This window comes from Rhinolophus ferrumequinum, chromosome 12 (assembly GCF_004115265.2).
Source record: "Rhinolophus ferrumequinum isolate MPI-CBG mRhiFer1 chromosome 12, mRhiFer1_v1.p, whole genome shotgun sequence".
Lineage (NCBI taxonomy): Eukaryota > Metazoa > Chordata > Mammalia > Chiroptera > Rhinolophidae > Rhinolophus > Rhinolophus ferrumequinum.
Window position 1 is genome coordinate 16,877,050 of NC_046295.1, and position 72,089 is coordinate 16,949,138.

The window sequence follows — 72,089 nt, forward strand, 5'->3', positions numbered from 1 at the left end:
TTGCCAGTTCCAATCCCCATGCCTTGCCACTTATTAATTTATTATATGTTTATTGTACATCTACTCCGTTCTTGACACTATGCTGGATCCTTGAGAGTAAGAAATAGTTTTGACCTGCCTGGAGCACAGAGCCCAGAGGCCAACATGCAACAATATTTTAGACTAGTGATCTTCCTGGCTTCACTTTTAACTGAGAAATCCAGTAGGTAGGAGGTTACCAATGTAAGCATGAGACAGATACTCCCTCATATGAAGAATTTATAAAGAGGCTGAAGAGGAACAAAAAGTGCCTCACAGATAAGAATATTTAAAAAGACAGACTTCCACTTCGGGGCCATCATAAAGTAAGCAGTTCCGGACAGTAGCTAGCCCAGGATTGTGACCCTTGAGAGCAGGGAAAGAGACAAAATGAGGCCCCTGTCAGGCTTTATGCCTGGAGGCACTTTCCAGACTGCTGTGCAGGGACGGGTATTCCAAACAGAGCACTGTGTCCTTACTGAATCAAGGAGATGGAGACCAAAGTTTGGAGAAGCTGAGGTGGCAAGGATTTGCAGGGCAACGTACCAGAGAGGAAAGAGCTCCAGATACCTGCATAGGGATCGTCTTGAGTCTTTGGCTGAATATTATGCTGTGCTTATATAAGGTAAAGTTCCAGGAGGCGGGAAAGGAACAATCGCTGGAGAGATATGAGCTGAACAATTTTAAGAACTCACATAGGGCTGAGAGATATTACAGCTCTGACTATCCAAAGTAATGAGAATTTGTTGAAAACTAAGATATTTGATAGAAACTCCAGAAGGTCCCGTCTTAATATTGAAGGAGATGAGGCCTAGATTACACGCCACTGTAAAAACACCAGAAGAAAGCTTTCAAAAAGCTTCAAAATGATCAAGCCGAGCCATTACTTAGCTTCCAGATAAACAAATTTCAACACTCTTTAAAAGAAGAAAACAAATTTGAGACAATCGACAATGTGAGATTCATAATGTATTTGTAAACAAATAACATTAGGACTTCAGTTTACACCCGTGAATGAGTAACTGCTACAGGAATGTCCTCCCAACAATAAATAACTATAAACTTTAAACAAATATATGAAACAACTGTTTTTCAGGATTGCCAGATAAAATATAGGATGCAGGTTAAATTTGAATTTCAGACAAACAATTTTTATATTGGTATGTCCCAGGCAACATTCAAGACATATACTGATACTAAGAAAGTATCTGTTGTTTATCTGAAATTCAAATTTAGCTACTTGCCATGTATTTTTATTTGCTAAATTTAGCAAACTATATATACATTGGAAAACACTCACAGGACTCTGGCTATTGAGAAGAGGGAAAATAATGATACCAGCCCAATGACAGTCCCAGCTTTCAGGTGAGTGGCAATTCTGGACTCTGGTTCAGGGTAAGGGAACCCAAACAGACCACAGAAAATCTGAACCAAAGAGAACCTGCAGACAAAAACTGGAATGCAGGGAGGCCCAGATGGCTAAACTTTATAGGACAGAGCATCACAAGGCAAGAGCTATGTGGAAACAGAACTCTACAAAGCCAGTATCCATTGAGTCCTTGGACGGCGACTGCTGTGGACAGAATTTCAAGAGGCAGGGAAAACAAGTGTTGAAAACAGAAAAATAATCAAGGGACTACAAGCCAAACAATTCCCACAGTTCACAAGTGACCAGAGTTTCTACTAGCCAGAGTGGAAAGATCCCAGTGAGTATGTGGGATTTTAGTAAAGACTCCAGAAGGATAAAGTGTCTGTAGTAAATTCTACTTTAGATGTACCACAAAAAGACAAACTACAAGCATAAAAAGAATCAAACTCATAAACAAGTAACTTAAATGCTGGCTAAACCAACACGGAATACTGCATAATTTACTACTCAGCAATTTAAAATCAATAATCTCAAGCATCCAATCAAATGTTCTTAGACATGAAAGAAACAGGAAAATTATCTGTTACCAAGAGAAAAAGCAGTCAATAGAAACAGACTAAAAAAATGAGAGATGATACAATTAGCAGGCAAGACTTGTAAAAAGCTATTGTATATATGCTCAATCTGCAGAAGGCTGTACCATTAATATGGTGAGGAGAGAAATGGAAGATATACAGAGGGCTCCAATAAAAATGTACATACATTTTAAGAAAGGAAAACTATTGAAATTGTAATACTCAATATAGACTGATAATAAAAGATGAATACAAGTCACGTTTGACTTCTGCAATTACAAGAGGTGCTCAGTAGTTACCATCAGCATCCAGACACTTCTGATTATGGAGAACTACTACTTGAGCAACGTTGACCAAAGTGTCCACTTGTATACATTTTTTTGGCACCCCAGATATTTTAAAAGAACCACATGGAACTTCCAGAGTTGAAAAATATAATGGCCTGAAAAAATTCCAGGATATGCTTAACAACAAATTAAATGCAAGAAAGAATTTAAAGATTGATGAATTTGAAGACTTAGCAATAGAAAATATCCAAACATAGTCATAGAGAAAAAAAAGAATGAAAAATAGAGATTCAATAACATATGTGACAATATCAAGCAATCTAACATATAATTGGATTCCCAGGAGGAAAGGTATGGGCTTACAGGAAAAAAACAAAAAATTGAAGAATATATGACTAAAATTGCCCAAACTTAATTTAAAAATGTAAACCCGTAGACCCAAGAAGATCAACAAACCCCAAAAAGGAGAACCACAGAGAAAACTACATTTAGGAATATTATAATCAAATTGCTGAATATTAGTAATAATAAAAAGTATTAAAATCAGCCAGAGGAAAAAGGAACACAGTAAATTGGGAAAAATAGATAAGAATGTCTCCTGATTTCTTGTCAGCAAAATAAAAACCTAAAACCACTGTTTTTATTGGTCTCAGCAACAACTTTAACATGCTGAGAGGGAAAACAAACCTGTCAGCTTAGAATTCCATATCCAGAAAAAAAAAAAAATCCTTCACAAATATCGGTAACCAAAGTTTTTCAGAAATACAAAAGGTCACAGAATTCACCAAGCAAAGTTGTAACATGAAATATATTCAAGTTCAAAGAATCTTATACCACATATAAACTCAATTCTACACTAAAGGATGAAAAGCACAAAAATGGTTAAATATATGGCTAAATATAAACAATGTCTTTTCATATTTTATCTTTTAAGAAAAGATTAATTGGGAGGTAGGACTCCCCAAATGGTAGAATATCAAATTCTCTCCCCAATAAGCAATGATAAAACTGAGTAAAATTGTCTAAAACAATAACTTCAGGCTCTGGAAATCAGTCACAGGCATACAATAAATTTAGAAGTGTTTATTCAAGAAAAGCTACTGAATTTTGGGTAAGAACAAAGGGATGTTGTCATATTTTAGCCCGGGGACGCTATCAGGGAAGTTCTAGTCCTTCCCTGGCTTCATCAGAATGGTAATTCTACTACAAGAGGGTAAGCTTGAAAAATAGAGGCATTGCTGCCAGAGGGGCTGACTTGATTTCTAACGTGGCTGTGGAAAAACAACATACCCCTGGACAGAGTTGGTAGTCAAATGAGAAGGTTATGTCACACCTAATCTGAAATTATAATCTTGATTGTGGCAAGCAACAGACCTGCTAAATAGACAGAAATACAACAGGGAGATCCATGGAATGAGAAAGACATACAGTGGTACCTCGGTTTTCGAACATAATCCACGAGTTTTGAAACAATCGAAAATAGCCCACAGCTAGGCCTCAGGATCTTGCACTCAGGGGAAGCCGTGTGACATATTCGACTTCTGAGTCGTATTCGAAAACCGAAGCATTTACTTCCAGTTTATGGCATTTATAAACCAAAATGTTCGTCAACAGAGATGTTCGAAAACCGAGGTACTACTGTAGTAGGCTCTGAGGAGCTCCCACATACTTTGATGGTCCAAAAAACTGTGTGCATTTACAAGGTTGTGTACAGGATTAAGAGAGAGTGGAGGGGGACCGAGCCAGCTACAAATCCCCTGGATGAGCACGAAACCATGTGCTTGCACAGAGAGACATCAGAAAGAAGATAGTAAAAGATGGGTCACATTTATAAACTGCCTGAATTTTGAATGCATGCCCCAGTCCAAACCCAGATCCATAGGCAAAGGACAGAATCCTTACTGACTCAATGTATTTGAGTACAACCTCTGGCTGATCACTAAGTTATGCTAATGAAGGGATTGCCCCCACTTCTCCAGGAAACTGGAATTAAAAATAAAAACAAGATTTGTTTTTCTAATCTGAGTACAGACATCAGTGGCCACACACCATCACACATCATGGAGGAGAGCATGTCCACAGAATTAGTGCACACAAGTCACTAAACAAACACACAAATATCAGTAAAAACAACCCTGGGAGGATTTAGATACACAGTTGCTAGAATATATTATCTAAAATGTGCAGCTTTCAGCAAAAAATTGTAAGACATACATAGAAGTAGGAAATGTGACTATACTTGGGAAAAGAGCAATCCATGGAAACTGACTCTGAGGGGACACAGATGTTGGAGTTAGCCGACTTCAGAGGAGCAATCAATATGTTCAAGGAACTAAAAAAAAAAGAAAGCCACATACAAAGAATTAAGGGAAAGTATGACAACAGTTATCTGATAAATAGAGAATATCAATAGAGATACGGTGTTTCCCCGAAAATAAGACCTAGCCAGACAATCAGCTCTAATGAGTCTTTTGGAGCAAAAATTAATAAAACTAAAATAAGACTGGGTATAATATCATATCATCATATCATATCATATCATATCATATCATATCATATCATATCATATCATATCATGTAATGTAATGTAATATATAATAAATATAATATAATATCGGGTCTTATTTTACCGTTAAGACCAGGTCTTATATTAATTTTTGCTCCAAAAGACGCATTAGAACTGATGGTCCTGCTAGGTCTTATTTTCGGGGAAACGGTATAAATTACTAAAACCGAAAATACACAGTATCGTCTACATGTATTTGATCCTCCTCAATGTCTTTACCGGTGTTTTGTATTTTTTTCCACACAGATTCCATATGGTAATGGTTTTTCGTTGTTGTTGTTTTTTGTAATAGTGAAAAAACTTCAGTTAGAAAATAACAGATTTCTTTCAGTTAGAAAATAACAAGTACTAATGTGGGCCTTTCATAAAAACAAAGTAGTGTAATTCAAACTTTTGGAAAGAAGGGGATAGATCTCACTTTACACCATTTCAGTTTACGAAAGATTTCATAGGAACACTCTACTTTTGGAGAACAGGGGAATGCTGTACTTTATTTTTTGGAATTATTATAACTGCCATTTTTCAAAAGTCTCAAATTCCATGTGTTAATTGTCAGTGTATGGGTCACAGTTGACTTCTGTACATTGATCTTGTATCCTCTGACCTTGCTAAACTTTATGAGTTTCAGAAGTTGTTGATAGATTCTTTGGGATTTTCCATACTCAACTAATATCTGAGCATTTCACTTTCATTTTTAATGTATAGTTTGGCTGGATGTAGAATTCTTGGTTTACCTTTTCTTTCAGCTTTTGAATGTTATCCCATTACCTTTTGAACTTAATAGTTTCTGGTGAGAAGTCAACTGTTGGTCATATTGTTTTTCTTTCTGTATGTGATGAGTTGTTTTTCTCTTGCTGTTTTCAAGATGTTTCTGTTGTCTTTGGCTTTGAATAATCTGACTACAGTGTTTCTAGATATGAACTTCCTTCTGTCTATCCTATTTCAAGTTCGCTGAGCTTCTTAGGAGTCTAAATTAATGTTTTTCTTCAAATTTAGGATGTTTTTAACTATTAGTTTTTCTTTCACTTTCTCTTTATTCTCTTCTGGGAGTCCTTTATGGTTTCCCATAGGTGTCTGAGGCTCTGTTGCTTTTTCATTTTTTTCTTTTGTTTAATTTTTGTTTTTCTTCCAGTTTGCTGATTTTTTATCTCCTACCATCTCAAATCTGATGTTGACTCCCCTAGTAAATTTTTCATTTCAGTTATATATTTATTTTATCTCCAAATTTTCCATTTGACTCTTTTTAATAATTTTTATATCTGTATTGATAATTGTAATTTACTACATTAATAGAAAAAATATCAAAAATAATCCTTTCAACAGACACACACACAAAAAATCCAATACAAGTTCAGGAAAAAAAAAACAACCTCTAAACAAACTATTATAAATAGAATATAAGGGATTTTCCTCAACCTGATAAAGAGCATCCATGAGGAATCTACAGCTAGTATATCTAATGCGAAAGATTAAATATTTTCCCCTAAGACTGGGTACAAGGATGTTCACTCTCATCATTCTATTCAGCTTTATACTGGAGGTCCTCATCAGTGTAATAACGCAATATAAATGAATTAGAGGAATACATATTAGAAAGAAAAACCATCTTTATCAGTAAGCAATATGACCCTGTATTTAGGAAACACAGAGGAATACACATTAAAACAAAAAACAAAAAAAACAAAAACAAAAAATACCCATGAAAACTAATATATTAGTTCAGCAAAGTCAAAAGAGCCAAGATAAAAATAGAAACATCAATTAAATTTCTATACATCAGCGATGAAACAACCACATATGAAATTAAGAAAACAATTTCATTCATACAACTCAAAAAGTGTAAAGAATACTTATGATTAAATTTAATAAAAGAAGTATAATTCCAGTACTCTGAAAACTACAAGATGTCGCTGAGAGAAATGAAAGAAGATATAAATAAATGGAGAAGCATTCTATGTTCATGTTCAATATTGCAAAGATAGCAATTCTCAAATTAATCTACAGAGTCAAAGTACTCTCTATCAAAACATCAGCAGGCTTTTTTGCAGTAATTGACAAGCTGTTCCTAAAATTTGTATTGAAATGCAAAGGACTGAACATAGCTAAAACAATTTTTGAATAAAAAATAAAGTTGGAGGAGTTATACTTCTAATTTGAAAACTTACTATAAATACACAGTAATCCAAATAGTGTGGTGCTGGCAAAAAAAAAAAAAAAAAAAGCTATATATAAATTAGAGGAAAATGATTGGAAGCCCAGAAGCAAATCCTTACATTTATAGCTAACTGATCTGTACCAAAGGTACCAGGGCAATTCAATGAGTGAAAAAAATAGTCTTTTCAATAAGTAGTGTTGAGAGAATTGGATAGCTACACATAAAAAGATGAATTTAGATCCTTACCTCATACTATACACAAAGATTAACCCAAAATGGGTAATATACCAAAATGTAAGAGCTGAAACTATTAAACTTGTAAAAGAATACATAGGAAAGATATCCTCATGACCTTTGTTTAGGCAAAGAGTTCTTAGGATACCCAGAGCAAGATCCATGAAAGAAAAAAAAATTGATAAATTGGACATCATCAAATTGAAGCTTTTATGCTTTAACAAATGCTATTAAGGAAATTGAAAAATAAGCCACAGACTGGGAGAAAAAAGTAGCAAACAATATGCTTGACAAACACCTTGTATCCATAATATACAAGAAACCCTTACAACTCAATAATAAAAAGAGAAGCAACCCAATAAAAAATGGAAAATAAAAGAGTTAAACAGACATTTTATCAAAAAAAATATAGAAATTACCGATGAGCTCCTCCCACTTTTATAAGCTTGAATGTAACACCCCTTAAGGCTCTCTTCCTCTTCGAATACTAATAGTATATTTATTTTCCGTATCATACATTTAGCACTGATTGTCCATCATGTGTTGCTACCTGTCCTTATATATGCATAGCTGGACTACTCAAATGGTCTGTAAATTTGGAAAGATTACTAAACAGAATGTTGTAAGTCTTTGAGGAAACAGAGTCTACTATAGTACATTGCACAGAGTAGCTATTAAATTATGATGATTAGGGAATCAGAAGACTGCAAGAGACCTAAAATACAGCTTCCTTAGTGAAAGATTGGATGTAAAAATCTCTTAAACTCATACTGTTTAAGGGAACTTAAACTGTTTCCCTTCATATCTACAAAGAGGAAGTTTTCAGAGCTTACTTTACCAGCTCTTAGTGTTAAGAACTCTCACTTTGGAATAGCATTACACACAGTTGGTCTAGTACTTTTAAGTTTTATTCCAGTTAATGTGTATATCCCTTTTGTAAAATAGTAGTTTAATTTGATCATTCAAACAAGGTTAACAATAAACTTCAAATTCTATTGTACCATGCTGAAGCAGATGAGACTACCTTCATTAAATGCACAGAGCCTTGAGAAATACTAGACAAGAGCTAGATATTCTTTAAGTCCAATATCTCGAAGATAATATGACATCTTAGGAATTCTACTATCAGTATGCTTAGCCGTGTAGTCTATCAAATTAATAATTGTTTATCAGTGTGATCATTTTCAAATCCATTGTTATTTTTTAATCAAACAGCAAAAGACACTGCCTCCCTGAACCAAGTACAAATACAAAGTAAATAACTAATCATTAATTATGTATGACATTATATACCAATTATTTGTGAAGAAGCGTTGGAGTGTTATGAATACAATCTCATTAGTTTTCTCAAATTTTCCACAAGCTGGAGAGGTAGTCATTTTTATCTCTATATTTAAATATTTAACACATTGCTATATTAATAAAAACCATAGACTCCTTTCCATTTTACAAACACATTTACATTTATCATTCTCCTTGCCCTTTTGTGAAACAGATACTGTTATCATCCTCTTTTTTCAAATGAGAAAACTTAGGTTTAATCACTTCCCAAGATCTTTGTAATCATTAACAAATGCTAATCTTGACCTCTGAGGAAAGGCCCGTGATATGAAGGATCACCTTAATGGAGAAAAGAATTGGAGTACCTAGTTTAGGATTAGGTAATAGGGGCAATTAGACAGTAGGGGCAGAAAGGGAACCTCGAGGGACCAAGACCAAGGGTTATTATCAATTGCAATGCAGTGAAGGTCCAAAATTTGTTTTGCTATCGTGGCCTTTAATCCGAGGTCTTCCCATCAAAAGTTGAACCTATATGTTTAGTCCTTAACATACCGTTCTAGAGTAGGACAAAAAGAGTATGAATAAAATAGCAATGTTTTCTCAAATAGTCATTGACTATAGGGCCATCGAGCAAGGTTTATAGCTTTCAAGCTTTCTAAAACTCTGTTCCTCTAGGTAGCTAACACTATTTTCATATTTACCAGTAAGAGGTCAAAAGGCTGCTTTTGACCTTGATACACTGTGCCTCCTGGTGGCAGATATGAACAGATGATACAGAATGCACCTGGAACATACAGCTAGAGTTGCATCAGTCACTAGTAACTTGCATATCTGTCAAAATGAGTCAGCTCCTTCTTCACTTTTACAGTAAGCTCCCTAGCATTGCTGTTATACTATAACACAGTGCTATATTAAATATTTATATTGGAATATTAGTAGTTTAGGCCACTGACAATTATTATAGCTTAAAAAACAGCAAGAAAGAATCAAAAAATCTGACAACATGATATATTTTGGCAACAAAACAGCCTCTAGTTGTGCAAGATCCACAAGAACCATTGTCCAAGGAAGATGAGGAAGGCAGTAGAGAAACTAAATAAACAACTCTAAGTAACTGTGAAGTCAGACTAATCACAATTTCCTAATCTGTAAAATAGGAACACTATTGCTATCTACTGAATTCATTTAAAACAGTTGGTACATGTACGCTCAGAAAAAAAAAAAAGATTGGAATGATTAAAAGGCCACGGTCTGGGTTTGAGCTTCAGCTGGGCCACTTACTGTCATATTATGATTTTTATGAATCTCAGATTTCTCATGTGAAAAGTGGAGCTAGCCATGTTACCTGCCTGAGTTATCTGATTTTTTTTTTTGAGAAGCAACTGAGATAATGTTGGCCAAAGAACTTTATAATAATAAAATATTTTAAACTGTAGAATTCTAAGAATTTGTTAAGTTTTAGGGATCTGATGGGATTTCTCACACTCAACCAAAACACTAAGCTTACTTACTCCTTTTTCCACCACCATCCTCACCCCACTCTCAGTGCCATCCCTGTTACCATCATTTTAGAGAAGGGTGTCCTATTTCCCTTAAATTAACTCTTTCACTGAGTTAATCGATTTCAAGTTTCTTTTTCAAAATGTGTCAAAAATCCACAAAACATAAAAAGTTGATATTTTGTCTATTTTATGCATTTAATAACATTTTGAGCTGCTTTGTACATAAATGACATTTTAAAAAAAATTTCAAACCTTTGTTATGTGGTAATAAATTTACCATGATACTGAGTTTTAGCAAAAAATACTCAAAACATACTAAGTCGCATCAATGAGATTTAAGTATAGATAAATTAGAATCTAATGGAATTGATGACAAAAAATGTATTACAGAATGTTACACAATATGGCATACAAAACGTGTTTGTTGTTGATAGTGCAAGCCACAGGAAAACATATCAAATGTCTCAGCGAAAGAGTTAAGGACAGAAGTACCTCCACAAGGTCAAAATGGAGGAACTGATGATCAGCGACAGCGTGTATATTAAAGGATATACTTTGAATTAATTATATCTCCCACACTGTACTGCATTCTTATCATTCAACCAGATGACAACTACGCCTTTATCTATATTCTTGTGCACTTTTGGCGTCTACCACATATATCAAATGTGGAAGCACAATAGATTTGTAAATGGGCGAGTATATTTTATGGGATTTTGTAGAGTACTCTCTAACTACATGGTAACATTACCATCTCTGAGAACTTCATCCAAATGTTTACAACACGGTTTGGAGTCACAGTTAGCAATCAAGGGTGAGGGAACACTCATTTGTTCTTTCACTCCAAATTACTTGTAAAGTGCCTGTTGTGTTATGTATTTAGTTACTTACTAAATACTCATTGATAACTCAAAGCATGGTTCCTGCCCTTGCAGATTTAATGGTCTAGTGGGAGAAAGATAATAAGAAATGAAGCAGGCGAGCTAGTGTATGCATTGGTCAGAATGGTTAGTTTATCCTATGATAATGAGCAATCCCAAAGTCTTTACCACTTCACAGCAGCAAAGCTCCCCCCCGCCCCCCAGGCAATTTGCTCAGTGCAAGTCTGCAAGTCTGCACACCTTTGTCACTTAGGAGCTCAGGCTGACAGAAGCTTTATCTTAACATGCGCTTCCTACACAGTACAGTGTGAGGGATACGAGTGTGGGAAACGAGTGTGGCAAATCCCACAGTGGTCTTACAGTTTCTGCTTCTAAGTTGCTCATATCCCTCTTACTTATGTTTCTTGTGCAAAGCAAGTGACATGGCCGTACTTACATTCAGAAAGAGTTCAGGCCCACAATGAGTTCAGACGGAAAAAACAGAAGTAATAATGATTACCACAGTATAAAATTTCAAATGAACAGGATCTGGAGAAAGAGACTATAGGAGTTCTATAGAGATAGAAACTCGTTGCAATGGGATGTCTGAAAATTCTCTTGAGACATAATAGATGAGAAGACGTAACCCAATTGTGAGCAGAAGAAAGAACTCCTGTTGGAATAAACATGGGTAAAAATTCTGAGGCTGGCAAGAGCTAGACAACTACAAGGAACAGAAAAGGAGTCAGCGTGATTGAAGCATGGTGGGTGAGGAAGGGACTAGAAAGAAGGGCTGGGATGAGATCCTTTAGGGCTTCATACGCCACAGTTAGGAGTGTGAAGACAAGGAGGGCTTTAAGCTAGTAGGGAATGACATCATCTGATTTATAGGCGCCGTATGGAAGGTAACATGCAGGTCAAGAGTGGGAGCTATAATGGCACAGCATTACTAAAAGGAAGAAAACCCACTAGCAGTACAGAAAGAAAAGAAAATGTCCAGATATATTTTGGTGGTAGAAACAATAGGACATTCAGAGAGAGTGGCTCTCAGAGTTAAGGAAAGGCATGACTCAAGAATGAGTCCTAGGTTACTGATCTGAGCTCTTGTGTGGGAGGTGGTATTTAACAAAGCTGATTAAAGTAGGAAAAGGATGGGTTTTGTTTGATTATTGTTTTGTTTGTTCATTTTTTTTTTTTTTGGTTGGCTGACTGGTTCGCAAGAGTCACTGCATGAAAGTTTAACATATTGATTTAAAAGTTAATTTTAGGAAAGCTGTGAGACATTCAGATGCAGATCAAGCAGGAAGTTAAATATTCAAGACTAGAGTCCATAGCAGACATCCTGGCCAGCTGTATATATTTGGAAGCTGTCAGGATATATGGGGTAATTAAAGCCAAGGAAATAGAGATATCTCACCTAGAGAATTAATTTAAGAAAGAGAAGAGGACTCAGGAAAGAATCTCGGAGAGCTCCAGTATCTAGAGGTCAGTAGAGGAAGAGCTGGCAGAAGAATCTGAGGCGTGGCCAGGGACAAAATAATAACAATGTCTTGTCATTGGATCCAAGGGCAGAGAGTGCTTTATTATGGAAGGAATGATATCAACTGTATCAGATGCTCCTGGAAAGTCAAATCAGATTAGGAGAGAAACAATAGCATTGAGTTTATTCATTCATTTATCCATTCCGTGCGGAACAATTCTATCTGATTATTTTTCATCTGACCAGTATTTATTCTGTGCCTACTGTGGATCAAAAACTGTTCTGGTGACTCAGAATATGGTGGCAGATAAGACAGCCATGGTTTCTGCCTCCTTGAAGCATATATTCTGTTGGGGTGTACAGATTATAAACAAGTAGGTGAATAAACAAGATAATTTCTAAGAGTGCAAGTGCTGTGAAGAAAGGCAAATGTTCCAGAGTAATATTAGGCCAGCTGATTTAGGTCCAAGAATAAACAAGGGACATCAAAATGCCTTGTAGCATTTCATTATAAACAAAATCTGTTTCTTTCTGATTTGGATGATAGCAAATATGATTTGGTTTAAAACTTCAAAAACAATGTGAGCAGAGACAATACTGTGAGTTATGGTCATTGACTGGAAGGAAAGGTAACACTTGTAACGATCACAGCACCGGGGTGTGAGCTCTGTGAGGAAAAGGATGTAGGCGGTGGAGGGCAGCAGAAAGCTCCTAGCAAAGCTGTCTGGATACTGCTAACTCCATAGGCTGTTTCCTCCATATCCCAAGAACTGGGGGCTTTTTCAGATTGATGTTAACATGTTTTCTATCAAACATTTTCTAAGAGCAGCAAATATATTTTCTGTGTCATCTATAGTTTTGCTCCATATAATTAAGATGTGTGACAACTGTCTATATGTATGTGTTCCAAGAAGGCAGTTTGCCAGGCAATGCAAGAAAGAAAATGTCGTTTGTTTTATACTCTGACCATCCATCCCCTTCCTTGTAAATTAGCTGTTTCTGTCCCTGCTCCAGAGAATGCTATTCAGTTCAGACGGGGAGGGAGATGTGAGAGTTGAAGTAGCTTATGCTTTCTCCTTTGGTGGAGCAAGCTTGCAAAACTTTTCCAATGACCACCAGACATGAGCATGTTTTCCAGAAACCTCGAGCTATGTAAGAGCATCTCTTGCAGGATGAAGCTGGTTTTACTGGAGCCGTCTATACCATAGCAAGGTGTAGGAGAGACAGCAGAGCTATTTTAGGAAGACTACACTAGACAACTACTTGAAAGCTGCTGGGGTTTGAATTCAGATCTGTACCAATTAAAATTATTTGCCCTATTTTCTTCAGAATTGGACAAGTATGAACTTCTCTGCAATCTAGCCTCAAGCTATTTGGGGTCTTTAATTTCCTTCATTTCCTAAACATAGCTAACTAGTGACAACCTGTACTGCCTCATCACCTCTGATGATTTTCACCTTCCTGAGTAGATAATTGAAGTTTAAGCCATTTTGGTGATCTATTATTGCCTATAAGGTAGAATACAAACTATATAATTGCTGCCGAGATGTTAAGAAACACCCAGTCTTTGTAGGAAAGAACTGAACACTGAAAAGTGCCACGAGCTCAGAAGGAGAATGTGAATGGGGACTTGTTAGGATAAACATGCGCCAATAAATGTCAAAGTCATTGATTCCTCTTGTCTCTCTCCTCAAAATTGTCCTCCATACCACTACCTCTTGAGTAACAATGTTGGCTGGGGGCTATTTAAGTAAGGCTAATTTAGGAAGTGATTTCTGTGACCTATCTAAGTCTGCAATCTAACACAAATAACTTTAAAATAATCTCAAAGTATTCTATGGCCTGTCTTCCATGAGGCCAGGTGGCTTCAAAATCATCATAATTTTTTTCAAGTTCCAGAAAAACCCAATTGGTCTTTTTCTTTATTAAGTTATCCCAGAAGTGCAAAGGAATGTGAACAATGATTTAAATCTTAGTACTAGGTACTGGAAGTTTCCCATTTCACTTAAGACCAAATCTGCATGTCCCTGTGAGGGAAATATGAAAGGAGTGAAGTTTGTCATCAGTGTTCCTTTTTTCCACTTCCCTATACTTGACAGCTCAGAACCATGAACACATGCTGTCATCCTATCCCAACTGTGAGAAAACCATAGCCTAGAATTATTTTATGTCTCACTCGTATAGATCTAAGTCACCAAGTAGTGGGGATCACCAACGCAGCAAAATACCAGTAGAAGAAGGAGAGAAAACCACTACTAAACAACAGAGGTTATTCCTATTTGTTTTATAGCCCACCAGTGACTTATAGTGTAAACTGCAAGCAAGGTGAGAAGGGTACCACATCTCCACGGCAGAACACTTATGCGCATAGTAAGAGTCCGAACAAATAATCTACCATCTCTGAGTTGGGAATAAGACTAACAAGCCAGATGCCTCTTAACAAATCTTCCTCTATGTTATCTCAAAATTACCTATTTGAATTGATCAATACTCTACACAGTGGTAATGATAAAATTTTAAACAATTTGATCAATATTTACAGTTCTCTAACATCAGGGATAAGTTCATATGATAAACAAGGAGTTAATAGTATTTCACTGCTCACTGCTCTAAAATATCTCCTTTGTACTACCTGAATGTCTCTTTCCCTCTTCTCAGGTGTGAAATTCTACCAAATCAAGATTCATTTGGGTTAACAAGCCCATTCTGAAAGGTAAATAACTCTAAGAGAATTAGTTTAACAATTAAGTCCTTTATGGAGAGTGTAGTGGCTGCCTTAAATTACTTCCCTCCTAAACTTTAGTTGAGATATCCCAAGAGTAATGAGTATTTTAATAGCAGAGAGTTAGAAAACAGAAGAGCAATTTTGGAATATGAGGAGGAGGGCTTTAGATAAAGACGTGCTTAGGTTAGACTTAAAAATGGAGAGTTAGAGCAGCCAGAGGCAAGAGGAAGTAAAGAGAGGAGTAAAGAAAGAGAAGCATAAAGATCCTATAAACAAAGGATAAATACTTCAAAAATCTGTCCTGGACTAGGCACGCTGCCAGTTTTCAGTGTAATATTGCCTTTTGACTATTCGGATATGAGAAGATAACAGTATGACAGTTTACACCAAAAAATAAAAGTCAAAAGCAGCCTTAATGTCCTCACGCTCCACAGAAACAGACACACCTTCTCAAAAGTCACTAATTACCGGTATGTGATTTTAAAAAATCTCCATATGTCTTTATATTCTACAATTTGATAACACCTATAAGGAATAAAGACATTTTCTGATATGTTTTCGATCGCTTTACTGATTTACTTATTTTTTGTAAGTCAAAAGACATATGAGCTTATGGAGGTGGGTTGTCAGATGTGGGAGTCAGCTGTGGGGCAGTGTCTTAATTCACTGTCTCATGCTCACATTGCTCAGACCATTATTCTAGTCAGCCAAGGCCAGAAATGAATGTATTTTCACTCAAAAACAAACCACCTTTTCTTGAATATTCCAGAGGTCTGACAGGCCTCCAGAGAAGTTGTACATTGAGTATAGGGAGGCTTAAAAAAAGCAGTTTTTACCAGACTCAAGAGTCAAATGAAGACATTTTAACTCTATTACTTACTCTGCAGCTCAAATACATTTTGTCAAGAGATTATTTGTAGTTGTGAACACCAAATAGATAATCTGTAAACCGCCTGTGGCGAAAGTCGCTTTAAGAATCACAAACCTAGCTGGAGGGAGCAGTGCGGTGATTCTCAACAGCTCGGTGACTCAGTGGGCTGAGAGGACTCCAGGGATTTCTGTTTTCATACAGCTCTGCCTCACAGCCTTGTCACGTAACCATGGGCAGCATTTACCCTGTTTCAGCTGCACTTTCCTCCATAGTTTGTGAGTTAATTCAGCAGCCCTTGGGAGGAAAAACTAATTTAAATGATTTATAAACAAAAGGTTTTCTAGAGTACAGTTAATAATAAATAAGAAGGCTTTAAGCCCTTGTGAGCACAAGTAAATCAGTTCTCAAGTACTTATCCTATTCTATCACCAGCAATCATCTGACAGACTTTACAAAATGCTCACATCTGCTGTCAGACCAAGGCTTCCAGCCCTGCATAGCTGTAATATCTGAGGATTTTAAAATTAGCACCTGAGTCCGTATCTCAAGTCCACCAAACCAGTAAGGTCTGGAATGACATTTTTTTTTTTTAAAGGGCCGCCTGACAGTGGTCACTTTGTGGTTTCATGAACAATAGACCCTAAGCCAGTGGGACCCAGACTCACAGATGACTCACACCAAGTGAGATCTAAAAACAGTTCCAAAGCTGATATTCCAGGCCGGAGGCATGAATGCCCATGAGTGTACTGGGTGAGCCCTGGAAACACATCTGAAAGCGAATATAGCCTTCATCATGTATGTCCAATACAGCAGACTCACCTTTCAACCCACTCACTTTGTCTGTCTCAGCCCTAATCTACGTCAGTCCTTCCATCTACCTTCACATGTCCCCAACTTGGGTGCTGGGAAGATTGCTACTTCTAATATCCCCATCTTTGCAATGTCCATCACTCTGAAAGAGGAAACAAGCTGAGGAAAAAAACAGCAGCATTCTGTGGCTGTTATGGCCTACCTAGTTTACTCAGATCCAGAACCTAGATTTCAATCCTCCGCCCCAATTCCCATCTATATCAGTAACAGAGATGTGGTTGTTGCTATTGTTTGCCTTATTGTTGTTTGTAACTGGGACTTTATGAAAATGATGAAAGAATTTGTTAAAAATGCCTTACCTACACCGTGGAGTGAACACTATATGTTATTCATTGGATAGCTAACTTGAGCAAACTCACATGCAATTATTATAGCGGGAGGTCTGGAATATACATTCAGTTTCTCTCCACTAAAAGGTTACTGAAAACCCTTTGCCAGGGTGTTAAAAAGTAGTTTTAGTTCTAATCCAGCATAGTTTTGTCTCTTTGCAACACGCAGGCCCTGCTAAACCTCTTTTGTGGGTCCCATGCTGTGTTTATTCATACCAGCAGAGGCTGAAAAAAATGCTTTCTTTTATCACAATACTTATTCATAATCTATGAAACCTGCTCAGAGTTAAATTTAAGTACTAGCTTTAATAATTGTATTTCTAGGGAGCCTTTGCTTCCGTCAACATTCTCTGAAGAATATATTCCACTGACTGGTCCTCATATGGTTTCCTTGATGCTGTAATTCGTCTCCCATATCTGAGTGCCCCAAGCAGTTGGTGTTGGGTGTGAGTTCTTCACGTTGTTGTAATGGGAACCACCATCAATTGTAATCCTGTTAACAGAGGAAAAAATAGCTTCCAGAATGGAGTTACAAACATAAAAAAAAAAAAAAGGAAAAAGAAGAAAAAGAACTGGCTTCTGCAACTCTGAAGTCAACTCACAGTATAAAAAGGGATGACTTGAGACAACAAAAACATAAAAGGGGAGAGAGTAAAGGTCTGAACCTGCAAAGGGGAATGGAGGATTAGAAGCATGCTGAATAAAAAGGACTACTGTAAATATGAAACTTTCTTTTACATTAACGTAATGCTAACCGCTCACAAAAAAAGAAAATCCAGAGCTGAAATATATAACACACAAAAAGAAACAGAGAGAAAAATCACACTGAAACAACAAACCAAAAATGTACTCATCCGCTTTGTGGAAATATGGGCAGTGTGATTTCATCTCTATGCCACAATTAATATCTGTTCTAATTGTCCTTCTGGCTAGCTCCAACAATAAAATAAATTCTTCAGCTTCTCCCTGAAAGGAACTTGTCCATGCAGCTAGCACCCCAACTTTTGTGGCTGCCATCCAAGGGACAAGCCCTCAAATCAACTAGCTCTGATAGCCAATAGGGCTCAGGCTCAGCATTCACACACCTCACAGATCCACATTAAACAAAAACGCAGTTTTCAAACAGGCTCACAAACACTTCATGCAGCTTCTCTTCCCTTGGCTCAGCACAGAGGGCTATCCACTCTAGGTAATCTCACTTGTAAATTTTTTGTGACCATCAGACTTGGGTGTATTAGATTATTGCTCACTCCTAAGATGTTTAGCTGTTGATTTTCCAGTTCCTGCCCGAATTCGTTCCTTCCTTGAAGGAGATCAGTGCATGGAAATGAAGGACTTTTAGAAATAGTCCAGATCACTCACAATTAAAAGCAGCTTTTACCCAAACTTCGTACATGCTTACCTACTCAAGATTTCTTTAAGTATATCTTTCTGTCTGACCCAGGATGTTATACCATTTCCTCATCTTTCTTTAACCCTTGAGGTTATTGTTTGCTCTCCAGTAGAACAAGACTTTCCCCCCCCAACATCTATCTCTATGGTTTTAGGTCAAAACCACTGACATCACAGCTGCCTCCCCTCACAAGCCAGTGCTGCCTCAGTTCTAAGCAATTCCAGCATCCCTGAGGCTTGCCCCTGGAGACTTGCTTCATCCTTCTTGCTTCAGATCAAAACTGCAGAAGTTGTATTTTCCTTACATTCCTAAAGCTTAGTTCTAGCCCTGGGAAATTCCTACGTCTTTCCTTTCTCTAGCATTAAACTTATTAAAAATATCTTCGTTTTCCTATCCTTCCTTCAACATTTGCTGGAACTAGAAAGGAAAGTCGTCTGGAAGTGCCCAGTAAAAGAACACAAGGGGGGACATTTATGAACATGTTCTTACCTCATTTAGAGCATACCCTCAAGAGCTAGCAAGCCTGGTTTGGTGTTTTGGGTCCAATTGTATTGCTTGAGAACCCCAAGATACCATGTCTTTAAGGTTCTTGCTATTTGCATTATACCACTTATTCTGGTTCTTTCCATTCCAGCTTACCAAGAAATCTTCTCATTATAGGCTGCCTTCCTACATAGCCTTTCCCACACCAAGCAGCTCAGCTGACACAAGTGTACCAATATGCGTGGAAGCTGAATTTCTCATTATAAATTTATGCATTACTCCGGTTTGTTCATTACTTTCATACGAGTCTGGTTAGTGTAGCTTATCTCCTGGGACAGCTCTCTTCTAAAAAAATATAAAATTCAAGTTTCTGGACATAAATTTTTTTGGCCCCAACCTCAGACTTTTAGAGACTCATAAAGATATATGGTAACTAGGGTTAAATGCTCAATTCAGTTATATTCCTGGGAATTCCTTAACTTACAACTGGGCACCTGGGGTTTTTATGTCTTATTTTCTACTTTAATCCCCACAAAATTATACACACACCCAGACAAATGATTTTTCTATTAATTTCATTGGCTCTTATGAATGAAAATGTCTTTGAGTCATTAATTTTCAATTTTCTGTTTAAGACTAGTATTGGCATATTTAAAGGTAAGTCCTGAGTTGTTTTACTTTGTCAGTTGTTTGATAAATTTGCAAAAGTCTTGGTTTCTTCACAAAGTCTAACATGTCCCCCAAATTTTAAGGAAGAACTCTTCTGAGGAGTACATTAACATTTTATTAAGGAAAAATCAATGCAATGTTTCCAACTAGCAAGCATAATATATTTCTAATTATCTGTTCTTTTTTAAAATTTCCTGTCTTTCAGGTTAGTGTTTAAAAACAACTTTTCTTCAAGACATCACCAATTAAGTTAGATTGACCTGCCTCAGCAGGCATCCTTATATTGGGCTTTTCTTTCTTAGCTGTGGATTTTCCCCACCCCTGCTCTCCACCCCCAATCCTACTTCATTTGTTGATTTCCACACAGTCTTTGGGTCACCTTGAGTCATCAACATTCCAACTGTTTGTGTCTTTTAAGAATTGTCAAATAGGGGATCGTTGTGCTTGTATAATTCATGTTTGACTTTTTCAGTCCTGGTTTTATTTTTAAATACGTCCTTCTTCTCCCTCCACCCTGTTCTCATCAACCCCAATCGTCTCAGTGGGAAGAGGCGGAGATAGGGGTCTGAATTATGAACTTATGTTTCCAGAGAAATAGCTACAGATATTGCACCATGCCTGATTCCCTTTCTCTGTGGACACATCTCTCTCCCCCACCTTTCCCCCCAACACACACAATGAAAGCTAAAGAGTATTGGAGAAGTCCGTGAAGGTAGCCCCATCCACATTCGGCTTTTAAGAAGACTGTTTTTGCCGCTTTTGTGTAAACTACATTAAAGTTCTCTCAAGTTGTCCCTCAGTAGACTTCTAATGCTTTCTCCAGTCTGCAGCCAGAGTGATCTTTTCTAAAATGCAACTTAGTCCTTGCAATATGATGACAATTCAAATCCTTTCTGACTCCCCTTTCTACACAAAGTGAAATTCTGAGACAAATAGACAAGTTCTTCCATATCTGGCCTTTTCCTTTCTCTGGGCCCCTTCTTTTGACTGGAGCTTCTCTCTGAGTCTGTTTACTCAAGATATCCAATCTCTAACAAGCTACCAAGTTCCCAAATGGCCCCGTGTCCTTGCACATGCTGTTCCCTCTGAGTGCAATTCTCTTCCCCCCATTCCACCCTGAAAATTATTCATTGTCAAAGCATGTTTTGTGTTACTTCCTCTGTAGAATGCTTTCCTGAGTCTATAGCCACCCTAGTCCTTAATTTATTCCCCTGATCTGCTTTATAGAGACTTATCAGGATCCCTATAACTCTTTATTGTGTTCATTACTTACATTTTATCTCTCTTTATAAGTCTCTATGCTCCTTGAGGGATCCATAGATGTATGTAAGTCATATTTTACCCAGAATACATGATAGATCATTGGATACAGACACTTTGCTCCATGAATTTATGTTTGCTAATATTGTCCAATGAGGCAAATATCATTCCACCCATCCACAAGCATGAATTTGGAATTCATTTCAGAGCAATGCAGAATTTTTCTAACCTTTGTTCAATGCCTTCAGTGATCGAAAGCATTCATTAGCACAGAAATTAGCAGAGATTATGAATATGGTCAAGCAGCAAAGTGCACCCAAGTGGTCTAGGCGACCCACATCCAATAATAACCCTGTGTTTTCACCGGTGGAGCAGGTGACACAGTATAGTCAACACTCTAAGAGATATAACTCCTCTCTTGGGTCCTTGCTTCCAAGATGACCAAGAAAAGAAGGAACAATGGTCGTGCCAAAAAGGGCCACGGCCGTGTGCAGCCCATTCGTTGCACAAGCTGTGCCCCATGCGTGCCCAAGGACAAGGCCATTAAGAAGTTCGTCATTCGAAACATAGTAGAGGCTGCAGCCGTTAGGGACATTTCCGAAGCGAGTGTCTTCGACGCCTGTGTGCTTCCCAAGCTGTATGTGAAACTACATTACTGTGTGAGTTGTGCCCCTCACAGCAAGGTAGTCAGGAATCGTTCCCGTGAAGCCCAGAAGGACCGAACACCCCCACCTCGATTTAGACCTGTGGGTGCTGCCCCACGACCTCCACCAAAGCCCATGTAAGGAGCTAAATCCTTAAGGACTGAAGAAATATTCTCTGGGGGAAAAAATAAAGAGGAAATTATACTTAAAAAAACAAAAAGAGCTATCACTCATGTACATACACACAAACACATACGCCTGCTTTCTAGGCTCTGGGATCAGATTTATCTATGAGTTGACATCGAAGTGTAAAGTATTCAAGGCATAATATCTATCAAAGCAGAGTTCCTGAATTTAATTTAAACAGTCTCAACTAGCAAAGGGGTATTTGCCTGGTAAATTCCAAGTAACAAAAATTTCAACAGTCTTGACTCTGTGTGTGTGGGGGGCGGGGTGTGTGGAGGGGGGTTGGGGGGTCTTGATATACAAAGGATCAAGCATAATATGTTACTTTTGGAAACTTCCTTCAAGTGGTCAGAAACCATGAAAATTTGCCCCAAATTATCTTTCGTATTGCCCCAATCTTAGCTACATTCAAGCTTGATTATAACCTTTTAAAAACCTGTTCTTATTTTCTTTGAAATTAATAACGTGAGATAATAACGTGATTTTCAGGAGCAAATACAGTGCAGTTTCTGTCTTTGACCCCCATAGATTGAGTAGTGCTCTTGCATCTTATATTAAATATACATTTATTGACAAGATACATGAAATATCTCATTACCACTTTCTGTTCTATAAATATAGATGAGCAGTGTCATAGATATTTATTTCCCTAAGAGGAATGTAGACAGACACTCTGATCAAAACTTAAAACTGAAACAGAATACCAAAAAAGGACAAAAGAAGCTAAATTAGAACACATTTTCTTCTTTGCTCTTTCAAATGTCTTTTAAAATATCAGAATTCCATGAGTAGTATTCCACGAGTAGTTCATATCCCTTTGAGGATTATTAAATTATTTAGGCTTTCCTTGTATTCATGGCATTTTACTCCCAAATGGGGTGTTGTCAGAATATGTTTTCTTCTCTTCCTTCTTTTCATTATTAAAAACTATCTCAGATGCAAATTAATAATAACTTGTTGCAAAAATTATTTTTCTACCCATTTCAAATTATTAGGAGACCTTAAGTATAAGGTAATTGAGTAAATAAAATTAGCTATCACCATATAATAAAGGTACTTTTTTCCAATCATCAAATGGAATATATCCCAGCATTAGAAACTATTTGCAAAAGAATTCCCCATCCAATGTAAATATAAATATGTAAATGAATTATATAGTTTAAAGGGTCTATCGTGAAAACAGGGAATTTTCTATATGTATTTCAAATAAGAAGGAACTTAATATCGGGAATTAGTGCTCACGGAACTGATGGAAGGGCTGGGGGAAAGAGTTCGGGGGAGGAAACGCTGGTTTTTAGGAAATTAGGGAGCTGTAGACATTTAAGGAAATCTCCACTAATGAACTCAGCTGACCAGCTCTGAGGCAGAGATGTACAATCTGCCCACAGTTGCCAAGTAATAAAAATGGCCTCTCTTCCAAATTCCAAATATGCAAATGCCTCATTGGCAGAATCTAACCCAGAATCCTATTGGCCAAGGGCTTATTACTATTAAAAGCCAAAAGGCCAGAAACAAATGCTAACCTTTCTTCTGAGCAAGTCTGGAAAATGTTGCTTTAAAAATACCATCTTTATTTATTTATTTTTAAATATACAGATGTGGTGGTTACTTTTTTTTTTTTTTATGGCTGCAAATTCTTTGACCCTTCTCCCATTGAGGTGGGTTCCATGTCCTCTTCCTCCCCTAGAATCCTAAGGTCCTTATGGCTGCTCTGAAGATAGAGTATTGCAGAAATGAAGATGTGAAACTTGTGGCGCTGGGCCAGAAAGACCACGGAATTTCTGCCTGGCTTTCTTGGCATGCTTGGTCTCAAGACTCTCCCTCTTAGAACCCAACTATAATGCTGAGAGAAGCTGAAGAGACATTCCCAGCCGAGCCCAGTTTTGAGTTCCCCCAGCCCAGCTATCAGACTGCAAGGACCGAAGCCTCCAGATATTTGTCCCCACTGTATTACCCCCAGTGACATGGAGCCTGAGATATTGTAGAACAGACACGACCCATTAGTTGTAGTATTTTCTCTGATCCACAGAATGGTTGTATTACCCTATTCTGTGGTTGATTACTCAGCAATAGTTATTTAAACAACTGCTGAAAACATGAGAGATAAGAAAAAATAATGAAATGGATGGAGACTTACAGACGGTGAATTCAACTTGAGAATGCAAATTTGAAAGGTGCCCCAGTAGCCTAACAGGTGTGGTTTATGCACAAAGCAATGCAATTAGGCTGACAATCATCTGTTATAAATCTGTAATATTTATCTTCCTCCATTGTATTCCTTTTCCAGTTATATACTCTTAAGTCTGGGGCCTGAAACCTCAAAGGGCACAGGTCTGGTAGGTCTGGGTCTTCTTTACCCATTCTTATATTATCACCCAAATTACACAATTGTAGTGCAATTTGGGTCTTCAAGAAGTTACAATTTTCAAAGGTACTGCAAAATTTTACCACATTAATTAACTCTCATCCACACACTCCCAGAGGAAAATAAGGAACAAAAATTCCAATTACTGAATCCACTTGCTAAGAAAACTGAGTTCCCTGCAAGTGGAGCCTATCCTATTTTTCTAAACCTTTCCCTTGAGTTTGGAAATTCACAGTTATAGAACATTCTTATGGCAAAGTTCCTCTTCTGTTGCTTCCTCTCACTTTTTATCCAGATGTTCTCTTTGATTTTTATCTTTTTGTGCCTTTTGCTCTGCTATCATGAGTGACAGTTATTATAAGCTTTTATGTGGCATTGTGTGTTATTGAGCCCCTCAGGGATTAGATCTATTTCATTATTCTGTTCTGCACTCATTACCACCCCGTTCTTCATGTTTGAGTGTCCAGGGTGTATAAAACCATAGTTTGGTCCTATGGCAAGTGATAAAAGTACTGGAAGACATAGTTCTTTGCTGCAAGGTAGTTACTTTCTGATGGAGATAGAAATAGAATATATAAAATAGCATGAACTTTTTAAAAATGGCAATTGTGTATTTTTAAAACAATTTTTTTTTAAATTGGGGAACAGTGTGTTTTTACAGGACACATCAGCTCCATGTAAAGTTGTTGTTTTCAGTTTAGTTGTGGGGGGCGCAGCTCAACTCCAAGTCAACTCATTGTTTTCAATCTAGTTGTGGAGGGCGCAGCTCACTGGCCCATGTGGGAATCCAACCGGCGACCTTGGTGTTATGAGCACTGCACTTCAACCACTGGGCAACCTGCTGACCAAAATCTCCTTTAATTTTGAAACAATAAGAATAGTTTTATAGTTTGACTACGCTTGGCTGCAGGACATAGTGGAAACTCTGTGGCTTCAATGACTGGTCCAAGGAGGACTGAGCTTGAGTTCCCCGTTTCTTTCTCTCTCTTCACTTACTAAACAACTAATGAATGCCAAGTTGTATGCTACTCAGTTTGCAGTTTTATTTAACTGACTCCATGCTTGGATCGCCCCTCACAACGTTAGGCAATGATCCAATAGAACAAACCAAGATAACACATTTGAGGGTTTATTCAAAGCACGGGAGGAGAGGTGGTTCAAAGGTAACTGATTTTTGAGTGGCCGTGCCATACTTACAGGTGATCAATCCATTAAAAGTAGAATTCTAGTCAAGTCTTTCCTATACTGGCCACCTACCATGGAATAGAGACTGTGTTAAACCTGGAGATAAAAAATGCTTAAGCCATAGGCCTCTGCCTACAAAGACTGTAGTATCTCGGGAGAAAGATTCATAAGGTCAAGTGGAGGCACAAAGGACAGAGAGGTCTAACCCCAGCAGGAAGGTAAACAGGTGAGGCAGGGATACAAAGTACCCAATGACTCCAGCCACGGGGTTATAGTTTAGGATACAACTCCACTGCCCAAAAGTGAACTACCCCATTTAAAACCCAAACGGATACTGATACAAACAACATGGATGAACATCTAAAATGTTATGTTTAACAAAATAAGAAAGACACAAATGAGTGCATGTTATATGATTCCATTCCAAAACAAGTAAAATTAAGCTATGGTGAAAGAAGTCATAACAGTAGTTGCTTCTTCAGAGTACTGATTGAAAAGAAGCACGAAGGAATTTTCCAGGGCGATGAAATATTTTATATCTTGTTTGAGTGTTGGTTACAAGACAGGATACATTTGTCAAAACTCATTAAATCTTGAACTCAAGATCTCCTCCACCTTTTAGTCTGCTTTATGCTTGGCTTCTCAGCCTCTCAGCCCTGGGCTCTTACACATCAGTACAATTCTTCAATGGTAAGGATGGCAACGAATATTTGATTCATCACAACGCATTTCCCTGTTCTCCAGTAACTGGGCCCTTCAAGTCTTGAAGGACAGGATAGCTCAGCAATACCTACAAACAACTCATTTTGTATTATTATTATCAGCAGTAATAATTCTATTTCTATTTCTACTGTTTCTATTTTGTATTATGAAGATACAAGCTAGTCCAACCTATCCAGAAAGGGAGGTCTAAAATAGATTTTTAAAAAATAAACAGTGTTTTGCCAACTGAGGAGCCATATGGAAAAAGATAAAATGAAATCTGTTCTTCACACTATACACCTGTATGAATACCAAGTGGATCAGTATAAGAAACTGCACAGTAGAAAAAAACATGGATGGATTCCTTTATAAGCCAGGGGTAAAATTTCCCTCTGATTCAAAATCTAAAAGTGATATAGGAACCAACTTGATAAATTTGACTAAATAAAAATTAGAAACAAAATTTTTGCATGATAAAAACACAATATACAGAGTTAAAAAAAAAAGAACTTTCTCTGCATGCTGATAGCACTCCCACAAATATGGTGAATATTCCTAAAACCTAGGGTACTTTCTATAAAGAGTGTGGCAAGCACCAACCCCACAAAGTGACACAGTACAAGAAAGGCAACGATTCTCTGTATGCCTAGAAAGAGTCATGATGACAACAAGCAGAATGATTATGGTGAGCAGACCAAGTAAATTTTCTGGGAAAAAGCTAAAACTACAAAGAACATTGTGCTGAGACTTATAAATATGGTTAGCCCAACAGCAGATCTACGAGAATGCTGGCTATTAAGAGATGCAAACATTTTGAATTGGGAGGAGATATGAGGAGAAAGGGCCAAGTGATCCAGTTCTAAGCTCCATCTTTTGTTTCATTATAAAGACAACAAAATCTTGAAGTTATGTTCGTTTCAAAAAATAAAAAATGGTAAACTGAGAAAAATGTTTACAACTTATAGAGTTTTGATATCCCTAATATTTAAAGCACTCCTCATAATTAAGAAGAAACAATCAAGTATGAAATACAAAACAATGGCAAAAGATATGAGAGAGCACAGAAAAAGAAATTAGGGTGTGTGTGTGTGTGTGTGTGTGTGTGTGTGTGTGTGTCTGTGTAAATAATGCTCAGTTCTCATTCATAATTAGACAAATGAAGATTTTAAACTCTATTCTGTAGACTTAATTTTAGTACTAATATTAGTATTTTTATTTTAAAACTATTATTGGATGTTGCAGGATAGAGTATTTGTGTTAATGTCAGTGAGAACAAGGATTTTTGGTTTGAGAGAAAAAAGTCCAAGAAGTGAAAATCTCTATATCTTAAAATTGAGTTAGAAATATTAATGTAAAAGGACTTTATCTGTCTTGTTTTGAAAATACATTTTGACAAGTTCTGTCTACTAAAAAGACCTGCCAGCAGTGGCAAGTCAGAGCGATGAGCGCCCTTAGACTCCAGATGGTGCCTCCAATTTCCACTCCCCACTGAAAGAAAGGAAGTTCTTTGGGAAAAGGCTGAAACCAAAGTTCTTTGGGAAAAGGGTGTCACCATCGATCACACCCTTTTGACCTAGTGGATGAGTGGCACTTTTTCTATATAGAATAATTATAGCTAACAAATGTGTGAGGAACATAGAATCAGAAACGCACTATTTTGCAAGATCTAAGAAAAAATGTCTTCAAACAATGGTCATGAACATACACAAAACGATGAGTTGAGTTGAAGTGATCAATAACCATTCAGCATTACCAAACATTAGAAATCAAAAGTTATTTGCCTCTAGATGTCAATATGAAGTACAAAGTATCATCTATGAGGTTTAGAAAAAAATTTCATGTGGTCCGATCATGCTTTTAAATGTACATTATTTCTGCAATAATGTAGAACATGCAGGAGCAAGTAAAATTATGCCACAAGAAACAAATTCAGAATAGAGAAGATTCTACAGGACAACTGGGCACATTTTTTCAGCAAGTTGATGGCATGCAAGGAAAAAAGGAAAGACTGTTCTAGACTAATATTTAAGAAGATGTGTAAAAGACAGCAATGGCGTGCAATTGATGAATGGACCTGATATGAGAAAATCAACTCTAAAACATATTTTTGACACCAATGAAGAAATTCTAACATGGACTGGGTATTCTAAGTTATTAGAGAATTATTGTTTATTTTGTTAGGTGTATTAATGGTATTTTGGTTATGTGAAGAAATATCTGTTCAAAAATTAACATATACAGAAGTGAATTAAAATGACACGATATGGGATGGACCCAGAGGGTACTATGCTAAGTGAAACAAGTTAGACCGAGAAAGACAAATGCCATATGATCTCCCTTATATGTGGAATCTAAAGAACAAAATAAATGAACAAACAAAACAGAAACAGACTCACAGATACAGAGAACAAACTGATGGTTACCCGATGGAAGGCAGATTGGGGAACTGGGTAATAAGGTGAAGGGATTAAGAATAAATTGGTAGTTGCAAAACAGTCACAGGGATGTAAAGTAGAATGCACAGAGAAAATAATCAGTAATGTTGCAACAACTATGTATAATGCCAGGTGGGTACAAGATAAATGGGGGGGAACCACTGCATAAATTATGTAAATGTCTAACCACTATACTGTATACCTGAAACAAATATAAAATAATATTGAATGTCAACTGTAACTGACAAAAATAAATACTTTTTTAAAATGACATGATACATTGTCAGTGTTAAGTATTATCTTTCTCTCACTACATCATTTTAATTGAAATTTTAAAATGTTGTAAATTATGTGCTACTGACTCATATAAGTAAACTTTTTTTCTTATCTTTTTTTTTTCTTTAAATTTTATTGGGTAATATTGGGGAACAGTGTGTTTTTCCAGGACTCATCAGCTCCAAGTCAAGTTGTTGTTTTCAATCTAGTTATGGAGTCATTATTTTCAATCTAGTTGTGCAGGGTGCAGCTCACTGGACCATATGGGAATTGAACTGGCTACCTGGGTGTTACGAGCACTCTAACCAACTGAGCCAACTGGCCACCCATAAGTAAACATTTTTATGACTTCTTTATCTATCCTGACTCAATTTCTAGCTAATCTTGCAGTGGGGTACTTCATAGTCCTAATGGTTTATAGGAGACAGGAAACAGGTTTCCAAGGAGCTCTTGTTAGGGTATAAGTGGTTATCATTTTATATGCCATATTTCCATTAAATAATTCATCTGCAGTAATTCTGACTTTTATCCATGAATCCCTGTACGGATAAAACCTTTTTCCATCTAAGTAAAGTGGCAGCGGAATATGCTCCCTTTAAACCAAGAAAAAAATGGACAGTTTTCAATGGGTGGAATCAGAACTCTGGGATAAATGGAATAGTCCCCAAGGATGGTCAAGTGTGATTCTCTCCAGATGGCTGCACAGGATGACACTTCATAAAACATCATTTCTCTGCTAAGCTGCACAGCATCTCTGGTGCTTCAAACATATTGTTTATCTCATGAAGAGGAGCAGGTTCTAAGGTAAGAACTGAACAAGTGCCATTGCTGAGGAAATGGGGCAGATGGCCCCTCTGTGATGGTCTGCTTCCACTTGATGAGAAGCTGCTCCAATCCCAAGCAGACCAGTGCCAGTTAATACAGGTCTTGGCTGAGGGCACTTCACTTTCTAGTGAACAGACTCAGCTCCTCCATTTCCTCAGACTCTGCCCACTCTCCAGCTCCAACACAGAGCTCTCCAGGAATGAAGAAGCCCCTCATGACCAGTTCTGTGAAAAGTTGCACCAATACTCACTAGTGAATGTATGGGTTTCACCCAAACTTCTCACCCCAGTTCCAGGCTCCATTTTGTTTTCTGACACTTTCTACCTTAATCACTAACAAAGAAATGTTTCCTTGCTTTGTGAAAGAACTTCAGACACGGAATAAACATGTGAGAATTGTGTGGACTTCCTCCTGCCACAAAACTTGGCTTTATTAACCACTCTTTCTGAAACATTTTAGGATCACAACATTTCAGATGAATAGAATCCATTTAAGTGTTCATAAAAATAGCCATAAAAGATATGACTAGCAGGCATATTTTAACATTCAAGGTTCCGGATCCTGAGCTCCAGTGTCATTTAAGGAAAACTGTATGAGTCTAAAGAAGACCATCAAGATCAAATGTCTAGTACCAACAACCAAGAGTCTACACTGAGGGAGGCAGAGGGAGTGTCAGTTTACAAGAGGATCTGTTGACAAGGTTAGTCAGCTCACCGTAGTTAATAGCCTGAGTAGCGTGGAGCAAGATATGGGCTACATAATAAAGTAATGGGCCCCAAACTTGCACATCTAGAGAAAAGCTTGAAGGAAATAGTAAATTAGAAGAAGACAGCGGTGGTTGGCACACCGAAGAGTAGAGAACAAGTGAGGTATGCATAGAGAAGTCGATCTGCTTTGGAAAGAATCTCACCAAAAGGAAATTTTGGCGCTGTGTTTCTTTTAATAGGGTATGCTTTTTCTTGGTTAAAGTCGGGGCACTTTCCTACCACACCGCAAACCTGTTAGATAATAAACACTCTGGAAGCAGACTCCATGTCTGTTGTCCTCCAGTGTATCTCTAATGCCTATCACAGTGATTGATCTCAGGTAGGTGCTTAATACGGCTCCTTGAATAAAGAAATGCCTGCCACACTGTAGGAATTAAAGAATTATTTTTCAAATAATAAGTGAGTGTTGACTAGTACCCCGGCCTGACTAGTTGGAACACTGTTTTGTTTTTTTCTTTCTTTCTTTCTGTGTGGAATTCAGAAGAAACCAGGAGGATTTCTCTCTAGAATTCAGAGCACTGAGTCTGGAATTAGCTCTTACTGTAACCCAGGCATGGAATCATTTCCACTTAGAGTTGAGTGCTTGAATTGTTAGCAATCTCAGAGAACTCAAAAGTAGTTTTCTTATAAAGGAACTTAAAATCTTCTGACTCTGCATATAAAAATGTTTTGACTTCATATGAAGAATTCGGTCTTTCACTGCTTTTTCCTGTATTTCATAACAGCTCTCAAAATGATCTCCTTGCCTCCAGGTTTGCTTCCGTGCCCTTCCTCCTCTACACACCTCCAGTGTAAACTTACTAACACTTAGGTTTGATTAGGTCACTAACTCCTGTGTTCCAAAATCCCTGCCTGGTTCATCACTGATGCCTTAGCATGGCAGCACACGTCTTTCATCTTCTTTTATTTTTAGCCTCACCTAGGTCAGGCCTCTTTACCCACAGATCTCATTCATGTGCCATGCTCCCGCCATACTGCAGGTTTCACCAACCCTGAACTCTTCCATCCTTTTCTCTTGCTCTTTCTTCTGTCTTCTGGGCTCCTTTCTTCATTTTCATCCTGGCACTATCCAACTCCTCTGTCAAAATGTAGTTTAAATGCCACCTTCTCTGTAAAGCTTTTCTTGACTCATCCAGATAGAATGAATCACACTTTCTGTGTTCTCATACCTTAGTGTAGAGTGAACAGATGGAAGTGAAAGCTTTGAGCCAGAAAGATCTCATTTCTATCCTGCTTCCTCTGCTCACTGTAACCTTGGGCAAAACACTTAAGGTCTTTGAGCCTCATATTTCTCATCTACAAAATGGGTATAATAACAACATATCTGGGCTGTTTTAAAGATTGTGATCATGTATACAAAATGCTTAGCATAGGTTTGGCTACATAGTAAAAATTCAAAGGAAGGTATTTATGCAGCTTTTGTCACATCGTTATTTTCTCATTTATTATAATCTGACTGATATTACAGGTAACTGCATGTCTGCAGATAACCCACCAGATTTTGAGTTATTAAAGGCAGATCTGTGATATTCATATTTTTACCCATGACGCCTAGGCACAGTACCTGATTCATAGATTGCTTACTGCTTGTTGAGTCAAGTCCACTTACATTTGATACAGTGATTTCCTGGGCTTTGCTGATAAGATATACCACTATATCACAACCATTGATTCATGTGCATACTTTAAATCATGCATATATTTTAACTTTAAATCACCATATAAGTATATATGGTGCTAAAATTGTCTTTTTTATAGTTTTGTGCATCATAATCCCCGAGGCAACAAGAGAGAAACTATCCCTTTTGCCTTTTCACCCAAAAGTATGAAACTGACATGACTTTGTAATGCTTTTAGAAAATAACATATAAATTCACCTCTCGCCTATATTTCTAACAACATGGCTGCTGCAGAAAGCCTGAGGTGAAATTGCACTGAAACTCCTGAATGATTCCATTCACTCAGTTCAATTGCTATTTAAGTATGTGCTGTGCCCAGTTCATTGAGAAAGCAGTGGAACAAGACAACACAAAAAGCTTTATTTCTAGTTCAATTAAAGTAAACAATGACATGTGCTCTGTTGAAATAAAACTAAACAATAGCATTAAATGCACCTAAGATATCTCAATGGAAGGAGTTACGTGTGATGCAATTGTGTAAGTCGGACCAGATTGTGTCTGTGCCTCCAATTCCCAGAGGAAGCACTTCTACTCTGCCACCAGTGCCATCATTCTGGTTGTATCACTACCCAGCTACGGTTGCACATTTCTGGCCAATAGCTTATAGTTCAAACTTTAGCCTGGCACAAAAGACCTTGGAGTAGTGGAAGCACTCCTATTTTTCCAGCCTTGCTTCCCTTACTTCGTTCATACTTCCAATGTTCCAGCCACACAGAAATTGTCTCTTTGGACTTCCAGTTTCATCTGTAACACATAAAAAGCTTAAAAGCCACCATTCCTGTCCTTATAACAAATAAAACCTGGAAAAACTGAAAATTACTTTTCTTGGAACCATCAGAGAACTGAGGTTGCAGAATAAACTATAATGCTGAAAGCTGGAGCAATAGGCTCATCCAGAAATACAGCCAAGATCCTCTCATCTGGAGCAGGAACCCGCTAGAGCCATAAGTGGTATAGAAATACTTGTAGGAATACTTAAATGGTGTGTTGTATCAATAATTAATAAACTTCCAAAAAGAGAAGTATGAAGCCCAAATGGTTTTACTGGTGAATTCTACAAAACATTTAAGAAAGACATAATACTTATTCTCCATAATTTCTTTCAGAAAATAAAAGCAGAGGGAAGACTTCCTAACTCAGTCTATATGCCAACATTGTCCTACTAACAAAGCCAGATAAAAGCATTACAAAAAAGAAAACCAAAAACAATAATCCACATAAACATAAATGCAAAATACTCAACAAAATATTAGCAAATTGAATTCAACAAATTTTTAAAAGAATTAAACACTACAACTAAGTGGAATTCATTCTGTGTATTCAGGGATGATCAAACATTCAAAAATCAAGCAATATCATCCATTATATCAACAAGCTAAAGAAAAATCATACTATCGTGTCAATCAACACCATAAAAGCGTTTGACAAAATCTAACATCCATTCATCATTTAAAAACCAACAACAACTATTGTCTGTGTCTACCAGAGGGTAAGGGGAGAGGGGGGTGGTAGATGAGGGTAAAGGGGATCAAATATATGGTGATGGAGGGAGAACTGACTCTGGGTGGTAAACACACAATGGGATTTATAGATGATGTAATACAGAATTGTACACCTGAAATCTATGTAACTTTACTAACAATTGTAATAAACTTTAATTAAAAACAAAACAAAACAACAACAACAACAACAAAAAAAACTGTCAGGAAACTGGGAATAATAGAAGAGAACTTTCTCAACCTGTTTCTTTGAACAACTACAAAAGCCTACATTCTGCACCATACTGAACAGTGAGAGGATGGATGCTTCCTCCCTAAGATCAGGAACAAGGCACAGATGTCCTCTCTCACTACTCCTATTCAATGTCTTAGTGGAAGTTCTAGCTAGTATACTATAACAAGAAGAACATATAAAAGTTATACTAGTTGGAAAGAAAAAAATTGCACTATTATTTGACATGATTATCTATGTTGAAAATTCCAAAGAATCTACAAGACAAGGCTTTAGAATGAATGATCCATGTTGTAACGAATTAGAGTTGGCACATCAGTATGAACTCATGTTTCGCTCAATAGTGATATAGTTACATTTTAAGATAGTTATGATTATGTGTATCTACACTGATTAGTTTATACGGATATATTTCATTTCTCTGTCAGCTCAGAAAGCCTTGAAGCAATGGCATTCCAGTAGCAAGAAGCACACCTAACACCCAGATCTTGATTTCTAATGCTATTCTCCAACAAAAGGAACCGGGGATTTTTGGAGAAATGGCTGATTCTAGGACACAAATAGAAAACATACAAGATGAACCTGGTGCATCTAGTAGTGCCAGAAAGTAAGGAAGTTTGAGGGGAAAAAACCCCCAAAACATAATGAAAGGAGTAAGTCAAAGGGACGAGAAGCCAACTGAACGTGTTCCCAATGGCCAAAGATGGAACAATTTAATCAACAGGAGTATTGGATTATAATTTAAAGTAAATTTTATAAAACAAATATCCATGGAGATATATATCTATATATCTATATACCTATACCTATATCTATATCTATTCAAATACATACATACATACATACATACATACATAAGGATAATAGATAAATCATTCATGCAAAAGAATTTCAAATTATTTGTGTAGCTATTTCACCCTCAGGAAGTGGAGTGTAACTCCCTAGTCTTTGACTAGGGTTGTATGTGGTGACTTTCTTCAAAGAATACAGTATAAAAGGAGGAAAAAATAGTGGAGAAACCAAACAAGCACTGTAACAAACACTGCCTAAGCCAGGTGATCAGGTTCATCTCAAGAGTGATAGACACATCTTAATATATGGCTATCAAAGAAAACATCACACAAATCCCAAATGAGGAACATTTAACATATTACCTGACTAGTATTCCTCAAAACGTTTAAGGTTATCAAAAGCAAGGAAACACACTGTCAGCCAAAAAGAGCCTAAGGAGACATCATGACTAAATGCAGTGTACTACCCTAGGTTGGATCCAAGAACAGAGTAAAGACATTAGGTAAAAATTATAGAAATTGGAATAAAATATTGACTTTAGTTAATAATGTATTAATATTATGTCATTAATTGTGACAATTTTATCATACATAGTAATGTAAGACGTTAATAATAAGGGAATCTGGGTGTAATATATATGAATACGATGACATCTCTGATGGCCATTCCAGAAAAAGAGTTCCAAAATTCCTTTGAAGCGTGGACTAGGCGCTGGCATCGGTGCATAGCTTCCCTAGGGGAGTACTTCGGAGGTGACCATAGTGATGGTCAATGAGGCATGTAGCACTTTTTCTATTATAGGATGAGTTCGCAAACTTAATTGTCAGACTTCGTATACTATTTTCACAATTTTTCTGTAAATCTAAAATAAAAAGTTTATTTAAAAATATTTTTTAAATTGTTACCTTTATCCTAGCATATCATGTTTTTCTCATCTCTCCTTCTAAACATCATAAACATCATAAGATGTTTTCTTGGCCAGACATGAGCCTGCTTCTCTGTTTGACAAAAGTCTAAGACATTGCTTCTTCTAGAAAGTCATCTTCAACCTCTCTAGACAGTGTTCCTTGCTTGTCCTTCTCTTGATGCCATGGCAATGATCTCATTGCAATGTAATTATGCATTTGCCTCTTTCCACACTAGGCTGAGCATTCCGTGGCCTCCACCATGTTTTATTATTCTAACACTGTGCTAGAAAGTGCTGAACACAATGGATGCACTCAACTAATGCTTGTTGTCTAAATGAAAGATCATGAAGTTTTAAAGCAAGAACACATACATTGTTTTGTATGTTCATCCCAACCACCTTGTATGTTGACAGGCCACTATTACTGCCATTTAAAAATGAGTAAATTGATTTTCAGAGATTGGAAAAGACTTGTCCTAGTTTACCCAACTTGTAAGTGCTGAAAAAGGCATTTATCTCTGTTCTTATGACTTTATATCTACTTCATCCTCCCATGTAGAGATAAGCTGAGGTTCTCCACCTGGATTTAAATCCTGGCTCTGTGAACTGCCATCTCTCTAACCTTGGGCAAGTCACAAAATTTAGGTGAACCTCAAAACCCTCGTATTTTAATGGAAGCTGATGATAGTATTTATGTCATAGTTTCGTGAGGATTAATGATACAATGCTTGTAAAGTAATTGACACTTGGTAAGAGCTCAATAAACAGCAACCACTTTTGTTGCATTTTACTAATATTAGTAATAGTATAACTATTTTAGCATGAACCAATCAGCTTCAACAAAATGCAAAAAAAAAAACAAAAAAAAAAAAAAAACAGAAAAAAAACCCCAAGAAAAACAACCCCCAAACCTATGTAAGGGCCATATTCTGTTTCTTCAATGCGAGCCAACAAATAGACTCTTAAAAAATAAATAAATAAATAATTATCCTCCCCTTGAGAATACAATGGCAAGGAACCAGTCTCCTGTTTGAGACGGCCATTGGACCATGTGACCTCTAAGTTCCTTTCTGCACATACTCTTCTTCCAGATTATTTATTTCCTTTGTAGCCCTCCAAGTAACATAGCATACAATATAAGAGGTTCAATAAAGGTTGACTAACTGAGGCTTTCAAACTCCCAACACAATCACTTTCATGTTGCCAACTTTTATTCAGTTTGTGATTTATGGGCATACGGAATGTTTTGTATTCCAGAGTTTTCTCTTCTGAGTCATGATTTGCAAATAGATATAATAGCCCATAAACTGATATCAGTATCAAAGCAGAGCCATCCAATTGGATTAATAAATGGCCTTTGGAGGGAAAAGACACTAGTCTATTAGGAAGGGCACAAAAAACAAGTAATGGAGTATGAACAATAGCTTTCATAAAGTCGGGCTTTCCCAGTTCATTCCACACATTCTGTCCATTCTGAGACTTGTGTGATGAGTGCCTAATGCAATTGGATTCTCACTCTTCTTTGGCAATGCAGTCTTGCAACAATAGACTAAACCTCAGCCCTGCCAACCCCAAGTAGGCATGCCAGTCTGCCTTATTCCAGATCTGTGGCTTGTCTCCACAAAGTAATAGTGCTTCTCTTGTCTGTACCAATTGCAGGCTGCAGATGGGTAGCCTAATGCTGTAATGTCGGGCTAAATTCTCCACAGATGAACTGGAAAATTTCCTCACTCATTCAGAAATCTGCCAGCCAGCTGTCAGGTCTCCAGGACTCCCTCATTTGCCCAGATCACCAGTGAACAGACGGTGTTCACCAAAATGATTAGGCTGTGTTTTCAGTTCAAACCCTTTTCTCCTCTCTAATGATTTAATCCATTCTTCTTTCTTCAAAGATTGAAAAATGGTTACTGGAAATTTCTTAACTAGATGGCTACAAGAAAGCAACTGAGGAAACTGTCAAAACCACCTACTGAAACTAGGTAAGGGGTAAAAAGTGTAGCTCTGTGAGCTGTTCATTGGCCACGACCCCACTCCATGTGCGATCATCCTTCCAAGGTGCTCTGTGGAGGACACCCTTTTGTGCCAATAGAGAAAGGAATTGGGAAGCAGATGCCAGCTCACTAGGTTACTGACTGTCACCATCAATAAAGGACACAACATAATTTTAGGGGACTCCAAAAGCCAAGAGACAACAGTTAAATTCAATAGAACAGGAAACAAGTCACAAATGGACTACAAAGAAGAAAGGAGGGAAGAATCTATGTCATTTGCATTTATAAAATCTGGGAACATTGCTCAGTGTAAAAAATGCCTTTTTTGCCTTCACGCACTTAAGTAAATAAAGAGAGCTTAAAAAGATCATCAGTGTGGGGCTTTGGGGGCGTATTGTTTGTTTTGAGTTTTTATAGAGTTTGTTCTCCCTTTAGCATGTGATCTGGGTACAATTCCAAAATGTTTAAGAGTGTCCATTCACAGGGTCTTTCTCTATGGAGTGGGGATTTTGAAAAATCCAGAAGTTCTTTCTGAGTATGTTTCTCTCAGGGTTCTTTCATGTCAATCATTAGTCTAAAGTGATGCACTCACAGATGCCTTCTCAGTGAGTCTGACTTTTGGAATAAACTAGGCTTAGGTTCAAAAGCTGGCTGTCATTTATGGTGTGCAAAATATTTAGAAACCCATTTAATTTTTCATAGCCTCAATTTCCTCATCTTTCAGAGTTACTGTGGGGTTTCTATGCGTGCCATTGAGCCACGTGTGAGAAACTCCCCAATGACTTCCCCTATAAACTATATAGAGTCCACCAGGCCTGCTAAGTCCGGGCCCTGCCCGCCTCTTCCATTCTTTCGCATGCTATTCTTCTGCTCATGCACGATGTTTAGGGAGTCTGACTTCCTTACTTAAATATACCAAGGAATGCATGCCCCTTTCTCAAAGCCGTCTTATGTCCTGTATTCTCTACTCGAAGCACCTAACCTTACTCCCTGCTCTTTCATAGCTCATTCCTTCTCATTCTTCAGATTTCCTCTCAAGTATCACTTCCTCAAAGAGGTCTTCTCAGACCACTTTCTTAAATAGGTCCTCCTGTCATGACGTCTGTTGGTTTTCTTTATAGCTCTTTTCATAGTATGCCTTTATGTATGTATGTTTCTTATTACCTTTCTCCTTCATGATGGTGGAGGGTATGTCTGCCTGGAAAGTTCCCTTCCTCATAACTCCATTGCTTTGACTAATCAGTAACATCCTTCATTAGTGACACGCCCCACCAGACAGGTTAAATCATATATATCTCCTTAGCACCCTTGTACTTTCCTTCTGGAGCTCTCAAAACACTTCTAATTACTTGCCCGTTGTCTCTCTTCCCTAGTGGTGACAGGATCATTTTTGTGATGTCACCAAGTCTGTTTTGTACTTTGTCCATTTGCTCAATATAGTGCTGGACTCCTAAAGGATGCTCAATAAATGTCAACTCTTATCTGTCCCCACATTACCATTATTTATAAGTGCCATGAACACTGTCATTTTCCCCGAGAATCTTCATGTTGAGTCCCCCTTTACATGGGTTGTAAATACATCCACAGTTTATTCATTTTCTCTTTCCTTGCTCCATTAATCTCTTTCACTCCAGAACTATTGTGTGAAAACCTAGAATGACTGATTCAGACACTTTCCCAGGGTACTAGAGTCAAAGAATGTGTGACAACAGAGCAAAGCATGACATGTAGAATGTGAGGTGAAAATGCTTTGGTTGTTGAGGGTGAGTGAACAATTACACCTCTAAACAATGACTTAATAAATAAGAACCAAGTACTTTGGGGGAATCTTTTGATTATCTCTTTCTTAATGTTACAGTCACACCTTTTTCCTTTAGCATTTAGGTTTCCACCTTTCCTTCCCCCCACCTTCCACAGCAGCCTACTTTTCATTTTCACTTTCTGTTTCTTCTAGAAGTAGTATTTTTCCCACACAGCAAACCAAGATGGCTACACTGGTTTGCTTTACTTGGTTAGAAACCCTCTGCTCAGAAAATACCCAACTGGTAAAACTCATACCTAAGGGGATAGTCGTCACATGACCAAATCTAAAACAAGCTGTAAGACCAGTAAGTGTTCTAGACATGCCAGACATGAATAAAGAAGTATGGACATCCATAGACTACTAATAAAATTTTTGATTCGTCTATTGGAGGGCTTCTGATGTTCAGTTATCCTCATTCTAAAACTCTGAGCTTTGCAATAAACAATAAAGCTATATTCTTTTTTAATTCTTTTTACTGTAATAATTAATAAGGATATATATTGTCTTTCACTCCCACATTTAGAGTTTTCTCCAAAAAAAGCTATTGTCCTTTTAGTCCCTAGCAAAATTAAATGAACCTAAAGTTTGGGAAAATGTATGACAATCATAGAAATGCTATCTAGAGAACAACAACAATCTTACTATGGCAAAAAAAAATATAATTATCTAAACATTAACAGAATTTTAAGATGTCAGGATAATAGAGCACATTTAATGAAATCAAGCTAAGTCATGAAATGTTTGAGCTTTCTCAGAAGCATAAAGAACATTTAAGTTTTGGTAACTTTTTACTACATAGCTTTTTAAGAATTAACAGTTGTGTAAAATGGCCAAGTAACAATGCTCTCAACTAAATATGAAAGCACCTCTGAGAAGTCAGCTGTAGGGAAGTATGCAGAGCCTGCTGACATGGGACAGGTATTCATTGCTGACTAGAGCAATGGACAAATATAGTTCTTTGAACTAGAGATATTATTCATGTCACAAAGAATTAGACAATATTGCAAAGCTAATTTCATATTTACTTGCCTATGAGACTTATATTTCCCTCCCCTTCCTTTCCTACCCTCTAAATCTGTCACTTCCATATGGCAAACAACCCTGCTCCTCAGATCAAAGAGTCCAGATTTTTAATTGTGATGGAGTGACACTGGGCAAGACACTTCGATTCTTGAATCTGAACTCCTCCTCATCAAAATAGGGTTAGCAGCTGTCATAAAATTTGGGGATTAAGCCAGGTAAGGCATACAAAGTTCTTGGCCTAAAACCTGGCACATATTCAGCGCTCAGTAACTATGTTAACATCTCCATCCATCATTTTAGGAAAATAGAAAATACATATGTCTTGTTACCTTCTGACTTTCACTATGTCCTCTTGGTCAATCCTCACAGCATGCAGTGTAGAACGATTTCAACAAATTCCCTTAGACCAACCCCAAAATGTTCTGCAGTAGTAGTTCTCAAAACTGAAAAACAAATAGTCAACATTTAAAAGGAAGATAGGAAATATGAGGTATGTACTAAAATACAACTGTGCTCGCCTGAGCACTTAAATTAAAAAATATGGCACTAGAAGTAAAACGCTGCCTCTTTAGGCAATCACTTGCCATGATGCAATTGCAAAGACAATTGTAAATTTGGTCACAAATCAAGTGGAAATTACAAAAAGCACAAAAACAAAAACAAAACTGGCATCCAAATAGTCCAGGATATATTTATATTAATTTAAAAAAATCAGTTTGAAAATTAAAACATAAGACTGCCCAATCCTCCAAAGCTTACTGAATTCCCTGAAAAGATGTCATCATCAACGCCAGTTTGATAAACAAAGTTTCATAGTAACAACATTTTGAGTATTTTTCTAAAAAGCAGATTCAAGTGTTCAGAGGCTAAAGGTGAAACTGAACTGTACCACATTTTGCAATAAGTGTCTTTATCCCTACTTTAAGAATGCATTTTAATGCAAGTAAAAAAAAATATCAGTGCTTTGAAGAAAGTGAAGACAAGGAATTGTGAACATACAACTCACTCTATATTTTCTTCCTACTTTTGAATCTATGTTTTCATTCTTTTCAATCATTGTTTGGGAAATTGGGTAATTCAGGATCATAATCAAACCTCCACAGCTAAGCCAGGAATATGATTGAATGTATCCAGCCATGTGTAAGGATATATACGGAGTGGTAAGAATATGGTGAACCAAAGAGCAGATGCTCCTTCAGAAAGGGGAAACCTCTATCCAGTTCCAAATTATTATTACCACAGAAAAGACAGGAACACAAGGTTCTAGATTTTCTAATTCTTCAATAACTAGAAAACGAGAATTTTAAGTAAAACCAGATTTTTCAGCGATGTAACCATTTCAGTTAAAAACAAAACAACAAAACACCTCGCAACCTAAATGAAACATGTGTGAGCCAAATTCATCCTCAGACCCATGTGTGACTGTCACTATTTAGGGACAATTGAGGAATTTGGGATGAAGAGGCAAAACGGAAGTTGAAGGGGATTTATGGACAGCTAAACTCACCTCTCTCTTCTCTACACCCCATCTCTCCTAAAGGCATTTAGCCATGTGTGTTCTTTATAGAAATTTCTATATTGGTGGGGAGTTATTGTAACAATAAGATGCCATAAAATTCACGAAGATTATTTTTTTATTTGATTGGCAGTATACATACCAATTTCTACATTTCTGAGTTGAGGAAACCTAATCTCAGAGGCTAAATAGCTTTACAAAAGTTAACCCCCCCCTCCATAAAAAAACAATACTTTCATTGTAAATAAGTCCCAAAAGCTTGACTCAGCCCGGGGCTCTTTTGATGGCACCACAGTAGCATCTAGTTTAGCCAAATCACCAAAACACTACTCCTGTGGACCCTGCACTAAGTGTGACAATGACTTTACAAGATGCCAACTGTTACACAAATCATCCCCCACCCCCAACATGTTGCTATCAGTAACATTAGCTTTACTGCTGACAACTTTCGGTTTATACCTTAAGCTCACTTCTCTTAATTGTATATGTTTATATCCAAAGGTTGACTAGACATCTCCACTTGGATATCTAACAGAATTTTCAAGCTCAATAATCCAACACTGAATTTTGTGGTTTCTACCACCCTGACGTCTTCCAAATATTATCTTTTTTTCTGTCTGTTTTTTTTCCATTGTCACTGTTTTAATTCAGGCCTTTTAAAATTTGACCTGTCTTACTGGGAGGACATCTTGCTACATTTCAATCAGCTCTCATCACCTCTGAAATTTTATCTAAGAGGTCATTTCAAGTATGTTACTCCTCTATTTAAAATCCAACAGTTACCAATTGGCTTCAGGTAAAAATCTAAAGTTGTGACTACTACCTACGAGATCATTCATGGTGTGGCCTCAACTTAATAGTTCAGCCTCATGGCTCCCTGTTCTCCCCCTTTAGTCCTCTATGCTATAATCACTCTGAACTAACAGCATTGTGGGCCAGGGGATACCAGGTTCCTGGAGGTCAGACTTAGAACAATGCGTTAATGCCATCTCAACTACTCTCATGAGAGTGGAGAAAGGATACATTTTCAAACAAAAATAGGAGATGCGATTATCAGAAGAAAATAGCGATTTTTCTCTTCCACTTAGAATGTATTTGGGCTTACAGACTCCATCACCTAACATTACCCCAACAGTGAGGTTTATCTACTGAATTTATACACTATGTATGTCTGCGGATCCAGGTATAAAGTGGATCGATGGTATATTTAGAATATTTGTTCCCCAAATATGTCATGTTCTCTCATCTCTTTGCCATTTGTAATGTTGGTTCCTCTCCTTAGAATATAATTTTTCTCCTTTTTGATGGTCCACCTGTCCCTCAAGATTTGGCTCAAGTAACACCTCCTAAAGTGAGTTAGATGTTCTCTGAGTTAGACGTTCCTCATGTGAGCTCCCCTAGCACTTTGTGCTTACCTCTCAGGGTGTTTATATGAGAACAAGAGCTAACTTTTATTACAGAATCCTGGCACAAGGCTTAGGGGTTCAATACATATTCAAAGGATGAAAGAACAATAAATGGCTAAGTTATATTTAATAAACACTAGCTATCAATTCAGTTTATCCTATGTAATGCCATATCATTCACCTTGTAATGAAGAATGTCTACTTCCTGCCACCACACACACACACACACACACACACACACACATACACCTGACAAACCCCATCTCCTCACCTTATCAGAGGCAAACAGAACCAAATGCTGGGTGGCCCATAGAACCTCTGTCTCACCACATGCGTCGGAAAATTGAAGAGTTTGAAATCCATTGTCCTAGCATAGTAGGATGAAGGCAATAATGCTATCTAGTGGTTTATTTTGACCAAGGATTATTTACTGTAAATTGGGTAAGTGTCAAACTCAATTACAGAAATCTTATGGCTGAGTGGCTCAGTCATCACTGCCTGGAATGATCCTTATGTCTTGATGTCTATCAACGCATACAAACCACCCATCAAGTCACTAATTGGCGTGCTCTGCAGAAATCTTTGGAGAGAAGCTAAGAAACCGAGCACTTTTAGCTTCAGCATACTCTTGAAGCATTTTCCCCTGGGAGATTGGAGCTGCTAAAAGGGCACTTTGATCATGGGATACCATCAAGACTCCTCCTCACTTTTGATACGTCAGGATTTCAACAGAAACACAATATTGTGCTAAATCCGATGTCATCTTTTTGATACTTATAAGGAAACAAAATAAAATGGGCAATTAAAAATCCATGAAGGCCGATTGATTGTCTCTTCTAACAATTATGCCGTATAATTGTTTGTTAAAAGAGAAATTGGCATTTTACTAAGTCAATGACTGGCTGGGATTTCATGCTTACTGAACCTCTGTGGGTGCAGAGTTTGGGTTTGGATAAAAACTGAGAGTTGAACTGTATTTGAGAAGCCTCTCCAAAGCTTTTCATCTAGAAGCTGGCTGGGGAGCTCACGAGGTCTGACATTTCCCCCATTCCAACTAGCATGGAATCCCACTGTAATCAAAATTCACAATGTTCCAGAACCTAGACTTTGGTCCTCATTAAAACCCAACAGACAAAAACGTCTAGGAGGCCTGCTAGCCAAACCTTTCCACAGCAGGGAAGGCTGGCATTTGGTTTTATTTTTAAGTTAACAGACTAGGTCAGGGCTCATTTTGAAGGCTGATAAAAGACATAGAGCCCATGTTTCATCTTCTGATTAATCCAAAATTAAACAGTTCAGAGACTTTGCCTTCTTAGTTGTTTAAAAAACATGTGTGACAGATCATAAATAGCCATCTTTAGTACACAAAACAGGACAGATTATGTTTGCCTGCAGGCTCTTGATGGACAATTCTTAGGCTTATTCTACGATTAGAAAGTAAAGCAGTTACAGTTTTCACCTGTGTATTCTTGAAACCACTGTGCATATTCTACTACTTGAACATTGCTTACCTGATGTTCACATTCCCAGTAATGATCAATTTTCCTTTATAAAACCCTTCTGATGAAGCGGGTATGTGAGCCTTGTAGCATGTACATGAAAGGAGAAAGGAATTAGGCATCTATCGCAAGACTCATTAGTCACATTTGAATTAAACATAGATCTTTAGAGAATAACAAAGTATTTTGCATTTTCCAAGTTTAGTTTTTTAAATCAAAACTTGAAAATGAAAAGATTTTTAAAAATAATAATCAATCCTGCAGGAGGTGAATGGGGAAGTCCCAACACACCAAGCAAGGTCATTGGCGTTTCAGGGAGAGAAATGACTGGCCCTCTACATCCAGTGCTTGGGATCATCCTGTTCATCTCACTTGATTATCTCCGCTTTTTGTGACCACTTCAGTTCTCTTTCCTTCCCTCCCATTTCCACTCTTGTCCCTGTGACCAGCCCCCCCTGCCGCCAGCTCCAAGCTTAGTAAGGAACTTCATTCCTCTCATCCCACAGGACTTTGTCATACCTTCTTTATAACTCACAACAATGCACTGTGATTATTTTCTTCCTTGAATACCTTCCTCACAGACTGTGATCTCCCCAAGGACTAAGACTTAACTGTCCTTTCATTCCCAGCCTATAGCACAGTACCTGGCATATTTACTTGCATATGCATTTGTTTATTTATACCTTTCCTCTTTGTAAAAGAATATTTTGAGATGCTTTATAGAACAGAGGTATTTATAATTCAAAGGAATAAAAGATAACTCCATAACTACAATAGGGTAGGTAAAAATAAGAGGCAGTTAGTGGAAGCCCAGCATAGTTGACAGAGTATACCAGTCAGGATCTCAGCAGGAATCTGATGGCACACTCAAATGGAACAATTAAGGAGAGTTCAATAAAGGGACTATTTGCAAAGGTGTTGGAAAGATTTAAAAAATGAAAAAAAAAAAACCCAAAAAACAAGTGGCTAGTGGAGTGCCTCCAGTCAAGTACCAGAATAAAACCCCTTCAGGAGTTTTGACTCCTGTACACCTGAAGGGCAAGGTGAGTGGTCAGTGGTACCTAGAGAAAGAACTTCTGGAGAGGGCCATGTGACAGGAGTGTGGACTTAAAGGGAAGTAGCTCAGCTGAAGGGTTCTAACCTACAGAGGGCTCATGGAATAGGTACCTAGTCTCACTCTCGTCTCACCTTCACATGTCTTCCTCGTACCTCTCATGGACCAAATCTTAATAGAAGCCAGAGGGCAAAGGATCCCCTTGATGCAACCCCAGTGCATGTGGCTCAAGTTCCAGAAGAGGCAGCAGTGTGCAGAAAAGACGGGTAAAGAGAAGACATCAACACATAGCATAAGCTTGCAAATTCAGTTATTGATATATTAGCCACCCGCCAGAACAAAGTGAGAAGCATAATTGGTTTAAAAATTCAGAGCATTTGTCATTAATAGCATATCAGTGGTTTCTGAGAAGCAACAGAGGCCTGAGATAAAAATCTCTCCTGGCAATTCCTAAGAGTGACCTTCAGAGTTCCTTTTTATAACATGCCTTGAGGCACGCCGAGGGCCCAGGACACAGAGCAGTTGAGAAGTAATTCTGTGAGGTCACAACAATGGGTTATACCCCTACCATTCTCATGGCTTCATGATCTTGGGGTAAATTTTAGAGAACTTGGAGGAAATGTCAAACTGATTATCTTGTATGTTATTCTCCAAGAATTATCAGTCATTTGTTTCCAAACAAAGATTTTGATAAAAGTTGAACAACAGACAATTAATATTCTCCGGCAAATCAAGGATTACATATGAATGAGAGAGCAGCAGGCTTCGTTAATCAAATGAATGGACTATAGGGCCAGTTTCTTTTGTGAAATTAGGCGTCTAATCCGATAGCATCTGAATAGCTGCCCAATGTGCACCTGCACAGAGTCAGCCTGGTTCTAGACCTTTTGAAAGACTCAATAAACACTTGTTTTAAAAAGCAGAATGAAAAACAAACAAACAAACAAATAAAGAACAGAAGTAAACATGCAAAGAATGAGGCATGCTCGCAATTTGTGCTTTCTTCATTTTTGCTACCTAGTATATCCCCAAAAAGACAGCATTTTTTTCTCCCTCGTAGGTGCCAAAAAAATGTATACACATTTTAAGAAAGGAAAACTGCATTAAAATTGTAATACTCAATATATACTGATAACAAAAGATGAATACAAGTCACGTTTGACTTCCTCAGTTACAAGAGTTGCGCAAAGTGGTTACCATCAGCGTCCAGACACTTCTGAGTACGGCAAAGTACTAATTGAGCAACGTTGGCCAAAGCGTCCACTTGTATACATTTTTTTGGCACTCTCTGTATATATGCAGACAGAAACTACTTATTTCATTTGTTGTTACAATATAAAGAGCTAATATCCCTTCTGATGTTCTAATCACCATCACTAACAGTTTTAAATTGCTTACTAAATGCTAGACAATTTACAAAGTACGTTACATGCATTAACTCAATTAAATATCACATAACTATCACCATCTGCATTTTATAGGTGAGGAAACTGAGGCACAGGGGTCTTAAGTAACTCACTTGTGTTAATCAGAGTTCTCCAGAGAAAAAGAACCAGTAGGATATATAAAGAGACATACAAGAGGAGATTTATTATAGGAATTGGCTCCCTCTGCTATGGAGATGTAAAGTCTCACCATCTACCATCTTCAAGCTGGAGAAGCTCCAATGTCAAGAGCAGGAGAAGATGGAGATCCCAGCTCAAAGAGAGAGAGGAAATTCACTCTTCCTCTGCCTTTTTCTTCTATTTGGGCTCTCAGTGGATCAGATGGTGTCTGCCCACATTGGTGAGGACAGGACTTCTTTACTCAGTCTCCTGATTCAAATGCTACTCTCTACTGGAAACATGCAGATATCATATAATGTTTTACCAACGATCTGGGCATCTCTTAGCTCAGTCAAGTTGACACATGAAATTAAGCATCAGGGTTACCCAGTATGCAAGAGGATCTAAACCTTATAAATCTGGCTTCAGAGACCTCCCTCTTAATGACCACAAAATTTGAACACTCTAGTCTAACATTAGACAAAGGTAGTAGATGCAAAGCCACTGTATGATGTGAGAAACTTGACAGAACCAAGAATTTTTTCCCAAAGACTACTTCTGGCTCAACACTTCCCAAACTGGGATTACACAGGACATCTTGTCCTGTAAGATGTACCAGAAAAATGATTCCAAGGACTATAAAGTTGGAAAATACTTTGAGAATCATGATACACGTTTTATTATAGGCTCTGAGAAACTAGTCATTAAAAAAAATCTTTACTCTTTTTCATTATCCAGATCCTACTTAATTTATTCCATTAATGAATTCATTCATTGCTTCATTCTTGCAAAAGTCAACCACGACTTCTATGTCACTAAATCCAAAGGATTTCTTAGCATCTCTAGACACAGACCTTGCCTTTCTTTTGAAACATGCTCTTCATGTGGCTTCTGCAATATAATTTTTTTGGTTTCCTTCCTTCTGTATGTCTCTGGTTATTTGTTTACTAGTTCGCCAACCACCTGCCCGGTCAACAATATTTGGAGTCCTCAGGACTCAGCCCCAGACACTTCCCTCTTCTTACTTGAGGGTCTCTCTGTAGGTTATTGCATCCACACCCATAGTTTTAACGTCTACCCATTTGCAGATGATGCTCAGATTTCTGGCAATAGATTCTGTAATAGATTATATATAGATATATATATCGCAGACTTCATCTAAGTTCCACAACCAGTTTCAAACTTCCTATTTGAAATCAGATCAAGATATCCCAACGGCCTCTCACATTCAACATGTCCAAAACAAAGCTCATTATTTTCCTCCCAAACTTTGTCTGCTCTCAGGAAGTGATGGAAATCATCATTCATTTGCTTACCAACACCAGGGCCTTGTTCTGTGACTCCCTTTCCATTACCACCCATATTTCATCAGCAGATCCTCTTTACTCTGTCGCTAAATTTCTCTCATAACCATCTTTTTTTTTCTATTATATTTTAACAACTATAAGCTTAGTCCATGTTACCATAATCTCTTTCATAGACGTTTTACAAGATATAACCTGGTTTGTATGTACAACTACTCTGTATCAGCCATGCTCACCCAATCTATTCTTCACTTTACAGACACACATCCAGATGAGAGATATTTTTTAAGTGCCAATATAATCATGCCTTCTTTCCGCTTAAAAGAGATCAGTGGCTTCTCATTTTACTTATGATAGATAAAATCTTTTTAAAGATGGCCTTCAATGCATTCCATCCATGACCTATGTCTATTTCTCCAATTTCACGTAGCATTTTTTTTTTCTCAATGTCTCCACTTGGAAGACTTGGACCTTTTGCATTTCATCGTACCTGCTGGCCTCACACCTAGGACATTGACACAAGCTGTTTGCTCTTCCTAGAGAGTGAATCTCTCTCTTCCTCTTCCATTTAGTAACCACTCATCCTTCAGATTTTATCCAAGCATCAATCACTTCTTCAAAGATGTCTACTTTAACTCACAAATGAGACCAAATGCCCCTATTATAGCCTCTATATAGGTATAGAGGCTACATACTTATCCTTTACACCGTTTGTCTTCCTTGCCATTTTGTATTTTCTACATAATTATTGGCTGAATATTTATCCTTGCTACTATACTGTAAACTACACGAAAGTGAGCACCGTTCTTTTTATTTATTACTATATCTTCAGCACTTACCATGGTGCCTTGAACACTCTAGGTATTCCTGGAGCCAGGCATTATTTTACCTGCACTGTGCTATGTGCGGTAGATAGACATCCAAGAAGACAGACTTCATCTCTTTGTTCATGGAGTTTTTAGTAGTAGAACAATAAGCAAGTGCAATGCAGTGTGTAGTGGGGGTTCTAGGGAAAGCGAAAATGTGAAGGGTTAAGGAAGGCTTCCCTGAAACAAATGACCTAAATAATAATGATTCCTATGTAAGCACTTTATGCAAAGTAATTCACGATGACCTTCATCTAGAGGGAGGTAAATAAGGAAATGAAGTAGCAAGGAAGGTATGTGACTTGCCAAGTTTGTTCAGCTAATTAGAAGGGGAGCTGGATTCAAACCTAGACAGTCTGGCTCCCACTTCTGTGTTCTTAACGCTACACTGCATTGAGGTTTTGAGTTGCCTAGGCAAAGGAGATCCAAGAGACAGACAGGGTTCCAAGCAAAGGGTAGAGCAAAAGCAAAGACTCTGAGACAAAAAAGGATTCTAATCTTTTGAGAAACTGATTGAGCAGACTGCATTTTTAGAAAGATAAAACAAAAACAAACAAACAAACAAAACACTAGCTATAATGGAGAGATTGGATTGGAGCAAGGAAAGCCAAAAGTAGGTTTCTCTTTGCACACATCTACCTATTAAAATCCTTCGGGACATGTGTTCCTTAGAAGACTGTTAAGTGAATACTGCTCTCCACAAACTCGCGACTGCAGTTTAAGGTTTGATTTCTATATGGGTCATCACTTCTTCTCAAGATCACAAAGAGAATACATTGAATTAAACTTTTTACATATATCTATGCTTTGGCCACAAAAATGACCCAAAAAGGGAATCTGACTTGGTTCAGAATAAATCCATTTCCAGAAAGTTCACACAACCTCAGTGTTTTAGAATTTGAAAAGAACCTTTATCTTACCATGTGTAACAATAAGCAAAAAATAAAGGGACAATTACTACTAACTACTTGCCCTAAATAAAAATAAAAATCAAAAAAGATACAGTTAAAAATACAGCGAGCGAGCTGGTTTTTCATCCTCACATCTTTGAAGGACTGTGCAGGGAAAGAAGGTGGCAATGCTAGATCAGGCATTTTTGCACATATTATCCACAGGGAAATCTAAATCTATAACCATCATCATAAAATGAAACAAGAAGCAAATCAGAAAGGAATGAATGAAGGGCAAGTAATAGCCAAGGGGTTTACAATAATCAATTATTAAAATGCCTTAAAAGAGCAAAGAAAATGCTTATCAGATCAGCAAAGCACCTTTTAATAAATAATATGATTTGGGTTTAATTAATGGCCTAATTACAGTTTTACCCAATAGGCTTAAATGCTCCAAAGGAACAGTTTGAGTCTCTTTGGTAGATAATCTGTGTTTTAAAAAATGTTCTAATTACATATTTGCTTGAGTAAATAATGTGAATTTTACAAAACTGCCTAATGATATATTTATGTGACTATATTTACCCAAATGGCCTCTCATTCTGTACTAATGGAGTTGGGATTACTGTTCCTGGGAGACATGGGAAAGTGGGATGCTTCCAGCTTTCACCCAAACACCCCTGTTATTTTCACACTGTTCTCGCTCTCTCTCACCCCAAAATGCACCATTGGAAGCATATGACCCACTTATTCATCATCAATTTAAATAGGAAAAAAATTCTTCCTTAGCCTTTTGTATGAACACATCTTGCAGAAAGGCTATAGACTTGAAAAATGAGTATTAATACTGTAGAATGCTTCATTAAAAGTGGATAACGAGACTGTGACCAAGACAGAACATTCAAGGGTTAAGCAGCTACATAATTTATTCTTTTCCTTACGCAGTGTCCTACAATGCCTTACAAAAAAATCAGACTCTATGTATTGGAGTCAGATTTCTATGACTTGAAGCCTCATAATGGTCTGTACAGTAGACTCCCCTTATCCGACGTTTTGCTTTCTGTGGTATCAGTTACTCATGGTCAACTACAGTCCAAAAATATTAAATGGAAAATTCCAGAAATAATTCCTCTGTTTTAAGTTGTGCACCATTCTGAGTAGCGTAATGAAATCTCACGCCATCCTGCTTCATCCTGCCTCAGTTATCAGATCAACTGTCTTATCAGACCTACTGTTGCATTATCACAGCACTTGTATTCAAGGGATCCTTATTTTACTTAATAATGGCCCCCAAAGTCATTCACATAACTTTTATTACAGTATATTGTTGTAATATTGTTCTACTTAATTATTAGTTATTATTGTTCATCTTTTACTGTGCGTAATTTATAAAATAACCTTTATCATGTGTATGTGTATGTGTACAGGAAAAAAACATAGTATATATAAGGGTTAGTCCTATCTGCGGTTTCAGGCAGTCACTGGGGGTCTTGGAATGGGGGTGACTACTGGATTAGGTAACAGAGAAATCATAGGAATACTGAGTTTGAACTCCTAGCTTTGTGGTGGCGTGTGACCATTCATGAGTTTTAAGTCATTTTTACATTTTAGAGATATAAATCGAAAACATCTGGATGCATTTCTGTTCATAAAATTGCATGAAGGAACTGAAAGTTCCATTTTATAGTTTTCCCATAATATCTGACTCTTGGCAGACATTTACCCTTTCAAAGTAGGTGATACTTCATTCACAAGATAATTAAACATGGCCCAGGGAAGAACAACAGCATTTACATTTCCAGTCATTCCACTGTTGGTTTAGAAACTTGGGAGTGTCCTGGGTGAAATCTGAAAGTGGTCCCTGCTTGGAAGACAGGGAGAGACTGAAGAAAGAGGCAGGCCCCTCCAGATTGGTAGGTGGCAGTGTTAATCATCAAGGGAGACTGTGAGGCTTGCCTTGGGCAGCCACAGATGAGCAGATCTCTGCACCTGCCTACCCAATCCAAAAAGTTTATGTATAATAGAGGCCTTAATGGTGGTCAATCCTGGGTGCAGTCCAGATGGTCTCAACAACACATTACTCAAGTTTGCAAACTTGAAATGGCTCCTGGTGTGGGAATGGTGAGTGGAACGTACATTCCAAAGACAGGGTTGAGGGTGAGGAACCACCTCCAATTGCGTGGGCCCAGCTCCTGGGTCAATCGGCAGCCACATCCTCTCAATGACCTCCTCTAACATCCACAAGTAAGAAAATTTACCAAAACACATATGAAAACGGGTAAAATAAATGGTTGAGAAAACAACAGAATAAGAAAAAGATAGGTGAGAGAATGAAATCAAGGAATAAGATGAGCATCCCATCCCATGCATTAAGAGCCTATAGACACTAAGCTTCCATGGAGAGGCCAAAGCAAAGCAGGAAGTGACAGGTTACACAAATGAATCAAATTAGATCATCAGCAAGGCAGATCTTCCTCATTTTCGGATTTAAAATAATTTTTCCTGTGATCCTCATACACAGGGTGCCCTGTGCACACAATATTCTCAGCAACATCCCAATAGAAAACACAATAGTAAGTTTCATAAGATCACGAATTACCACTTAATCCAAGGACAGAGCCTCGTACTTTTAAAAACGGAATACACAATAAATAGAACATTAACTGTACTGATCACAGTGGTCTTGCTCTTGGATGATTCAAAAGGCATCCCAATAATTGCAGGGATCCAGAGCCCTCATTAGCGGCACTAATTGTATTTTACTATAAATGGGAAAAATTGCTACTTAATTGAGAGTTCAAGCTGATAGAGTGCCAGATTAGCTAATCTTCACCTTAATAAATGTGCAATTGCTTATTACAGTGTTGAATCCCACTGCTGACACCCTTATAAATGACTTCTTTCTCTGGGCTCTAACGAACAGAGCTCAGGTGATCCCATTGCTTGCACCGACAGACTTGTGATTCTGAATTGTGGTGCAAAAATGTCTACAGTGCAGACCCCAAAGCACTACAATCCACTCATTTTTCACTTCTCGTCCAACAGCATCAGAGGCTGCTTGCCTGCAGGAGTGCAGAGACAGCACCATCTGTTTACTCTGGCCTCGTCTGCCTGGATCAAGGAGGAAATTGAAGGCACTAAGCTGAATTTTTCAAAAACTTTGCAGTAATTGAAGAGAGAGGGTGATAAAGAAAGACGAGGAAAGCTTTGGCAACTTAATTATGCTGGTCACTTTGTGGGCTGCATAATAAAGCTCAGGAGTATTTTTGAAATAGTACCAAGCTAAGAGCAAAACGTAACTCCAAGCACTTTGTAGAGGAGCCCATCCACTCAAGTAGTCATTTATAATTAGGATGTGAAACTCAGCCCTGTAGTCATTTATTATTGAAATTGCCTTAAGGTGATCTCCAAAACAATTTCATCTCTTGATTTACCTCCTCCTCCCCTTTCTGAAAGTAGCAAGCGGAATTCATGGGATTAGCCTTGTAGGAGCAGATAGGCAGAGATGAAATGCAGCCAGGAGCTAATGCTTGGCAGGACCCAGAAGGGAGGTGCCAAGGGGACATGGGTGGATCATTGGAGAATTGATTGAAAGATTCTCTGTTCCCAGAAGAGAGCAGGCTTCAATGGTTCCTCTCAGGTTTTATTGCACATTAGCAGAACCATATGCTCTGCTTTTGTGGGCAACACCTGGGGGATGTACATTAGTGTCAGACTCCAATGGAGAGTTGGGAAGTTTCTGTTTAGAAAATGAGAACGAGTGTGACTGCAGAAGCTGCACCTGTCCTCGGCTCCCACACAATATATTTCTTCATGCAGAGTCTATTCAAGTTGGGCTTTTTCCATTCTATGTCCACCAAGAGAAGAAAAAAGCATACCATGTTCTGTTACTCTGAAACACATAAGGGAAAAGAATCTATCTTTTTAAGAGGATGGCAGATAGTTGGAGGGAGGAGAGAAAAAGGAGAGAACAAAATGTCCTTTACCAGACTTGAACTCAATATACTTTATCAAACCCAAATCAAACTGTATGCGTCCAAATCATTAGACCTACAGTCAACTTGTTAGGAATATATATTTTGCCTTAGGATTAGGTCCCATTATTTCTCAGAGGCTGGGCTTCTTCCACGAATCAGGAAAACCTTGACAGGTAAAACCTGATAGCATATGTACGGCGGGAGATGCCATATAATCTGCAAGTTCAAATGAGAAACCCTGCAGTTTGCTGTGTCCCAGCTCAGAACTATGCCATTTGGGGCAGCTCTGGAGTATAAAACATACATTGGGCTGAGCCGTATTTGCCTCTGGTGGCGGCCCTGGCCCTTACTCCAGGCTCAATGTCTGCCCACTGCTTCCACTGTGCCGTCACAAAGCTGCTCACCGCTCAACCATTTTGAAGTCCATCCTCTCAAACGGCTCTTCCTGGCATTATCCTATACTCCGGTTGTTCCTGGCTCCTTTCGCACCATCGAACCTTGCTGTTTTATCTGCTATTTTCCCAGGAACTTGACAAATGAGAATTGTATTAAATACTGAGATAGAATGGGAATGTGTTACACCCTCCAAAAAGCAGATCTGTATTTAACAGAGACCTCAAGTTTTTCACTCACAGAAGAGCCTATTATTGGTAGAATTTCAGGAAACATGGCAGTGTGGAAGGAAAATTCTGTAAAGGAGTGTCTTTCAGCCTACTCCAGCAAATCACATTTTATTAGTTAGGGTGGCTTGGGCTGCAAGCAATCAAATTTCAGACTTGAAGGGCCGAAATAATAGAGATATTTATCATCCCATATAGGATGCCCCAAGCACTAAATAGGCATGAGGCTGTCCGATCCCTCTGCTCTACCCAACTCAGCATGTCATGTCCCCCAGCTCGTCCCAGCTAACCTGTCTTATGTTGGCAAGATGCCCACCCTAGTTCCAAACATCCCACAAAGAACAACCAAATCCAGAAGAAAAGCAGATTATCTCATCCTATCTATCTCTATTAGAGAGAAAACATTTTATAATTTGCTCATCAGCAATCTTCTCACATGTCACTGGCCAGAATAAATTCATATGCTCCTTGCTAACCCAGTAATTGTCAAGGGCAGTGTTGTAAATTACGGCTGGTTTAGATTACTCACACTACCTTTGAGTCACTTAGGAGGAGGCAGACATCAAAAGAAAACTGACAGTTTCTACATATTGAACCCAATAGCACTTAAATGTCAGTCTGGTCTTGTATCCTTAATGTACTTTAGTTTAAATTCAGTAATCATATCCCTCCTTCTGCAAGAGGCTTTGTCACACTTTGAGCTGTACAAATTTCAGTATAAGAAAAAGAAAAGAAAAAGAGGATTTAGAAGGCAAGGCAAATAGTAGAGTCTGAATTTCATAGTCTAAAAGATCTAATCACATGATTGCCAGTTTCCCATGTCCCTTGGCTTTCCACAATATCTCAAAATTCAGAAGCAAGTGGGTGTTTTAGACCACAAAAATCAAATCAGGAGCAGGTGAGTACAAACTTACAAGAGGTTGACCATCATTTACTGTGGTGGCAATGTAGGAGCTGGAAATATTTCATAGCGCTGACAAGTCAAAGACCAATCACAATATTTTCCTGGAAGTTGAGAAAGCCAGAAAAATATCCTTTAAGCCTTTGTTTCATTGATCCACAGTGAAGAAATTCAGCCACGTCCACTACTCCAAATGTCAAATTCACTTTTAAGTAGATTTCAATGATTAGAAAGTGAACTGAAACCTGAAGCTTTTTCTGAAAAATAAGTTTCCTAAGCACACTGTCTGGAGGTAGGATCTCTGCAGCTCTTCATCTGCCAATGGATCTCAAAGCACTATGACCTCTAATACATGACTTTTCACTGACTGGCTTGTACTATGAAAAATATCGCCTAGACTTACCTTAAGTAGGGACAAGTTCTTCTTCATCTGTATAGCAATCCTTAGTGGTTGAGTTGGTGCTAATTAATAGCTACTAATCTAAATTGATTGAAAAACAATTCCTGTTTGAAAAATGTGTAGAATATAACTGAGTTGTTGGTAGTGTGCTCTACTTAACAATATAGGGAAGGGATGTATCTAGACAGTTTCTTTGAAATATGTTCAAACAGAACGTTTAAATCCTTAATGCTAAATCCTTTAGTAATTGGAAAACCAAGATTGCCCAAATAAAGGTTTTAAAATGGTCATGTATTTATTGTAGTGAAAAATCAAGGCATATTAGCCATTCTGGATGAAAGATTCACTTCCCGAAATCAAGTTACTTGTACAGATATATCTCAATACACTAGTATATGTCAAGTAGGGTCTTCCCAAGCGGCAACACTGGAGCTTTGGCTTGACAGCTCTCTTCACAATAGACAAGAGTCAAAAGAGAACCCAAAACTCCTGTGCTAGTCTCACTTCATCACTGCTTGTCCAGGTACCACCAAGTGATGTAGAGAAAAACCTGTGGCCAGAACAGCATTTTACTCAACAGATTTCTGAATAACTATATCCTACTGGTAAGTTATTCATCCTTTCCTACTCATTTTGAAAAGCAATTTTGTCTCCTACAAAGCCTACGTATAAGTTTGACTTATGAGTGAACATCACCAAACTCTCTAAAACTTGACTTTAGCTTTCCTGAAGGACTGCCTTACTTAACTAACGTTTGCCCTTCCTGAAAGCCATGTGTGTCAGCCATCTGTATTAAATAACGTGTGAGGCAAAAAAAAACCAAAAAAACAAAAGCCTCCCTTTGCGTCAGCCGGCCTTAATGCCTGAAATTCTAACCATTAGTGACAAATTATTCAATGAAAACAACCATTGAGCATTGACTAGATGAGGGAAATACATTGATTAACTGTGAGAAAGTAAAAAAAAAAAATAATTAGCCACAATCTCTGTTTTACCCACTGAGGGTAAGGATGGATATGCAAATAAATCTGCTATCATTCAGTATATGCCAAAAGAAAAGAGCAAACAATATACTAGAAAGGATCAAAGCTCAAAGGGATGTAACCCAATTGGGAAAATCTTTGTGGAAAAGGAAATATGTGCCAAGAATCGTAAGCTAGATTTTTAACAGAAGAAACAGTAATAGCATACAAGTAGAACACGGACATGAGCAAAAGCTGAGAGGCCTCTTGTTTGCTTGTATGTTTCTTTCAAGATGAGCAAGCCCAGAATTGTAAGACATTAACCCAAGGACACTGCAGTGAATAGCTGTCAGACAACACAATTCAGAGGAAATAATATAGTTGACAAGGAGGTTTTGATGGTCCAGAGAAGTCTTTGAAAGATCCAGAATATGTGGTACAATAATAGGAAGATTCTGAAGCGGTTGGGGGCAGCATGAGATCACTGGTCAATGAGACAGAGACCCCCAAAATCAGTGTTGCCTTCTTCACCATTTATTTGTGGGCAGTCTCTAACCTCAATGTGCATTCATCTGCTTTGACAAGGCAAAAAGAAAATAAATCCAATGAGGCACTTGCTTGAGAATGTGAAATCTATATTTTGGCCAACCTTAAGGAAATAGGAAATCGGAGTGAAGGTTACAGCTCTGAGGGCGACCTGGGCTGGCTGTGCTTTCATTCCTTTCTAGGTCACACCGACATGCAGCCCAGAGACAGCTTTGAAATCTGCTGAAGAAGTCGGCATATGCCATATGGAATAGAATTCCACACCCCCTTGCTCTTAGTAGCAAAGAACTCTCATCAGAAATAGTCTGGTGCTTTAAACAAAGTCCCTCTTAGCTTAACCACTCTTATAATTCTGAAAAGCCTCTCGATAGCCACAAATGGGTAATAAAACAAAATAACAGATAAATGTGCTAAGGGTATAAATACTAAATCCATAAAAAGTACAACTAATAAAAAAAAGTTCTACTCACTAATAATAAAGAGCAAATTGGAAAAACTGGATACCATTTTTCAGTTATTAAAGTAGCAACTTTAAAATTATAATATTCTATTTGATAAAGGTATACTAAAGGTCTTTCTCCTAGAGGAACATTAAATATTGGCATTAACTCAGTGATTCAATCTTTGGGAATTCATTCTAAGAAAATATATTCTATCATAGATTATACTTGCATCATAATTATTTCTAATAATGCAAATATATTAAATATAGTAAAGTTTATAATATAAACTAGGAGAACCACCAAATGCTCTGTTTTATAACTATTTAAAGCAGTGATATAAAAACTATGTGGAACATAAAATGCTTATGAAGTAAATCTGGATACAAAATTAGGTGTATATTATGATCACAGACTATATAGCATGCATGACAATGGTATCTAAAAGAAAATATAAAGTAACAGTGGTTGTTTTATTTCTTTTATTGGAATTACAAATTACTTTTTCTTTTCTCTTTTTAATATATTTCCCACATACTCATATATTGCTCTAATAATTTTTAAAACCTATATATTTTTTAAACTCTTTTATTCATGAATTTTTGACTGCCATGTGATTTCAATAACATTATTTCACCACAATGTTTGAAGTACCTGAAAGTTTGTATTTGGCCCCACTCAGTTTTGCCAAATAAAGAAGCAGCTGTTGCATAAGAAACAGCACTTAGGAATGAGTCCTATTTCCCAGTGCTAATTGAGAAGGATCCAGTAGTTACTCACCGCGCCTTTTCCACTCTTAGCAAGACACCTTCAAATCCCAGACACTTTCCCTTCTTATATTAACCTGATTGTGCTCCACAAATAACACTTGCAAATCTTAGGCTTTGTAGAGCATCTATTCTTAACTTAAAAAAGGCACAGGTTTCTGTGTTAACTCTGCAATTCTATATACTTAATTGTCATAATTCTGGTCCATCACTTACAAACAATATAAAAGATTATTTCATGTTAAGTGAGATATGTAATGAGACAAAAGCTATATTATAATAATGGCATCGGAATTCTTTGTTTTATTAAAAAAAAATACCTCATTGTGCTAGAACGTGAGACCTTGAAGAAGGTGTTAGAGATAAAGTGCTCTCCATAAGAAAATTAGAAAAGTTTTTACTTTTGTTTTGGGGCTTGTGAGTTACAAGGAGAGAAAGGGAAAGAACAGAAGAAAGACTAAGGGGAAGCAGCAAGATGGCAAAAGGCTGAAGTATTAATGGGGGGAGTGGTAGTGCCCAGGAGGAAATCCCCGATGACGATGTGGCAACAAGCCATGGTTGGAAGTGGTTAGCAGTGTACTAGAGGACCACTCCTTGTCAGCAACATACACTCAGAAGTTGTGCCATCTGCAGCAGCCTTGTGTCTGTGACTGCTGTGAGTGGCTCGCATTGCACTGGATATAAAGGATTTCTCAAGGGGGGACACATATTCAGCAGTGGCAGAAAATTGAGGCTCTGGTGACCATCAAATCATCAGCTCCAAGGGAATCTGGAAAAGCCCTGGGAAGGGCTTCAGACTTCCACCGCCTTTTCAATAAGGTTTCAATTAATCCTCAAATTCATGGACTTCCAGCTGACTTCCATCGTAGAATCCAGGATTTTAGACTCTAAGTCAGTTGTGCCACGATTTCGTGCTGCCTCTCAATTTTGTTTCCCATTTAAATCCATTCTAAGAGGCTAACACCTATCATAGAACAAGTGAGATGGATAGTATCTGAAAAGATTTGGAAATTCTCCTTGAACGAAACATACTTTTTAGGTACTGAAGGATCTCTTCAAACAGCTAGGGTTAACAGGGTGAACTCTTAAACGGAAATTGAAATGGTGAAGATAAACGATAAGTTAGCCTTTTCTGTTGCTTTTTTTCTTCCTTGTTTCCTTCCTTCCTTCTTTGTTTCCTTCCTTCCTTCCTTCCTTCCTTCCTTCCTTCCTTCCTTCCTTCCTTCCTTCCTTCCTTCCTTCTTTCCTTCCTTCCTTCCCTTTTCTCTTTCTCACTTTCTTTCTTTGTTTTCAACAATCATTCACTGCTACATGGGAGATACGAGTTTCCCAAGTTCCAAATCCATCATTGGTTAGAAGAAGATGGGAATCTTAGATATACTACTACTTCCTGTTTCAGAAGTAAAGAGCCAGGACATGTAAGAAAGCAGTTGGGAGAGTGAGAAGCTGCTGCCACAATTTGTGCCATTTCTTCGGGATGCCATTCCAGGAAAAGTCCTGGGAAGGGCTTTAGACTTCCACCGCCTTTTCAATAAGGTTTCAATTAATCCTCAAATTCATGGACTTCCAGCTGACTTCCATAGTAGAATCCAGGACTGTAGACTCTAAGTCAGTTGTGCCACAATTTCAGCTGTGAGATTGTAAGATTCCCCAGGCTCTCCAATCTTCTCAACTGGGAAGGAAGAGTTTGGGAGAACAGAAGCAATCATCTTAACTATCTCTAACTCATCAGAGTGTTGTGTTGAGAAAGAGCTTTGACAAAAGACTAGATCTTGAGGAACGATCAAAGTGACAGGAGATTTTTATATGTGGACCTTCTGACGGAACAACAAGCTAAGTCAGTGAACCTGTGTTGAGACATGAATGATAACGCAGTATAAAAGCAGCGACTGCTGAGAGAGGATGTGACAGATAAATCTCCATTGTATTTCTGTCCTATTCTTTGTCCACAGTGACATCAGTCTCTCCTTCTCCTGCAAGCCAGCATGTCTCAAAGAGTAGCCCCAAGCATGACAGATTTCTGAGATCCACTCCCACAGCTAAGTTTACTCCACCTAACGTTTGGCACTGGTTGCTGTTTCGCCAAAGGTACTGTTTGTACCTTAATTTACCTATCACAGTGGAGATCAACTTCAGCAGTCTCTTACGCCTCTGAGTAAAGTGTGGTCCATGGAGCAGCAGCACGCCATCACCTGGGGACTTGTTAGAACTGTGGAACGTTAGGCATGACCCTGAGTCAGAATTGGTATTTTAACAAGAACCCCAAGTAATTTTGATGCAAGTTAAAATTTGAGAAGTGATTTAGTGAAAGTTGGAGGCTTGCACCATTATCAATCCATAAATTACCTGTGAGTATCATTACTTTGAGTGGCGTAATGGAGAAAGCATGGGCTTTGCAGTAGAAATTCCTAGGATTGACAGCTATGCTCACCACTTAGCAGCAGATTATCACTGGGCAAATTACTAACATCTCTGGTTCACAGTTTCCTCATATGTTAAATAATAATAAAATCTACATCACAAAATGCAGTTTTGTCTCATTTGCAATCCTTAACTCAAGAGCTCACTTTCCTTTATATAAAGGACCAACTATCCCCAACTTTCTCTTATCAGGCTTCCATTGATTTGAGAATCATTCTTTAGTGTTTTGCTATGTTATTGCATTGTTTTGTTTTGCTCTGCTAGCTTTGCTTTCTTGTCAGTCAAGAATTCTCAAGAACAAAATTAACGTAGCCCTGGAACAGCAATGTCCCAAACTAATAAACCATTCTGTAACGATGTGTACCCAAGACCCTGTAAAAGGTAAATTCTGATATCAGTTTAATAGACCTTAAGCAGAGGGGATTAATTCTCAATTTAGAAAACATGTACTAAGAACTGCTTTTCTGCTCAGTATTATAAGAAATGGAGATAAAATAAAAGCAGTCTTTGTCCTCAAAAACTTAGACTGTAAAAAGGTAATGAAATAAGTGCTATGGAAAGAGGAAGCACAGGTTATTTGAGGAACTCCTAGGAGGGGGGGCATAGAGACTATATTTTTAGGGCTGGGGAGGGAGTTTTCTGGGAAACACTTCCAGTGTCATTTAATTTGAGAAATTATAAGCAAATTGTTTCTACATCTATGGGCTTACTCAGGAATAAGAAAAAGCTGCTGGGTTCAAATCCTAGCTTGAAGGTTGAGCAAAGTAATTAGCCTTTCTAATTCCTCCCTTTACATATCAGCATAAGAGAAAAAAAAAAACCACCTTAGTATGGACATCGTAGATTAGTTGAAAGAATGAAATAAAAATGTATGTATAGTTGGTGCTTAATAAATACTTGCTGTTTTAGTTCTTTCCTTTTACATAAATTGGTGTAAGAATAGGTATTCCATCCCCTACCAGAATTTCTATGTGAGGCAAGTGGGTCAAGATGAAAAGATTACCCTTACAGTCCCTGAAGGGATAATATCTCACGTTATATGCATATGTACATACATACGCATACGTATATATGCATACATTTACATATATATGATCATTTTTTTGAAAAATAAATTAAGACAAGGAAGAAATGCTGAGGTAGGTAGTGAGCCAAAGCCTCTGTGAAAAGCAGACCTCAAAGCCAGCCCGTCCAATATCAAACTATAAACTTAAACTTCCTCTTCGAACATTCTTCATCCCAGTGAGTGACAACACTCTTCAGCCATTGTCAAGTCAGAAACACAGGAGTGATCCTTGACATCTCCTTTTCTCTCATTCCTATATCACACCCATCACTAAATCCTGATGACTTGTTCTCCTACGTATCTCAAAAATAACCATCCCCTGTTAAATCCTCTCTTCACAATGGTCATGTGGATCTCAGCACTGGACACAATGTTTGGTATCCAGTACACTTACAATAAATATTTGTTGAATTCATGAATGCATAATTGAATGGGACATACAAGAAGCCACAGCCAAAAAAACCCCCAAAAAAACAAAACAAAGATTTTTTTTTTTTTTTGCATTTTTCATTTAGGAAGTACCAAACTGTAATTTCTTGGTTTGATGGTAGGAAAACACTAACAAAGTAGATGGTAATATCTCTGATAGCAAAGAAAACTGAAATATACCATCAAAACTTCATATTCAGAAGTAGAAATAATAAAAGAGACATAAGAAAGTCTTTAGATCAGGGGTCAGCAAACTAAAACCAATATGTTGAATCTGGTTTTTATTATATTGGAACACAGCACACCCATTCTTTTACTATTGCCTTTGCCTGCCTGCAGACTACAAGGGCAGAATAGCTGCAACAGAGACTATAGGGCACACAAGCCTAAAGCATTTACTATCTGACCCTTTACAGAAAAAGCTTACCAACCCTTGCTTTAGAAAATCAGAAAAAAAAGGCCTATGTAATTTTTTAAGAAGGTATATGTTTGTGTAAATAACATAAATGTGACAGAAAATAAGGTATTGTGTGTTTTAGAAACTTGTGAAAAAGAGATTGGAAGGCAAGGGATACAAAAAACAGCATTTAGGTTAAGGTTTGTGGCGGGCTGAAAGATGGCCCTGAAGATAATCAGATCCTACTCCTCAGAACCTCTAAATGTTACCTTCTTTGGAAAAACGGTCTTTGAAGATGTGATTAAATTAGGTGTTTTGAAATAAGGAGAGTCCCCTAGATGACCTGGGAGGAGGAGATTACACACACACACACACACACACACACACACACACACACACACACGAGAATGTAGTGTGAAGACAGAGATGACAAACTAAGTATCATTGAGCATGGCTGGCAGCCACCAGAGAGGAAAGAAGAGGCAAGTTACAGATTGTCCTCCAGAATTCCCAGAGTGAGCTCATCCATGATGACACCTTGATTTTTGGAATTCTGGCCTCCCTAGTTTAAGGGAAATTTTTAAAAAATTTTTTATGCCACCAAAGTTGTGGTAATTTCTTGCAAAAACCACAGGAAACTAATAAAGTCCTGGAGAAGAAAAAATTGAGCCCATCTGTGCACAAAAAAGTTGGGGGTGAGATGTGATTTCATCACAATATATAAAGTACCTAGAAGCTTGTATTTGGTTCTATTCTGTTTTGCCAAATAAATAAGAAAACTGTTGCATTAAAAAATAGCACTTAGGAATGAGTCCTATTTCCTAGCACAACCATCCCTCTTTGAAACTCAGCAACACAGCTTCAGATTCTAGTCGCTTTCCCATATTAATTTTATAATAACCTGACTATGCCCCACAAATGTGATTTGCAAATGATAGGCTTTCCAGAGCACCTATTCTAAACTAAAGAAAGCACGTGGACACAGGAAGGGGTCCCTGTATGATCTCAACTCTGCCACTAAATCATTTTATGAACTAAGTGACGACTAAATTTCTGGGGGTCATCACCTGCCAAAAAAAGAAAGAAGAAAGGAAGATGAAATAATCTCTCATTTTCTTTCTTTCTAAGTGACACATGTAATGAGATTATAAAAACAATTATTATGGTAATACCTGGCATCAGAATTCTTTTGTGAGGAAACTACCTTTGCTTGAGAAAAACACCTCATTGTGAAAGGAAACGAAACCCTAAATGTATCCGAGATAGTACAAGTGTTCTGTATAAGACAATTGAAAACGTGTTGGGTTTTATTTTTGATCTGGTGAGTGAGAAGAAAGGAAAAGAGAGAAAAGAGACAGAAAGGGGAGTGGATATGTGAGTGGCTTGAAGGGAAAGGATCTGCTTGCCCCTGACTTTAGTCTCTTTTTTTTTTCCTAAGAGCAACAGACATCCTGCCTCAAACTGCCCTAGTCCAGGGCATCTGCCCATGAAAACAGGGCACCCCACCCCAGGCTCATTCTTCTGACCCTTCTTCCATCACACTGACAAAAATGAAATGGGATTGTTTCCAGGGTCAGCTATGGAGCAGCTATTGTGATTTGAGGGACCAAACTTAAAAGATAAGAAACATTAGTTGAAAACACCAGGGCAGTTGGGTTCGAAGGCTGTAAAACTCCTTCCATAGTTGAGATGCCCGAAATTCCTTGAAAAGGAAAGAGCACACATTTTATACCAAACAATTCAAGTAGTAAAGGCTGAAAATACAAGTGAATTTCTAACCATAATTCTTTGATAAGTAAGTGCAGTTGTGTGATATGGAAAGAAGGTCAAAGGGGACCTAACACGCCTAGAAGAGAGGGAAGGGTCCCTGCAGACGAGGGCACAGAGCATCAGGAGAGGAGTATGGGCACAGAAGGCAGTCTCCTGTGACTTCACGATGTGTCTAAATGGACACCTACCTACAACTAGGCAAGGCAGAGAGCAGCCACCAGACGTGAATTTGGACAATATTTGTAGAATCTGCCCGTTTCGTACCACCTCCATTACCACTGTCTCTGTCTAAGCCACCGTCACCTCTAGACTTGGCTGTAGCCTCACCAGGGGCCCGGTGGTTCCTAGCCTGCCTGCCCTAGAGTCCACTCTCAGCATTACTGCCAGAGGGAGATGTATCTAAGATAATCATGTTATTCATCTATGCGGAACTCTGCAAAGGCATCCGGTTTCACTCAGAGGAAAAGCTTAAGTCCTTCTACGGGTTTCTGAGGCCCTACCTGCCCTGGCCTGCCCTGACCCCATCTCCTACTGATTTTCCCCTCCATTCTCTCAGCATCAGACACACTTTCCTCCTTTCTATTTTTCAAACCTCTTGCTTTAGCCCTAGCCCCAGCTATCTCCTCTCCTTTCTTACCTCTTTTTAAGTTCTATGTTTGAATCTCACCTTGTCAATGAGGCTTTCCCTGACCACCCAAATTAATGCTTTTGTTCCCCGCACCCATCCTCCCTGGAACTTCCAAACCCCTTCACTTACTCTATTTTTATTTCATAGCATGCATTTCTTCCAAAAAATATAACTTATCTTCCTTCCACCCCAACCCTGAGGATGAAAAGCTCCATGAGGTGAGGGGTCTGTTTTATTCATTGATTCTACAATGCTTGGCATTCACTGCGTGCTCAAAAGGATTGGCCATTGAACAGTAAACCAAGGAAAATCAGGAAACTGTTTTCCATAATTAGTAAATTTTTAACACAGAAGAATGTGAAAAGGCAATATTTTAAGGACTCACACACACCATTGTGCTTCGAAACTAGCTTCAATAAGAATTAGTACTACTCATTCATGTATTTAATAAATATTTGATGAGATACTACTCTATGCTAGGCCCTGTGCTCAGTTCTGAGTCGATAACAGGTAGGGGGAAATTGCTTCCAGGAGGTTGATTCTAGTGGGTAAAACAGACAATTAAAATAAACAGGCCAAATATTTAGAATGTTAGGTGTGGTATGTGCTAAGGAGGTAAATAAAGCAGGCAAGGAGACTAACACTGATTGTTATACTTTTTAAGAACACAATGAGATAGCAGAGAATAGCAAAAGTGCTTAGAAAAGTATGAGGGAATAGCAGAAAATTCTATGTCGCTTAAAAAAAAATCGCATTTTTCCTGTGTTTTGGTTTTACTCCAAGCAAGTTTTAGATGTGTCATACGCTTCTTACGAACCCACTGTGTAAGTGGCTGTGGATTGGCTTCATGTTCACTACATACTCTTGCTTCAAACCCACAGACCGTGCCATCCTTCCCACGGGCAGATGGTGCAGGCTCACGAGGCAGGTGCAGCAAGCAGGACCTCGCGTGCATTCAAGGATCCTCACACTCTCCAGTGCTCGCTGGAGGGTGGCAGCAGATAAGAGAGGCACACCAGAGGGGCTGCACACGCTGACTTCTACCACTCCAGCTACTCCTGTGGCATTTCACGCTCTCAGTAAGGAGTGAAGCTCCAAATAGCTTTACCCCTGCAAAAGCATGATTTAGTTACAGAACTCATGCTTATTGATTTCAGCTTCCTTAGGCTCCCTTGAAAGCAACGGTGGATGCTATACAGAAAATCAATTGTGGCAGTTGTAGGCTTATCATGCATAACTTCCAGCCCACTCAAATCTCTTCCCAAGCTACTTGCTGGCTACGCCCCATCACCTTATTTTCAGAACTCACCAAAATTCCTGTTCAAAGACTTTCCTTGGCCAGTGAAAGTGAACAGAAGCGACAGGTATCACTTCCCAGTGGAGGTGACTACGAGTTGTATTCACCTGTTTTCAGCCCCTGCTGCAGTAAACCCTGAATAGCATGATGACATGGAGCGGCCATGATGTGACAAAGTATCAGTTTGAGCTTCTAAATAACTACAATGCAGTTTTCTCTGGATATGTAGTATGAGGGGGAAAAAAGAAAAAAAAAAGTGATGGTTCGTTTTAAGCCACTGAGATTTTAGGGTTGTTTGTTACCATAGCATGGCACAGTTTATCCTGAGTAAAGCCACAACAAATCCTATTTATGAGCACCTGGTAGTCTTTCCTCCCTGCTTAGGAAGAACAGTCCTAAGGAATTTGCTGTGTTTATTGATGACAGATTAAGACATTTTTAAAAGATGAGGGAATTTACACTGATATATGAGAGCTGAAGTAGCTGGTATCTATCCTGGGACTCTGATTACTAGACAAGTTTACTTTGAGAGGCAATATAGAATGCTTCTGAAATATCCTCTGATAGATCCCAAGAGAGTTTATTTCAAGGAAGTGGGAGACTAACCTAAAAGTTTAACTAAAAAAAAAAAAATAAAATAGGTATAACAATAGAAGCCCCCTGAGTAATGGAGGAGAAAATGAAAACAGAAAAATTTTACTGGTGCGTCCTTTGTCTCTGCAGCAGGTCTTAAAGCGACCGTGGAAGCAGTGGCAATGACACGAGGAGCCATGCTGGTCACGTGCATGGCAGCGGCACCCTTATGAAATGAGCTCTGGAAGGGCGTCAGCTGTTAACACCTTGTATGGCTGAGCAGAGATTAACCCCAGAGCCTACAACAGAAGTCTATATGCTCCAAGAGGAACTGATGAGCTACGCCTGGATACTGCTTGGGCGGATGGAAGGAGGGGATGTTCATCCCCAAAATTCCATCACGGAGGCTCAGACCCAAAATAGGATTTTATTGTCATAGTGATTGCTACCTAGATTCTTGATAGTCTTCCCCAAAACTGGACTGGGAAATTAAGAATTTATGTAAAATAAAGGATAAATGTTTATAGAACCTTCCAGAAGGATCTAGAATCTGTTACAATAATCAGGCACAAAAGTTTAAATAAAACAATGCATTCATTGGCTCTTGATGAAATAATGGATACATTGGGTCTTTAAAACACAGCCTTTAATGACAACTACCCAGAAGCCAAACCCATCTTCCTCCAAATAGGTAATCTCGACAGCCGCAAAAATAACATAAAAATTAAATCCATCAGATACCGCACCAAAAGCATATTAGACTTGTAGGGACATCTTTACTTATATGTTTATAGTATTTTCTTTGAAATTTATACAATAGTACATGGACATTGTCATCCAAATACACTATTGACAGCTCTAGACTTCTCAACCCCCGCCGCCTGTATGTTGCTTCAGGACAGAAATGGGTGCAATGCCTAGAACAGTCATTCCTGGAATTGTCTCTGAGCTATGGCTCCCATCGCAGCTCACAGGCAGCAGCCTGAATCTGCTTCACTGTAATAAGAAAAGAGAGATGGAATGGAGCCCACTTAGTTCATGGCTGCCAGCCCTCTTCTTCTCCCTCCCACAGACACACATACAGGAAACCTGGCAGCTCCCTTCTCCCTTCCTGTCAGTCTCACTAGGCAAGGAGTAGGCAGATGCAGGAGGGAGGGGGAAAGCAAAGGCTGCCAGAGCACTTGCCACATGCAGACTTGCCCCTGCAGGCTGCACCCCCACCCCACCTCAATGCCCAGCATTCCTCAGGAGCTCTTGTGGGGTTCACAGCTGAGAAACAGGTCTAAGCACCTGAGCAAGGTGTCCCAAAGGAAAGGCAGTTCCCAACAACTCGGGCTTTATTTGAAGTAACAAATACATGAGATGATCTTGCCCTGATTAACTCCTCTTGTTTTTGAAAGAGAGAATGAGGAGTTAGACAACATTTTGCATTAAGAACAGAAAATCTCCCTTAACAAGTTCAGGGACAATCAAGGAAGAGTTAGGCAAAGAGGGGATGAGAAAAGCAAAGGAGGAAATAAATTTAATGCTGATGGACTTTTCCCGCATCCCCAACGGGAAGAATCCCACTGTGGGGCAGTGACACATGCCCAGGCAGGCAGTTTTAATTGGCAAGACAACAGACAAACTTGGGATCATGGTCTACTTCCCTTACTAATAAATGTCCCAAATGCTCCCAGCACAAGCTGTCAAAACAAATCCAGCTTCCCTCTGACTTTTGTTGTTAGGTGGTAACACTCAACTCAACCAAACAAATTATAAGGCTGCTGTATCAATGGAACCTGCACTCTCCCAACAATCAAAAACGTCAGGAAAAATCTAGAGCAGAATCCTCAACCTCAAACACACCCTCTGAACAGAGTGAGGGACACAGCCCCTCAGTTAAGTGACACCAGGCAAGCTAGATGAGCAGTTCAAAGTTCTCAGAGCTATGGAACTGCCTTCTTTAATTTATTCATTCACATGTATCTTACATGCATGTACTATGCTTGATATAATGGCTAACAAGACAAATATGTTCTGTGCACTTATAGAGTTTACAGAATGACAGGAGAAAGAGACAATATAGTAATTGGAATACATTATAATTACAATATAATTAAAATATTATACAATGTGATATATCCTGTGACAAAATGTTCCTAGTACAGCCTATAACCATAAGACCAGAGCAGCATTATTTGAAACAGACTAAAAGTAGAAACAACCCTAAAATCCATCAACTGATGAATCAATAAACAAAAGTGTGGTATGTCCATACAAAGTAATGTTATGCAGCTATAAAAAGGAATGGAGTAGTGATACATGCTACAACATAGATGAATGTTGAAAACATTATGCTAAATTAAAGAAGCCAGACACAAAAGGCCATGTATTGTATTATTCAAATTATATAAAATGCCATATTAGGCAAATCCATAGAAACAGAAACCAAATTAATAGCTGCCAAGGGCTGGAGGATAGGAAGAATGGAGAATAACTAATGATACAGGCTTCTTTTAGGAATGATAAAAAAGATCTCAAATTAGATAATGGCAATGATTGCACAACCTTGCAAATACACGAAAAACCACTAAACTGTACAGTTTAAAAGGGTGAATTTTATGCTATGTGAATTATACCTCAACTTTAAAATGAGTTAAAGGAGAAAAATCCAAAAGCCTTTAGCTTTTAATGAAAAGAGACCAGCCTGACCTGTACAGAATCAGCATTCCTGTCAGAGTTGATGTAGGAGGAATAGCTTTGGATTCAAGATAAAACAGACCATTACTTAGCTTCTCATGGCTGTGGTTCCCTGACCTGCAAATTAGGGGTCCTTCAATGTTGTTATGAAGTTTAGACATAACATGTTGTAAAGCAGATTCTTGGGCAAATAAACAAGTGCCCAAGAATATTACAGGACTTAAACATTAAGAGGTGGACAGCTAGGATGAGATTTCCCTAATCCTTTATGCTAGCAAAATAGTTTCCAGAGGTGTAGTGTCCAGTGACATGATGACCATGAAATCCAAATAAAAAAGCAGAACTCTGATAGCAGGAGGAGGTCCACGGCACCTATAAATCAAGGGGTACCGCCTCCTCACCATAATATGGCAGCAAGAAAGTTCATTTTGTCCTAATTATGGTCATCTCCGCCCACCTTGGAGACTCCATAACTTGTATATCATTGTGATATAAGGTCTCCTGTCTTTCTTCCTGCATTTTGGAGATTTTATGGTTTGGCCAATTAACAGAAAAGCAGAACTACAAGAATTAAACACTTTAAAGATGCTTCATATTGGAAAGACACTGATCAATTTCAATAAAGACTCCAAGTGTATTTCAGTTGATAGCTAGGTATATAGATAATAGATTTTGCTTAGAAATACAGAACATGTAATTAGGAAAAGAATATTTATACTTTACCCATTACAGTTTCTTAAATTTTACATTTTACCTCAAAAATCCAAGCTCAGGTAATAACTTCATTTGAGACCTCCTTATAGCAAATACAGAGGGTGCCAAAAAATGTAGACACATCTGAAGAAAGGAAAAAAAAACTCTATTAAAATTATAATACTCAATAGATACCGATAACAAAAGATGAATACAAGTCATGTGTATACATTTTTTGGCACCCGCGGTATATTCGTCACAGAGCACTGTTCTAGGTATACAGTGGAAATGCAGTAAATACTTATTGCAATGGGAAAGCATTACACAACAGACAAGCATCAGGCCCGTAGAAACTGAAACGCATGTTCTACGGGTTAGTCTTCCCCAGTAAGGAAGAGACATCCGAAGCTCTCTATGGTCTGGCTCTTGCCTATCTGTCTGACTTCGTCTCTTCTACTCTCTCCACCACACACTAGTTACAATCACACTAAACACTCGCCCCACCACACAGGAATCTATATTCACACTAATATTCGGAGTTCTCTAAATATGCCACGTCTTTCTTGCTTCTATGCCCCTTATGATGCTATTGCCTTGCCTGCATTTCCCTTTCCTTCATTTTTCTACCCGGTTTAATCTGACCTGTTACCTAGGATTAAGCTCCAGTGCAATCTACCTCAGAAAGCCTCCCTGATGTTCCCCAGTCCTGCCCCTCACACATGCTTATCATGTAACCTGTCAAACTGTGTTATCGTTGTCTACTTACTTATATGTCTTGATCCTATACTGGTTAGTTCCTAGAAAGTACAGCCATCATGTTCATATTCCTAATACGGTATCAGGCATTGAATAAATGTTGACTGAGTGCATGAATGAATGAATAAATGAATTCATAATTTAGTCATAATTGTATTCAGCATTTCATTGCAACAATTTGAATGACCAACTTTGGAAATTTCCTCAAAATTTGAAAACTTAAAGTCAAATAATTACATTTCATGAGAAACACCATTAACTTCATTTAAATAAAACTTAGCACTATTATATGTAATTTATAGCAAAATCAATCCAACTCATACTTAATGATATGAATAATGTATAGTGTCATAAGCTGATTGGGCATTAAAGTCAGATAGTTAACATAAAAGGATATAAGTAATGTTGCTTTTATTTAAGCCAAGCGAATCATTCCTAGGCCCTGC

The 72,089-nt window shown here is 38.0% G+C and overlaps 1 protein-coding gene across 1 annotated transcript; it reads left to right on the top strand.

Annotated features, from left to right (window-relative positions):
- Nucleotides 1-21,364: 21,364 nt before the first annotated feature.
- On the top strand, nucleotides 21,365-21,741 carry LOC117032310 (40S ribosomal protein S26-like). The gene has a single exon (XM_033123724.1). It carries the CDS (start codon nucleotides 21,365-21,367, stop codon nucleotides 21,710-21,712), a length of 348 nt encoding a protein of 115 aa, XP_032979615.1. The 3' UTR covers nucleotides 21,713-21,741.
- Nucleotides 21,742-72,089: the final 50,348 nt, after the last annotated feature.

Excerpts from the sequence above, each read along its gene's own strand:
- LOC117032310 (XM_033123724.1), top strand. The coding sequence starts at position 21,365 with ATGACCAAGAAAAGAAGGAACAATGGTCGTGCCAAAAAGGGCCACGGC.